Source organism: Hibiscus syriacus, unplaced genomic scaffold, assembly GCF_006381635.1.
Source record: "Hibiscus syriacus cultivar Baekdansim isolate YM2019G1 unplaced genomic scaffold, ASM638163v2 tig00005856_pilon, whole genome shotgun sequence".
Lineage (NCBI taxonomy): Eukaryota > Viridiplantae > Streptophyta > Magnoliopsida > Malvales > Malvaceae > Hibiscus > Hibiscus syriacus.
In genome coordinates, this window is record NW_024062067.1 from 163,121 (window position 1) to 235,209 (window position 72,089).

At 35.3% G+C, this 72,089-nt stretch overlaps 3 protein-coding genes and 1 pseudogene across 3 annotated transcripts; 2 read left to right on the forward strand and 2 right to left on the reverse strand.

The window, feature by feature from the left end:
* Positions 1-14,016: 14,016 nt before the first annotated feature.
* LOC120199968 (RING-H2 finger protein ATL78-like) lies at positions 14,017-14,676 on the reverse strand. The gene has a single exon (XM_039200920.1). The coding sequence runs from the start codon at positions 14,674-14,676 to the stop codon at positions 14,050-14,052; it is 627 nt and encodes a 208-aa protein (XP_039056851.1). The 3' UTR covers positions 14,017-14,049.
* Positions 14,677-18,953: 4,277 nt separating this feature from the next.
* Positions 18,954-19,021, reverse strand: LOC120199995 (annotated as a pseudogene).
* Positions 19,022-61,853: 42,832 nt separating this feature from the next.
* LOC120199973 (UPF0235 protein C15orf40-like) lies at positions 61,854-63,645 on the forward strand. Its single transcript, XM_039200926.1, has 3 exons — positions 61,854-62,031; positions 62,178-62,266; positions 63,296-63,645. The coding sequence occupies exons 1-3, from the start codon at positions 61,869-61,871 to the stop codon at positions 63,422-63,424; spliced, it is 381 nt and encodes a 126-aa protein (XP_039056857.1). The 5' UTR covers positions 61,854-61,868; the 3' UTR covers positions 63,425-63,645.
* Positions 63,646-65,747: 2,102 nt separating this feature from the next.
* Positions 65,748-71,136, forward strand: LOC120199974 (probable N-acetylglucosaminyl-phosphatidylinositol de-N-acetylase). The gene is made up of 10 exons (XM_039200927.1): positions 65,748-66,016; positions 66,103-66,163; positions 66,821-66,891; positions 68,067-68,131; positions 68,331-68,375; positions 68,590-68,670; positions 68,907-68,974; positions 69,495-69,543; positions 70,418-70,578; positions 70,838-71,136. The coding sequence occupies exons 1-10, from the start codon at positions 65,917-65,919 to the stop codon at positions 70,902-70,904; spliced, it is 768 nt and encodes a 255-aa protein (XP_039056858.1). The 5' UTR covers positions 65,748-65,916; the 3' UTR covers positions 70,905-71,136.
* Positions 71,137-72,089: the final 953 nt, after the last annotated feature.

A 72,089-nucleotide genomic window follows, 5' to 3' on the forward strand; every position in this document is an offset into this window, starting at 1 on the left:
GTTGGAAGGTGGTAAAACTAGGTCCCAAGTCCCATGTTTCATTAGAGCCGTGAGTTCAGTGGACATGGCTTCACGCCAATGAGGTTGAGAGATGGCTTGGCTCATATTCGTTGGTTCAATGGTCGGGGGTAGAGGATATTTGGACACAGTATAGATATGTTTGGGTTTAAAAATTTTGATTCATTGACCGTGTGGTCATGTTGTGAGTGCATTGAGGGGGATTATTTGTTGGGGGAAGGGTTTACGAGATTCGGATTTGAGGGATTATAATCAGTACCTAGATGGGTATCCGTAGAGATAATAGGAGGAGGTGGTGGGAGATTTAATGAAGAAACAGTCCTATTTTCATCTAAAGGAGGACTCGGATTAGAGATGGTGTGATCTAGAGCATGAAAAGAATCATGAAGTAAAGAAATAGGGGGTTCAAAATTACCTGGGGAGGATGTGAAAATGGCAGGAGGACCTTCCGTAAGGTGCGATGGTGCTGATGCACATGAAGGAACTGCAGGTTGCTGAACACCGAAAAAAGAGGAATGAGGGTCTGAGGGTCAGGGGTGTTTTCGAGTGAGGCGGAAGGGACAGGTTGAAGGGTGTTGGAGTGGTGTTTGGTCTCATCAAACACGTGTCGTGAAAATAAGAGTTTTTTAGTTTGTGGTTCAAAGAACTTGTACGCGTTTTGAGTTGGTGAATAACTAACAAAGATACATGCTTTCGATCTGGGCTGCATTTTATTTGAGTTATAGGGTCGGGGTGAAGGGATAACAAAGGTAACCAAATTTTTTTAATTTTAAATAATTTGGGTTTTGATCAAAAAGAGCTTCAAATGGTGATTTATTGTGAAGAAGGGGTGTAGGCTGTCTATTTATGAGGTAAGAGGCTGTTTGAAAGGCATGAGGCCAATAAGAAAAATCAAGATTTGCATCATGAGGAAGCGTAAGGCCTGTTTCAACGAAGTTACGGTGATGAATTTCAGAGACACTATTTGTTGAAGGGTTTTTGGAGCAGTGGTGTAGTGAGTTATTCCATGAAGTGAGAGATATGATTTCAAAGCAATATACTCACCACCATTGTCTGAATATAGTGTTTTGATTGATTTTTGAAAGCGAGTTTCAATAAACTTTTTGAAATGTGAAAAAATATGAGAAATACTGGATTTAGTGATCATTGGATAAAACCATATATATTTTATATAATGATCGATAAAAATAAGGTAATATCGTGATCCATCAATGCCAGTATAAATAGCAGGACCCCACACATCCGTGTAAATCAGTTCAAGGGGCTCATGACTTTGAAGACTATTGATACGAAATGGTTGTTGGTGAGCTTTATTAATGGAACATGAATGACATAGTGAAGACAAATTTTTATTGGATGAAATAGGAAGAGAAAAATTCTTGACAAGATGATGAACAATTTTAAGAGAATGGTGCCCAAGACGCTTATGCCAACCATCAATAGAAGTCCGTTCATGCACATTAGCAACCTTTTTGGATGTCACCATTGAGTCCGGAAAGGTGTAGATGCCATTGTCACATGCTCCATTTAGTAGAATCACCCCCGTTATCTTGTCATTCACAAGAAAATAGAAAGGGTGAAATTCAACAATGACATTGTTTTGTTTGATGAGATGATGAACATAAATTAAATTTTTGCAAAGGTTTGGAACACAAAGGGTATCACGCAATATAAAAGTGCGATGAGGGTAGTGCAAAGACAAAGAGCCAATGTGTGAGACTGTCAAACCTGAACCATCACCGAGAGTTACTTCGTCAGTTCCATCATATTCAGAATGAATAGATAAATTGGAAAGATCACCTGTGATATTATGAGATGCGGCCGAATCAAGTAACCAATTTTTGTCCTTTCCATTAGAAGAGGTGGCACAATTGATAGAAACATTCTGGGAGTTAAATTTCGGACAGTACTTTGCAATGTGTCCTAGCTGATCACAAAGTTGGCATTTGGGTTGATAACGTCGATTGGAATTGATGGGCTTTCCAGAATTGTTGTTGGAGCGACGCCCATCACGTTGGGCTCCATGATTATTGCGGCCTGGGATGAAGCCTTGAGTTCCACGTGCAACATCATTTTTCTTGAAGGACTAGGATTGATTTCCCCCTTGCGTAGACTGCTTCATCTTTGTGAAGTTTGCAGAAGAAACTAGTTGCTGCGTTACAGCTTCCATGCGCCGTAGATAGGCTTTATGTCCAACCAGAAGGTCGTGTAACTCCTCAAAGGCCAGTGAAGATTCTCGGGCTCTAATAGGCGCTGCTATTTCTCGAAAATCCAGACCTAAACCATTCAAAACATAAAGAGTTAGGTCATCATCTGAAATGGAATGATCAATGATGGCTATTTCATCAGCCAAGGCCTTCACAGAGTGGAGATATTCGGTGATGGACCGATTTCCACACTGAATTAGTATGAGTTCTTCTTTTAACTGCATAGCACGAGTTCGAGATCGACTAGCATATAAATTTTTAAGCTTTTTCCAAGCTTCATGGGAGGTCTTTGCCGTAGCAATAAGGGGGGGTGATTAAAGAAGATGTGGAAGCTAAAATAGCACTCGGGATTAGTTTATCCTGTCGGACCCAATGGGTCTTGTGCAGCGCATCAGCAGTAGTACCAGCGGAAGAGGGGCACTGAAATGTGCCTTCGACATAGTCGAGTAAATTGTAACCAATAAGAAGGGCTTCGAATTGAGCACGCCATTGAGGAAAGGTGGAGGGGCTTGGATCGAGGACTCGGTAGAGATTGGCTCTCCTGATACCATGTAAAGTAATAAGTTTTGCAGTTATTTTCAATGAATATTTTTCCATACTTCTCATTGATAGATGATTGAAATTATATACAAAAGTTGTACAGCTAAGAAAAGGAAACAAGTAAAACATAAGGCAAAAACTAAGCTATTGTTACAAAATACAATCCTGGAAATCAGCCTTAAAACCATTCTCCAAATATAGAAAAATTGACAGAATATTGGCCATGATTTTCGGCTATACATGCTCTGTTTTGGTTTGATTAGAATCCTCACATGCTTCCTTTATAGAGCTTGGTGGAATGGACGACAGTGGTGACTGATGGTGCGAGGGTGGTGACCGGCGGCATGACTGGTGGCGACTGTTGGATCGATTTGATGAAGATGATAAAATAATTAAGGGATCAGGCAAGAGAAAAATTGGGGATTTTTATAAAACTTTACGACGTTTTTAAACCAAACACCACTATAGAACAAACTATCGCGGCGTTTTCAAACGAAACGCCACAAACGTTCTGAAATATTATAGTGTTTATTACAAAAACGCCATTAAATTATAGCACTACAATACAACTCTCTAATGGTGTTTGTGTACAAATGCCACTAAAGTACAAGTCTATAGTGGCGTTTGTATAAAAACGCCACTACAATACAACTCTCTAATGGTGTTTGTGTACAAATGCCACGAAAGTCTGAGTTTTTAGCGGCGTTTTTACACAAACGTTACTAAAGTAAGAGTCTTTTGTTGTGTTCAATCAGAAAACGCCGCTAAAAATGCCTAAAGTAAACCCTTGATTAGGAAATAATACCCTTGATTAGGAAATAATACCCAAAGTAATTTCAAAAGAGGGGGGAACAAAGTGAACCCTTGATTAGGATTAAGCTTTGAAAGGGGATAAAACAATGAAGCATAAATTTGGAAATTAAAAAAAAAGCGAAGATTTGATTACCTGAGAAGATGAGTGTTGCCGACTTGAATCCTCGCTGGTGAGAAAGAGTAGATGTTATTTCAAATAATGATTTGGCTATTTCCAAATTAGGGATTTGGAACCCGATGGGTTAATGGATTGGAATATCGCGACTTTTATAATAAAAACACCACTTATATACATGACTATTGCAGCGTTTATTAAAAAAATGCCACTAAATTACATGATTATTGCGTCGTTTATTATACAAATGCCACTAAAGTACAGGACTATTGTAGCGTTTTAAAAAAAACCACTAAAGTAGAATTCTATAGCGGCATTTTTAAACCAAATGACACTAAAGTACGAGTCTATAGCGGCGTTTGTAAACAAATGACACGAAGTCTAAGTATTTAGCGGTGTTTGTATAAAAACGCCAGTAACATAAGAGTCTTTTGCAGCATTTGATCAAAAAAAAGCCGCTAAAAATGTTGTTATTCACCAAATGTCACTTTTATTTTAAGTCTATCATATTTTGGTCATATGGGATGAAAAAAAATAAATTTACTCATTGCGGCGTTTGTTAAAAAACGCCACTATATATGAAACCTATTGCGCCGTTTGTCTAACAACGCTGCTAAAGTACTACTGTGTTGCGGCGTTTGTTGAAAAAATGTCACTATAGATTAATCTTATATACATACGCTGCTAAAGTTGTCATTTTGTGGCGTTTGGAAGGGAAACACTGTTATATATTAAAAGTTAGTGGCGTTTACTCTCAAAACGCCACTAAAAACGCCGTTGTAGAACAGTTTTGATGTAGTGTAATGTCCTTCGCGCAATGGAAAACAACTGAAATAAATTATTCAGATTTTTACTTGTGGCTACGGCTAGAGCCGGATCTTCTGCGAGATCTTTCGAAACCACTGGTGCCATTTTTAATTGTCAATTTGGTACTTGATGAAAAGCAATAAAGGGTTAAATAAGGATGATCTGAATCTATCAAGGATACTGCAAGCCTGCTGCCAATACATGAGAACCATGTGTATAAAATGTAAAGCAACTTTACAAAAAGAGAAATATTATATATTTTGGATTAAAAAAAGTGGGAACTCTTCTGTAACTTTTATTATACTTTTCTATTATGTTTATATTTTCATGTACAGCTGAGAGATCAAGGATAGGGTAATGTTAAAGGTAGGCACTTGTTTTTGTTCCATATTAGATGTACCACTAAGTGAATCCATTTCCTCTGATGTGCTAAAGTTGGAGGGGAAGACAAAAACCAATTATTTGAAATGTTTGTGCGAGAATGGCATTAGCTAGAGATTTCCTCATATCAAATTTTCTTTCGTCACTCTACCATTTTAAGAATATTATAAATCTGTTAACCGATGGCTGCATTTATACACTATGTTGACCTATACATAGTAATCATAACTCTAGATCTAACATAAGTATGTAAAAAGAGTCAGTGTATAAACCTCAATAACAAGCGAAAGAAGGGACTTCTTCTAGTATGGAGGATAATCCCTGCAACTCCTCTATTTGGTATCACCGATACTATCAGTCAATCATCAACCGACCATCGATTACAATTCTCCACCCAAATCAAAAAGAGTGAATCGTTCACAGTCGATATAATTCACTTGTCACATCAACAGATTTGATTGAAATAAATTTTTTAGGCAAAGTGCTTGTCAACAGTCGAGTCTAATAAAAACCATTTTCCAGTCCTATATGCTAAACGTAAACAACTCTAGTTTATATGGGCATTAGTTTTACTAGGTGCTCTTTTGTTTTCAGGTGTTGGAGAATTGCTTGATCAACGAGTTAAAGAAGTTACTGCCTTGGAAAACATTGGTTCTAGTTTCCTTTTTATAATTAAACCTTCACATTAGAAGCTAAGTTTCAAGGCATTATAGAGAAGGGTGCCATATACAAGGAACACCAATTGAATAGGATAAAAGCAAGAAACCTGCTTTTGATATCATGCATGTACAGTATCTTAAGCACGAACCAACTTTCTACAGTATTTAAAGGAATCGTTGTTGTTCCTAAAGGTCACATATTCGAGCACCAACGACTATACAAGGGTGATTGAGTGATCAATGTCAAATGGTTGAGAATATTTATAGCATATACTACTTTATAATCACCATAGCTTAGTCAAAAAAAATGTATAGTATCTTAAACTTGGAAGTACTTTTGTGATCAACAATTTTCTTTTAGAAATAAAGTCTATAAATTGAAAAAAAAAAACTTCACTCTAAAATAACTCTTAAAATATGACATTTATTTAATTTAGACACCTTAACGATTTTTCATATTACATATATCTAACATTTTTTATATTTTTTACTTTCATCTATTTCAATTTTTATGTGACATGACACTCTTATAAAAGTCACATGACCAAAAAAAATCTGAAATAAATAGTAGAAAATTTTAAAGAATTATAAAATATTTTTAAAATTATAATTGAGATTATTTTTATAAAATTTTTATTTTTTTATTTTTTAAAATTAAAAAACCAAACAAATATAAAAAAACCTTTAAATAATCATTATAATTCTTTAGACTCATCTAAATATTGTAGTCGAATTTTAAAGACCACACTAACCAGTGAAGAAACCTAAAATAAATTACATATGAAAAATAATTTCATTTCCGATAACGAGTTTGGAATCTCATAACACAGTTCCAAAGTAGAAATAAAGAAATTAAATTTATTACATTTTTGCAAAATCGAGGTCTAAATTCTCTGAATATAGTTCAATTCACACTATGCATATCATTTGAAAGGAGAAAAAACTGATAAGCTGAAAAAAAATAGTATGACATAAAGAGTGCAATAAATGAAACCGGCAGATAAGTTGGGGGAAAATATTAGGCATAGAACATACAAAAATATCATAATCATTAATAGATTAGCAAAACATAGATTCACATACATACAAGAACTCTAATATAATATGTATCATCAAACAAATAAACAATTCAAAGAATACTCAACAACATGAAACTAGCATAAATATGGTGATGAAACTAGTATTTAGTCCAAAAGATCAATTATGACTCTAACCACACGATGAACTCTTCAAAGACTCAACATATTCAACCACCTCAAAACGACCTCGAAAAAAAATGACCAAGACTAAGAAGGTTCACATATGAAACCAAACACGGCCCCCTACTCAACCGGTATGGATCGTGTTATTGTATAATGCTCGCCAATCAAAGGGACAAGTGTTATAACCTCTGCCACTTCGGAGGGCTTCCATTTCGGTGAGCTCTGTCGATTTCTCTACTTAGAGAGACACTCTTTGAACCCACTCTAACACTCGACCTGACTCCCAATATAAACTTATTGTTTTTACTTGTATAAGCCATCTTTTCACCTTTTATACATCAACAAATCTTATCAAATTAATATATTAAAATATGAGATAACTTAATTTATTAAATATAGCGAATGTTTTTGGCATTTTACTTTCGGAGCCTTTGTTTTGCTGTCGGAGAGTATAGACAGAGTACAAATGGAGTCTCCACAATATCGTTAAAAGTTGAGTGCTCCCGATTTGTCTTTGCTTTCCCTTTTCGTTTGCCCGTTTGTGCCTTTCTTATCTGCCATTTCTAACTACTCTTGCGCACTAATAATTACTTTTAGCTTTATATATTCAATGTTCTGTGTATGTATATGAAAACACTTGAAAATTATTGAACATGATTTTTTTTTTGGGTAATACAGCATGAAAAAACTTGACTATCGTGCCTTTTCCATATCAACTAGCATAAGCACCTCCCTCGGTGGAGTACAATAGGTAGTTGTTCCCACCAGATAGCCTCTAGACATCCCGACAAGCTTATCCGCCACGTTATTAGCTTCACGTCCGATTTGACGAATTCTCGTTTCCTAGTTCCTGTTTAGCATCTCATGAATAAGGACACCTATGGTATTACCATCTCTTCCACCATGGCGATTGATCACTCTCATTGCTTCCGCACAGTCAGTTTCAGCTTCGATTTTCCTATTTCCAAGGTTCCAAGCATAACATAATGCATCATGGATGGCCCATAACTCCTCATTTAGAACTAAACATATGCCAAGGCTTCGGCAAAAACAGAATACCCAATAACCATTAGCATCACGCAAAGCTCCCCACCCCACCGGCAACCGCCATCTTCCCAGGTCCCCCAACGGCTTCATCTGTATTGAACTTCACCCAATTTAACGCTGGTTTTTGCCATTTATCTTGATGACGCCTCTCAATGTTGTGCCCCGGTTGAGCATCCTTGCTATTAATGAACTCATTCACCAATCGCTGTCATTGCACCAGTATGTCCTCACGGTCAACATAATTCGGTTGAAATACAAAATTGCACCTTCTTTGCCATATCTTCCAGCAGAGGATAGGGAAAAGGATACCCCAACTTTGATGGTTCATCGGGAACTCATTCTCCCCATTAACATTAGCAAGCAGCCCAGATTCATTAGGCATATTCATAAAGTCATCCATTTTATCTGCAGCAATTACATGATTCCAAAAGCACGAATACCTGTGCATTTTTGAAGAACATGAACCATGCTTTCATCCTCACCATTACATAACCGACAGGTAGTAGACGGGGCCAAATGCCTACGAAATCATTCCTCATCGGTTAACAATTTCCCATGAAGTGCAAGCCAGAAAAAGATTTTAACCCGCTAAGGCACTTGTAGACTCCAAACCAATCTCCACTTACTGCTATCCTCCTGGTTTAGGACCTCTGAAAGATTACTGTAAGCTGATTTTACATTAAAATCGTGAGTTGAAGTCCACGTCCAGCGTGGTCTATCGCTGCCCAAAGCCGAATGGGGAGAGCAAACTACATCTATGCGAAGACAGACATGCTCAGGTACCAAGGAATACAAGATACACTAGTTCCACTCACCTGATCCCATAACCAAAGAGCTCACGGTCAGCGGAGTAGGAAACGTGCTGGACAAACTGTGATCTGCTAGGGGGTCGAATCCATCAAGCCAAGTATCGTACCAAAAGTCTGTTTGTTAGCCATCTCTAACATTCCAAAAAACACTTCGTTTTATATCATTCCAAACACATACCAGCCCTTTCCACAATCTAAAGCAACCTGGCTGTTATGTATGGCTCATAAAAAGTCTCGTTGTGGGGTTACGAATTATGTGGGTTGGGGGTGTGGGGGCGCAGCCCCCGCGGTACGGTACAGGGTTGATTTTGTAATTATGTACCAGGGTTTTCTATTATAAATAGAGATGTAACCTAGACCTAAAATATCATTGAATAAAACTTCTAGCGCCGCCTAGGCACCGAGGACGTAAGCACATTGCCGAACCTCGTAAAATTCTCGTGTTCTTTCATTTTCTTTACCCGTTTTCGTCAACAATTGGTATCAGATGTCAGGAGCAAAATTCGAAGTCGCGAAATTCGATGGTCAGGGTAACTTCGGATTATGGCAAACGAGGGTGAAGGATCTATTGGCGCAGCAAGGGATCTTGAAGGCTTTGCGACCTACAAAGCCGGCGTCGATGGATGAGGAAGATTGGGAAGAATTGCAGCAGCGAGCGGCAGGAATCATACGATTATGCTTGGCGGACGAGGTCATGTATCACGTCATGCATCTATCGTCTCCAGACGAAATTTGGAGGAAGTTGGAAAGTCAGTTTATGTCCAAATCCTTAACGACAAAACTGTATCTGAAGCAGCGGCTGTATGGGCTGAAGATGCAGGACGATCACGATTTGGCGCAACACGTGAATGTCTTCAATCAAATCATTTCTGATCTGGCTCGGCTTGATGTGAAAATTGAGGATGAAGACAGAGCGATGATTCTGTTGTGTTCGTTGCCTTCCTCTTACGAACACATGGTGACTACTCTTACATATGGGAAAGAGACTATCAACGTTGAGGAGATTACTGCAGCCTTGTTGGCTCACAACCAGCGGAAGCAGAATGCAGGGGAAAGCTCTCAAGCCGATAGCTTATATGTCAAGGGTAATCGAGATCGTGGACGGAAGCCAGAGAAGGCAGGGTCCGGGAAGCGGAATTCCAGATCCAAATCCAGGGATAAGAAGACGATTCACTGTTACAAGTGCAAGGAGGCGGGACATATGAAGCGAGACTGTCCGAAGTTGAAAAAGCAGACCGATGAGAAGCGTGATGGCTCATCCAAGTCTGTGAACGTGGTCGAGGATGATACTTCTGATTGCAGTGAGGGTGATATGCTTTCTATTTCAACGACACAATTGACGGATGCTTGGATTCTTGATTCTGGATGTTCTTATCACATCACGCCAAATAGGGAATGGTTTTCGACATACAGGCCGGTTAATTCTGGTTCGGTTTATTTGGGTGATGATCGATGTTGCAATATTGTTGGTATTGGTGATGTCAGAATTAAGATGCACGATGGCTCCGTTCGGACGTTGAGTGGTGTTCGACATATCCCAGACTTGAAGAAGAATTTGATTTCCTTGGGCACTTTGCACAAGAATGGTTTTATCCCTAAGGCTGACGAGGATAGGGAAACCATTCGGATTGTTAAAGGAGCATTGACTGTGATGAAAGGCAAGATGACTGCAGGGAATATCTACAGATTGTTAGGGAGTACCGTTGCAGGTGGAGTTCACTCTGTTGAGTCCTGTGATGATACGACAAAATTGTGGCATATGCGCCTTGCTCATCTTAGTGAACGTGGTATGGCAGAATTACACAAGAGAAACTTGTTGCATGGTGTCAAAAGCTGTAAGCTCGATTTTTGCAAGTATTGTGTTCTTGGTAAACAGACTAAAGTCCGTTTCAAGACTGCGAAGCACACAACTCAAGGGATTCTTGATTATGTGCATTCTGATGTATGGGGCCTTCCACGACATCGTCTTTGGGTGGATCTAGGTACTATGTTACTTTTATTGATGATTTTTCACGGAAAGTTTGGGTGTATTTTTTGAAACAAAATCTGAAGTTTTTGAGAAGTTCAAGCTGTGGAAAGCTGAGGTAGAAAACCAAACAGGACGAAAAATCAAGTGTTTGCGGTCTGACAATGGTACGGAGTACACAGATTCACAGTTCCTACAATTCTGTAAGGAGCATGGGATTCAGAGGCATTTACAGTGCGCAAGACACCACAACAGAATGGTGTTGCGGAACGAATGAACAGGTCGTTGAATGAAAGAGCCAGATATTTGCGGTTGAATGCGGGCTTCCCAAACACTTCTGGGCTGAGGCTGTTAACATGGCGTGTTACCTTATCAACAGATCGCCAAGGGCATCGCTGGCTGGGAAAGTTGCAGAAGAGGTATGGACTGGTCATGATGTTAGTTTTGATAACTTACGGATTTTTGGTTGTCCTGCTTATGTGCATGTACCTGCTGATGAGAGATCCAAACTTGATGCAAAATCGAAGGAGTGCATTTTTCTGGGTTACAAGAAAGGTGTCAAAGGATTCAAGTTCTGGGATCCAGTTGCGAAGAAAGTTGTGATTAGTAGAGATGTCGTTTTTGATGAACAGTCTATGTTGCAGCAGAAGCAAGACACGACAGTGGTAGATTTCGAGCAGTTTCCAGTTGAGAAACCAGAAACTTCTCAACCGACTTCTGGTGGTTCCACTACGGATGATTTGCAGGATTATAGTCTCGCCAGAGACAGGGTGAGACGGACGAATATAAAGCCTCCGAACAGATTGGGTTTTGAAGACTTGGTATCTTTTGCACTTACTGTTAGCAGTGATGATCCATTTACTTTTCATGATGCCGTTACTAGTCAGGAAAACGACAAGTGGATGGCAGCCATGGTTGAGGAGATGGAGTCTTTGAATCACAATCGCACATGGGAGTTAGTTCCCCTTCCTGAGGGTAAGAAGCCGATTGGTTGCAAATGGGTGTATAAGAAGAAACCAGTAGTAACAGAAAAAGAGGGGGAGAAGTTCAAGGCTCGTTTGGTAGCGAAGGGTTTTTCACAGCAGAAAGGAGTTGATTATGATGAAATCTTTTCTCCTGTGGTCAGGCACACTTCAATCCGAGCAGTACTTGCATTGGTGGCTAGTTGGGATTTGCATTTAGAGCAGATGGATGTTAAAACTGCTTTTTTGCATGGTGATTTAGAGGAGCAGATCTACATGCGGCAACCTGAAGGTTTCACTCAACCTGGAAACGAGCATTTAGTTTGCAGATTGAAGAAATCTTTGTACGGGTTGAAACAGTCTCCGAGACAGTGGTATAAACGGTTTGACTCCTATATGATCAAGATTGGCTACAACCGATGTGAGTATGATTGTTGTGTCTATGTTAAGAGCCTTGATGATGGTTCTTTTATTTTTCTATTACTGTATGTTGATGATATGTTGATTGCTGCGAAGAACATGGATGATGTTATCGGTTTGAAAACTTTATTGAGTCAGGAATTTGATATGAAAGATTTAGGTGCTGCAAAGAAATTCTTGGAATGGAAATTTGCAGGGACAGAGACTCAAGGAAACTGCGGCTATCTCAACGGGGTTATGTTGAGAAAATGCTAGAAAGGTTTGCGATGAGCAGCGCGAAACCAGTTAGCACTCCATTGGCGAATCACTTTAAGCTCTCATCAGAACAGTGCCCTAAGACAGATAAGGAAGCTGAAAATATGGCAAAGGTTCCGTATTCTAATGCTGTTGGCTGCTTGATGTATGCGATGGTATGTACTCGTCCTGATTTAGCTCATGCTGTTAGTCAAGTTTGTAAGTACATGTCTAAACCTGGTAAGCAACATTGGGATGCAGTCAAGTGGATCTTTCGGTACTTAAAGGGTACTGTGGGACATGGAATTGTTTTTGGGAGTCAGCGGGATAATCCTTTGGTTGTAGGATATGTGGATTCAGATTATGCAGGTGACTTGGATAATAGAAGATCTACGACAGGGTATGTGTTTACTCTTGGTGGAGGGCCTATTTGCTGGAAGTCTACTGTTCAATCTGTCGTGGCACTATCTACAACTGAAGCTGAATACATGGCAGCGGCTGAAGCTGCAAAAGAAGCTTTATGGCTTACTGGTTTAGTGAAGGAGTTGGGTGTTCAACAAGGTGGAGTTCAGTTGCTTTGTGATAATCAAAGTGCTATTCACTTGGCTAAGAATCAGGTGTATCGTGCTAGAACTAAACATATTGATGTAAGGTTCCACAAGATCAGAGAGTTGGTTGCATCTGGAGAGGTTTTGTTTCAGAAGGTACATACTGATGAGAATGCCGCTGATATGTTCACCAAGCCAGTTACGACAGACAAGTTCAAGCATTGCTTGGACTTGTTGAATGTTTCGAGTTGTTAAAGAAGCAAGGTAACCCAACCCACATTGAAGTTTCCAAGGGGCAGGATATTCGCCAAGGTGGAGATTTGTTATGTATGGCTCATAAAAAGTCTCGTTGTGGGGTTACGAATTATGTGGGTTGGGGGTGTGGGGGCGCAGCCCCCGCGGTACGGTACAGGGTTGATTTTGTAATTATGTACCAGGGTTTTCTATTATAAATAGAGATGTAACCTAGACCTAAAATATCATTGAATAAAACTTCTAGCGCCGCCTAGGCACCGAGGACGTAAGCACATTGCCGAACCTCGTAAAATTCTCGTGTTCTTTCGTTTTCTTTACCCGTTTTCGTCAACACTGGCCGATTAATGCTATTCAGAACAACCTCCGTCCACCGGTATTTATTTTTTAGAAAACGAACCCACAGCTTGTTGGCATCTTATACCAATTGCATTCCAATCTTTATAAAAAAAGCTTTATTTTACATACCAATATCCTTATATACCGAGACCTCCTTGATCCGCCGATAGTTTAACTGTATCCCATTGAACCAAAGCAATTCCACCAGAATCCTCATGATTATTCTAAATATACCTTTGAATAAGCTTTTTCAAGGCATCGCATATTCCTTTTGGGAGTCCGGTCGATTGCATTGATTTTTTTTTAACATGTTGAATTAGATTTATTAGTAAAACATGATGGACAACAAAATATGTTAAAAGACTAAAGTTATCATTAGAGTTGATTTTTTTATGAACTTGTTGAACTAAATTTAGTGTTTAAATGGAGTGTTGTTTTTCTTTGAGGTTCTAGGTTTAAGTTGTTGCGTCTGCAAGATGTGTGTTGTCAATGGTTAAGAAATATTATATACATATACTATATTATAATAACCCATACTTTTAAAAAAATTGTATTTTTTTATGAACATTATAGAAAAGTTTGCTGAGGCTAGATTTAAGCAAGGAGGTCAACATTTTCAATCGGGTGCCTCTAAAACTCCAAAATGAGCTTCGCTCATGGAATATAACACCTTTGGATCGAGCGCTTTCTACCAAATGGAAAAAAAAAAAAAAAAGAATCACATCGTCTTTTACCCCCTAATATCACGCACCATACCTTCAGGTTCCAGTGGTTGAATATTCACAATGCTCTCCAACGAGCTACTTTGATTACACCCCATAATTTTTTGGCATGTTTCAAGCAGACAATGCCTGCATTTGGGGCACGATGTGTGTGATTTAAGCCACTTATCGATGCAACGAGCATGGAATCCATGGTTGCATTTTGGTAGGAACCGGAGGTGCTCGCCGGGCAAAAACTCCGACAGGCATATCACGCATTCCCAGTCAAGTCCCGGCATATTCATCTGCGCTGAGTAATTCACCACGGGGAAAGTTTTGAGTGCTTTCGGCTTGATCCCTCTATCGACTATTGCAGCTGATGGGTTGTCGATGTACTCCGAGGCCGCCCTGTTCGAGCACCTTAGCACACATCTGATTATCAAGTTTAGTCCCAATGAGGAAATTATACCACAAATGAGGACCGAAAGTATCATGAAAACATTTTGGTCTAAATTGGTATTCTGAGGGTAAGGAGGAGGAGGAGACGTGTTTGATGATGATTGGTTTAATTGTTTGTAATATAGCAGTAATTTCCTGGAATGAAAGTTTCCAAGAAGATCTTGTAAGAACTGAGATGATGTAGAAGGTGAATACATTGTTTGCTAGAGAGTTTGGATAAAATTTGCTTGGAAAAACAGAAAAATGGAGGAGATTATATATAGAGAAAGTTGAGAGGCTAAAGTAGTGTTCAACAGATCCTTTTTGATTTTATCTCTTTACTTTTTTGTAGATATGAGCGTGAGAATCCAATGATCGTCTGCTTGTTTTTATTCATTAATTAAATAATGGTTTACTGGTAGAACAAGCTTCGGAAGAATTAAACAAAAATAAAAGCTAATTTTTCTTTCGACCTTTTATGTCTATGTGCGGACGTCTTTCGGGTGGATTCGAAATTGGACTTTGTCTTAAATAAATGGGTTAGAGTCGCCATCGATCATTTATTTTTTTTAAAACATAAAAAATAGGTTAATCGGACACCTTATTACCTGATCTGCGTTTTACCAGAAATATGTCGGATTCGGGAGTCAGTTACAGTTAAGGAAGAATTAGCACCCTTGTACTGTCCTTTCAGTACTAATTTAATTTTCAGTTGTCTTAATTAAAAAAATTGCAAGTTGAATTAAAAGTAAAAATTCAATTCAATTACTTACTGTTAATTGATTGATTACCTCTAAATAACTAAAACATTTGATTATAAAATAAAAGAAATATTAAATAAAAATTAAATTTAAAAATAAATCAAAGAAGGAAATATTTAATTTAAAAAATTTATATAAAAAAATATTAAATAAATAAAATAAATGTAGAAAATATTAAATTTCAAAAAAGAAAATAATAAATATAAAAAATATTAAAATAAAAATAAAATAAAACAAATAGATAAAAAATAAGTGGGAAAATAAGATAAAACAAATAAAATAAAAAGGAAAATATAATAAATAAATAATAATAGTAGAAAAGATAAAAAGGGGTTTATAAAAGTTGTTTTTAAAATAAAAGATAAGAATTAAATAAAAGAAAATAATAAATAATTAAAGAGATTGAGATAAAAAGATACTTATAGTGAAAGCAGTCTCAGACTTTAGCTTTGCCTCAAATTCCTCGGATCATTGAAACAGATCTTTACTTCAAAATTTATGTTTGCTTACAAGGACAATTCTTCGTTGCCGACTCAGATTATGTTGTTTCAACAATAACTAGTTTCGATCTTAGTTTCTTCTTAGCAAGCAATTTTGCTAAACGTGTTCTCGGAAAGTCGAATATGCTTCAATAAGCAAATCCTTAATTCTCAAGTTTGGGATTTAGCCTTCGGCTTAAAAGAAAATTAGTTGAGCATGACCAAAGTCATACTTAGCATAATTGTTGAAAACGAAAAATAAAATAAAATAAAGGAGTATACGAAAATAAAGAGAAAGCTAGAGAGAAAAAAAAAGATTTTATTCTCAGATGTGTGTGTTTCTAGGCTTACCCTGAGAGGGTATTCATAGACTTCAAATTCCTAAAAACAAACTAAAGATAATTCCTAAAATAATATCTTTTATCCTAATTAAAATACTTAAAACTATTTAAACCAAAAAATACCTAAAACAAAGATAAAACAAATTAATATTTAAAATAATATCTGAAATCCTAATTGAAATACTAACATCTATTTAAACTAAAATAAAAATATAACATATAATATTAATATATATACTAAATAAGCCCCGGACGAAAATGGATGTCTACAGTTGCTCATCTTTTTCCTTTTTCGTGTAACGAAAAATAGGATAAAGATAAAAGGACACAAATTTTCATTCGTTAGTTGCAAATGACTTATTTTCTATGGAATTGAGTCGATCCATTGGGCACGATATCCTTCTTCGTGAAGCTAAAATCGTGAGTAGCTCCTTCATTGTGAAGTTGAGCTTTGAACTGAAAAATCCTGAGCAAGATATCCTTCCTCGTGAAGCTGAAACTGGGCTCAAAGCATTGGAAAGTCGCTCATGTATCGTCTTCTAGGCCAATATACTTCGTCGTGAAGCTGAAATTTGACCTGAAGAATTTGGTATGAAACTAGTTTTTCATTGTTGTGTTACAGATGACTCCTTCGTTGTGAAGTTAGGTCAATCATTTGGGTACGATATCCTTCGTTGTGAAGTCGAAATCGTAGGTGACTCCTTCGTTGTGAAGTTGAGCTTTGAACTAAAAAATCCTGAGCACAATATCCTTCATCATGAAGTTGAAACCGAGCTCAAAGCATTGGAAAGTCACTCTTGTATCGTCTTCTAGCCTAATATACTTCATCGTGAAGCTGAAATTTGACCTGAAGACTCTTGTATGAAACTGGCATTTTATTGTTGTGTTACATATGACTCCTTCGTCATGAAGTTGGGTCAATCTTTGGGTACAATATCCTTCATTGTGAAGTCGAAATCATATGTGGCTCATTCGTTGTGAAGTTGAGCTTTGAATTGGATATTCTTCGTTGTGAAGTTGAAATCCAATCTTGTAAATTAAATTGCTTTGAGATTAATATTTCGCTGTGAAGTTAAGCTTTGAATTGGATGTCCTTCGTTGTGAAGTTCAAATCCAATCTTGAAAACTGCATTGGCTCGAGTTTAATATTTTTTCACTACGAAGTTGACATTGACTCTAACAAGAATAATTTGGAGGGAAATCCTCAATCCTTGGTTTTCAGTCCTGATGACTCTTGATTATGGAATCTTGAATTTCTGATCTTGATCTTGGATTCTCTACCATGTTTAAATCCAACGTATAGAATTTTATTTCTAGTCTTGGTTTGGGCGATGCCTTTCAATTATCTCAGGTATGGTGCATAAGCCTAGATTGGCTTCCAAATATCTTCTAGAAACTGTCACTTCAAACGTGTCATGCCCTGAGTCGTGCCATGTCTCCAACCGTGACCAAATAATAATAAAAATTGCAGAATGCATTCCTTTTAGTGCAATTTCCAGAATCTGAGGTCCTGTACAGAAAATGAATTAAAGCGAACAAATAAGCCACAAAAACCAATGATTAAGGAGTAATTTTAAGCAAAATATTAACTAAATTAAGCACATATCAAATTCCCCCTCACTTATTCAATGTTTGTCCTCAAGCATTCCTCAATTAACATGTCAAAATCGTAAGTTGTCATCTTTAATTTCAATTTATTCCTCAAACTTCCAATTGAACTAAGTCCATGACATTTGACGAATTCAAGCTACAATCAAGCAAAGACACAACTAAGAAAATTTAAAGTAATCAAGACATCCCAATTAATTGTCAATTTCAATGAAACATGACTCAATACCTCACAAAGATTCACACATATCATCTCAAAGTGTTTGGGGTGAATGAAATCGCTCAAACCGAAACTAACCAAAACATTACCATAGGCTTGGAATCCAATCAAGTCTCCACTATGAAAAATGAACATAATGCAATAATCAAGGGGTCTTTAAACAAGGTGTAACGGGGCTTAGGTTAGGGTAGGGAAAAGGCCAAAAAGAAAGATTTAAAATATCAAAACAAGAGATCTAAATAATTAAGAACAATCCACGAATTAACATGAACCATAATAAAACAAGGAAAAAGAATATACGATAGACAATTGAAACGATCAATTTTTCTTTTCCTTTTTTTTTGATGTTCGAAATAGTGAACAATTTGTTCCTTTTTTTCGATCTATTTTGAAACAACGATTTTTTTTCATGGAACAAGAGTGATACAAGATCTCAAATCTCTATAAGGGTGTGAAAAGAGAGGAAAAGATAGGCTTCGAGTTTAATTATGAGGTATAAAACAAAGAAAGAGAAATAGTCTCAAATGTGATTCACTAGTGGATATGTAAATGGGTAGCTTTTTGGGAAAAGTGGGTTTATCCTAGGTTCCCCTATCACATTAAAACATTACATTCAACATATTGTCTCGATATGCATTGTGATTACAAGTTCTAGAACATCCTAATTATCCCTGCACACACAAGTCAAACAATGAGCAAGAAAGAAAATGTATGCTCGTTAGGCTCAAATCTCACAAGAAAGGTTTATATGCACTGAGTCAAGTTCATCTCTATCGACAAAAGCATGAAATATCAATACTTAACAAAAATTCACCAGCTATACCAATCACCAATCATGCAAATTAAATTCTATCAAAACATGATCACAATCCAAAAGGAACAAGAGTATAAAGTGAATTTCAAGACTAGCAACCAATGATCCCAAAACATCAATATCAAAATAACTCAATTTCAAACAATCAAACAAGTTAAGGAAAAATTTGACAACATGCTTATCTTTCCCCCCTCACTTAATCCATTTTGTCCCAAAAGTATATCGAATTTAAAAAAAAGAGGGGAAAAGAATACTCTCCAATCTAGTGGCAAAAAAATTTGGACCATTTCTCGATTTGTGTGTGTCATCCTTGCACAAAGGCCATGCTAATCTTCGTCTGGGAAGTCAAAGTCTAGTGGCTCGTAATTTTCAACAGTTCTGCTTGTAAGAAATCCGATATGGCACTTCCCCTTATAGCTTTTTGGCTCACGTACTCGATGTCAAATTTGGATAACAACATCTTCCATCGGGATTTTCAATGGTAGGATATTTGACCTCGTAATTAGTGAACTTCTTGTTCAAGTAGTAAATGGCCCTTTCTTTTCTCCCAGATTCATCATGCTGACCCAGAACACATCCCATTGAGTTCTCGAATATAGAAAAATGCAAGAATAGAGGTTTACCCTGAATGAGGGACATTATGATAGGAGTGCGAGATAAGTATTCTTTTATTTTCTCGAATACAGTCTGGTAATCCTTATCCCATGTTCCAGAGTTATTTTTTCAAAGAAGGCGGAAAATTGGGTCATACTTTTCGATCAATTGAGATATGAATCGTTGTATGTAATTTAACCTTCCCAGAAAACCTCAAACCTTTTTTTGTATTTATGGAGGAGGTAAAATCTAGATGGTGTTGAATTTATCTGGATCAACTTCGATACCTCTCCTGCTGACCACGAAGCCTAACGACTTTTCAGATATTACCCCGAAGGTACATTTATTGGGGTTCAGTTTCAGCTGGAACTTTCTTAATCTTTGAAGGAGCTTTCTCAGATTCTCGACATGTTCGTTTTTGGTTTGTGATTTGATAATCATTCCATCGACATAATCCTCAATTTCTTTATGTATCATGTCATGAAACAAGGTTACCATAGCTCTCAGATATGTTACCCTAGCATTCTTTAATTTGAAGGGCATCACCTTGTAGTAGAAAGTTCCCCACATTATGACAAACGTAATTTTTTCCATGTCCTCAGGATGCATATTAATCTGGTTATATCCTGATAAACTGTCCATGAACGAGAAAAAAGTGTTCCCGGCAGTGTTATCCACCAGAGTGTCTATGTGCGGCAGAGGAAAGTTATCTTTGGGACTTGCCTTGTTAAGGTCTCGGTAATTGACACACATGCGTACATTCCCATCTTTCTTTGGAACCGGTAATATGTTGACCACCCATTCTGGATACTTGGCCACTTGAAGGAAGCCGGCATCGAATTGTTTCTTGACTTCTTCCTTGATCTTAAGAAGCATTTCAGGTCTCATTCTCCTTAGCTTTTGCTGCACAGGTTTGCATTCTGGCTTGATAGGCAGTTTGTGGACTATCATAACTGTATCTAGCCCCGACATGTCTTGATATGACCATACAAACGTATATGTGTATTCTTGAAGTAAGAATATTAAGTTTTGTCTTGCTTCAGTCGAGAGAGTTGTGCCAATTTTGAATTTTTTTTCCTTCTTCTATACCTAGATTCAGGACTTCGATTTTCTCTTTATGTGGCATATTTGCTTGTCTTCTTTCTATCATCCTTAATAATTTGTAAGGTAAACTGCACTCGTCTTCATTGTCACATTCATCAACTTCCCTAAGACAACGAACTGTTCAAAATCCATTTTCAGGTCAGTATCATTGGTGCCTGCATTATAATTATCTTGGGACTCTGAAAGAAATTTGAAACCACAGGTAATTCTTCAACCGTCCAGTTTAAAAACCGATACAGGTGGCAAAGGGAAGATTCTTGACCCATCCATATTTTCGACATTCTCTGCGGTTATAGCATTGATACTCCAATCTTCCAAATCAGCTTTTAAATATGGTAAAGTCGTTCCAAAATCATAACCATTGGATTTAAATGTTTCATAAAGAGGTGGAAAATCATGGGTTCCCATTGAAAATCTTCTCGTTCAATCTGGCCAATCTTCTGTCTCGACCTTTCTAGATTTCCTTCCTCTTCTATTATTGACTGGGCTGAAAAACCAAGCCCGAACTGGTCTAGCTTTGTTATAGGTCTTGCAACAGACTCCCAAATCCTCTTTCCACCTTGGCACCTCTTCCTAATGTCTGTTTGATCTCCATTTTAGTGCATTCGGAGAGCTGGTGTTTGGAAATCTTTCCTCCTTCTGCCACAAATATAGCATTCACAAACTCTAAGGAGCGGAATGAACATTCTACCATTTCATAATTTACTTCTATGTATAGGGCATCAGTGGTCGCACTCGCCACGATATCTTATTCAATATTTACAATTACTAGAGCCCCGTCGATGACAAACTTGACTTTCTATTGCAGCGTAGACGGTACTGCTCCAGCTTGATGGATTCAAGGCTTGTGGAGGTATATCCGGTGTTTGTTCCCTCTTCTTTTGAGATATTTTTTGTTAGTTAATGTGAAATGTAAAATCATGGAAAATAATAAAAGAAATGAAATGCAAGGTATGAAAATAATGCATTATGCATGAGAATTAGAGGCATTAATTCGAAAACGTGTCTGTTATTATAAATAATTTTTATTGTGACAAAATGTTTTTTTTAAGAGAAAAAATATCTTAAAAGTACATTCTGACTAAATCCTCTAAACCCCAAACAACTTTTGACAATTATTCTTCCTTCATCTGTCACTGGTTGAATACCTTGTCAGACCACTCCGTCTTCCCTTGCTATACCGTGCAAGTGACGAGATGTTTTTTGTACTTGTTCCAGAAAACCTCGGATAACTTCATCTCTAGCTTTCACCTTTTGTTGGGCCTGTTCACAACGAAAATGCCACTGAAATCCCCCATCAAAGGGAAATATCTGAAGCTCACTTGCTTGTTTCTTAAATCTGTTCACAATGGCCTCCAATTCAGCTATAGTTTTTCCATCCCGCTCATGCTTCTTTTGAAGAGATTTCTCTAATTCAGTTACTTGAATCTTCAAATGCTTATTCTAGTGATGGCTATCTAACAAACGTCTCTGAGAAGTCTTTAGTTGTTCTTTCAAGGTCTCTTTTTCATCATGCCCTTCAAACTTCTTTTTTTGACTACTAGCTTCACTTTTCTAGTACTCAAAAGATCTTTTCAGATTAGAATGCTCTTGACTTGTTCTTGATATCCTTTCCTAAAATCCTCAATCTCAAACAAATTTTTCTTCTGTTCCCTCTCTAACTTGTCTTCCATCCTTCTGAGTATCAGCATCCAATTTCTATTGAAGCTTTCAGCCTCGAGTTCCCTTAGACTTTGTTTCAGCTCTTGCTTTTCGGTTTCAAATTCCTGTCCTTGCTATCTCTCGGGGAACGGGAAGATGTTCTTCCATAGTTCGAGCGTCTTCATGGTCTAGCATTGGGATGGTGTCATTTTTCCTTAACCTTCACCATTTCAAATAGTCTGAGTGAGCATGTCCTTAGTGGCCATCACATCCATATGAACATTTTCTTCCATGACTCAGTTACTTCTTTGACCTTTTTCTTGTAGTTGTCCCTATGATATGCAAATTTTGATCCAGATATTCCATGTTGTTGGAAGAAATTGGCGTGCCTCATACTGTCGAAGTGCCAAAGTGGAGAGTATCCGACCTCCCCATAATCCGAGTAATTTCAGTTTCTGAGTCTCCACATCGAAAACAATGTCACTATGAGTTAACTAAGGGGCTCTCCACAATATCCCTATCATGAATGTAAGTGAATACCTTCACCCATTTTCTTTTGGGACAACTTCTTGCCATTTCAAGGTGAGGAATTCTCCCAATATGAATAAGTGGTGTTGAATCGACGGTAAGAAATCTCATTAATCTTCCAAAAGTGATTATGGATCCAAACTAGAAGTGTGCACACCTTATAAATCTTCCTCCCGCTAGTCTTTCTGTATGGTTGAAGGATCAAAAGTTTCAGCTAAAATTGCCGTGCTGGATTTAATCATTCAGGAGCTGCTCGAATAGTTCTACCACATTGCTCAATGTCCCAAAGTCTTTGGGAAAATAACCAGACCATAAATCCCCAGCGCAAAAAGTCCATTACTTTCCATTCATCAGGAATGATTCTTCATTAATTGCTTGATATGGGTCCAACATTTCCTTCCTCACTACCTTTATGTTGAATCTAGTCAGTTACCCATTTCTCATCCACCCCGCCACTTTCGCCAACCCGTTCATCTGTCTTAACATAGAGTAGAAGTGCAATATCACTATACCGCTTACTGAACCTCCTTTTCTGGTAACTTTCCAGCTGTCCCAAATACTCTATAATTCTTGAACATCATTCTGCTTTAGGCTGACAGAAGCAGCCAACCAGATCTGACACATAGTTTCCTTGCACAGTGTCTTCCTTTTCTTTCTGAGTCTTTTTGAACCATAGTCTTACTTAGGCATTTTTCACCCTCTTGCATTACAATCCCTTTGTCCAATAATGTGTATTATTTGTGTGTACAAAACACTTTTTTATGGATCAATTACCTCTTCTTATGATACATATGAAAAAATCAAACATGAAAGAAAAATCAGTTTGTAAGATAGAATAATATAATAAAAGTAAAAAACAATAAGGAAGTAAAATATCCTAGGTTTTGAAATGGAGTTTCGGGGTGGGCTCTAATTCCCTGTAGTCTCCCGGTTTAGGTTCTAAAAAAGGTACCAGAGTTCTCCTTGCTGGTGCCCCCTTGGGCTTGCTAGACCCTCAGTCCTAAGCCATTACAAGCTCATTCGGACCAAGTTAAACTCGAGAGGATACATTCCCTTATGTCTATACGGAGAATAAATTCTCAAGAAGACATAAGGTATATGAATCCCGAAGGTTACTTGCTAGGCCTATACGGAGAATAAATTCCCACAAAAGGCTTCACTTCACCTCCGCTTAAGAAAATGTTTAGACTCGGGTATAGCTTGAGATGAAATAATCTGAAATCATTAAAAAACGTCAGTATAACTATTTATTTGAAAAAAATAATCAAATGTAAGTAATAAGAATAAAAAATTACCTTAAAATTTAAACTTACAATTTTCATTTAAAAAGACAACCGGAAATTAGTCTTAGCCTGACTCACTTACCGGTCCCTAGCAAAGTCGCCAAGCTGTCGCAGCCGTATTTCGGGTGGCCTAGAATTGGGCTTTGACTTGAATAAATGGGTTAAAGTCACCACCGATCATTTATTTTTTTAAAAACATAAAAAACTAGGTTGATCGGACACCTTCTTACTTGATCTCTTTTTTACCATAAATATGTCGGATTTGGGAGTCGGTTACAGTCAATAAAGGATTAGTACCTTGTATTGCCCTTTCGGTACTAATTTATTTTCCAGTTGTCTTAATTAAGAAAATTACAAGTTAATTAAAAAGTAAAAATTTGATTCAAATTACTTACCGTTAATCGATTGAAATTACCTCTAAAAACCTGAAAACGTTAGATTATAAAACAAAAGAATATTAAATAAAAATTGAATTAAAAAATAAATCAAAGAATGAAATATTAAATTTTCAAAATTATATAAAATATTAAAAATAAAATAAATGAAGAAAATATAAATTTCAGAAAAAAAAAATAAAAAATATAAAAAAATGTTAAAAGAGAAAATAAAAATAAAACAAATAGAATAAAAATAAGTGGGAAAATAAAGATAAAACAAAATAAAAAAGGGAAATCTAATAAAAAAATAATAATAGTAGTAAAGATAAAATGATTTTTAAAAGTTGTTTTTAAAATAAAAGATAAGAATTAAATAAAGAAAATAATTAATAAATAATCTAAAGAGATTGAGATAAAGAGAAACTTATAATGAAAGCAGCCTCAGACTTTAGCTTTGCCTCAAATTCCTTGGATCATCCAAAAAATCTTTACTTCAAAATTCACATCGGCTTACAAGGACAATTCTTCGCTGCCGACTCGGATTATGTTGGTTCAACAATAACTGGTTCCGATCTCAGTTTCCTCTTATCAAACAATTTTGCTAAGTGTGTTCTCGGAAAGTCGAATATGCTTCAATAAAAATCCTTAATTCTCAAGTTTGGGATTGAGCCTTCGGCTTAAAAGAAAATTAGTTGAGCATGACCAAAGTCATACTTAGCATAATTGTTGAAAACGAAATTAAAAGAAAATAAAGGAGTATACGAAAATAGAGAGAAAGCTAGAGAGAAAAGGAATATTTTATTCTCAGATGCGTGTGTTTCTAGGCTTACCCTGAGAGGGTATTTATAGCCTTCAAATTCCTAAAAACAAGCTTAAGATAATTCCTAAAATAATATCTTTTATCCTAATTAACACTTAAAACTATTTAAACTAAAATACTTAAACAAAGATAAAATAAAATAATTTAAAATAATATCCTAATCGTAATTGAAATACTAACATCTATTTAAACTAAAATACAAAAATAAATATAATATTAATATATATTAATAAGTCCCGGAAAAATGGTGTCTACAGTCTAACTGAGTTCTCTGATTCAGAAATTTTCTCAAGGAAACTATTTAATCAACATTGATCATTAATTTTGTCGATGTGGCCTTTAATATATAATACTAATACCATTAATTTTTGTACATATGATAATTCGTATAAATAATCTTATTGATATGATATTAGTTTATTTTATATGTCATATAATAAAATGTCTTAATTTAAAAAAACTAAATTATTTTATCGTAAATTTATTAAGAATATTATTAATCACAGTCAAAAATTTTAAATTACAGTGTCATAATTTAAAAAAAAAATTAAAACGTCTAAATAAAGTTGTATATTAATGCATAACATTAATACATGACATTAATACCCTATAAATTAATGCATGGATAAAATAAGGGTGTAAATGAACAAAATGTTCGATGAAGTGTGCTCGTGAACAATCGTACAACATTCATTTGTTAAGCTAATAAATGAGTATAAACTTTTTAACTTTGTTTACTAATGAACAGTCTTACAACATTCATTTGTTAATGTTACGGGCCGTGATATTTGGGTCCGAGATACTAGAACAATTGTCCGCTAAAGAGGTTCTATGCAGAGTGTAGGCTTACCAAGGTCACCGACTTGGCCTATCACTTGGATAATTGTTGCATTTTGTGAGTACTATAAATTATATGCAATTAATGTGCAAGTCTTCACAATCGAACAGTAATATAATGATGACTGAGTATTGTCTCGACAAGGATTGTTGGAAATTTATGAGTTTAACCAAAGAAAACTACTTTATCTAAGTATAGTTAGTGTGATGGTATGTACCAATGAAAATGTCAAGGTAATATGTATTGGTGGGGATGGAATGATAGTGTGATGTGGTAGCAGATGGAGATGTTGTGGCAAAATCAAGTGTGTGTAGTGAAATCAAATGACAATGTAAAGGCAAACAAAAGGTAAATACTAGATTTGACTAGAATGATTTGATAATCCTCGCACAACAAGCTACTATGGGAATGAATGATAAGAGTCGCTAGGAAATTCAAGTCTAACTTCTCAAGATGATCTCACTTATATGTTTTACTTGTCCGAAGAGTTTACTATATATGTCATATGCTATCTCTAGTCTATAGACTCGACAGGTTGAGAACGTCATGACAATACCTATTGGCGTTAGCAGGTGCAAGGATCACATCAGTCTAACAGATGTCACAACAATACCATTCAGTATTCACACTAACATCTACCCTCTCGACTGAGCACTACTCCTTTTAGTCGATTGAAATCCTATCCTTATGTTAAAGGTGCATTAGGGTTTAGTTACTATCTAAAACCCATTGCTTATGTTGATCATCCTTAATTTCTCTCGAATACTAAAGATGAGCTACTTTTTTCTCTTGAACATTAAGTATTTCCTAAGGAATGACTACTCTCATGGCTCATACAACCTTAAGACATTAAGAACCATAAATAAAACAAATAAAATCATAGAAAAGAACCATCATCCATTAAAAAAAGAACTTAAGCATACATTATGAACACCCACCAAATAAAGCTAATTCATGGGTTGGGTTCAAATAATCCATGAAATAATTCATAAATCCATTCGTTCCTTGTAACCCAAATCGAATGAGAAATAACAGTAAAGGGGAATGAGGAAAACACCTTCGATGTGCGCTGTCGAAGCTCTCCTCGACCACTATGAACCGCCTTACCTTGCTAGCTCCTCTCAAACGCCTAGCTCGCCACTCCTTAGAGCTTGTTAATAGAGGAACACCACTAAAAATAAATTGAAGAAAATTGTGGAGAAAATGATGAAGATGAAGATTTTTCTACTAAAATATGTGTCCCTCTTCTCTTTATTGTGAGGTGTCATTTAATAATAAAAATATCTAAGGGTGTTCTTGTGATTTTTCACTCAAAATACCCATCATACATAGAGTTATCTTTGTGTGTGAGGTCTATCTTTACAGGTGGTAGTGGTCTCCAGCAGGCAGTTACAACCATAAGACACGTTCCTTACCAGCTGTCTTTTGTGAAAATATCTTTTCATCCTTTTATGCGCCAGAAATGCCAAGGCATTTCAATCTACTTTAGCAACGTGTGATGTCACATCATTCCATCCCAACTCACCGTTTTTGCTTATTATTTCCGGCACATCACTAAAAACCACACCTTCCTCCTTATACAGTAGCTTAATAAAATAAAATAACACAACCATGATAAATGCAATTACATACAGCTACAAGCATCTAAAATGACCTATATGAAACCTTAAACAAATAATAAATTAAGTGGAAAAGACCTTAAAAGTAAAAGTAGCCTTTTTATGAAGTTCTCACAACCCTAAACTTAAGTTATTGCTTGTCATCAAGCAATGGATAACGATTAACACAAATAAAATGTTATGGAAATTTTCAACAACAAGATAGTGAAGACAAAAATAGAATTTCAACCATTGGCTTCAACATGCTAGATATATCAAGAAATCAAATATTTTTCCCTAGGTCAAGATACGTTGTGGTTGTGTGTGCCTGATTGTATCTAATATATACTTAACAAATTTAAGCAATTTCTAATTATGCTCCCTAGTTTTGTCCCAACATTTACTTATCATTAAGCACATTTATACTCCTTTTTACTTTTTAATTACTCTTTTTTAAAGCTGCTACGAGGAGAGACAACCCATCACACCTACCATCCCACTCTAGGTGAAAGGAGCATACCTTCCACCCCCAAGCTAGTCAAGTGGAGTCATCCCATGAATGCTTTCATTCACTCATTGATTTATCATTGAAGCATAATTCCTAATTTCAATACCAAGGCTACCTAGAGTCAGTTCTATCATTCTTAATAATCATTTACATTCAATTTCAAACCTAAAAAGTTCATCATCACCGGGTATCACCAAAACATTTTATCTAAATGTTCTTCCACTTAGTGATGCCATGGAAAAATATTATGCTAACACTATCATGCATACATTCTATAAAGAACACTACCTCCCCCAAACTTGAGAGAAGCATTGCCCTCAATGCTTAATAAAAAAATTACTTACTTAACTAAATGCAATGTTATGTAATGTAAAAATGAAAGTGAAATGATTACAAATTGAGGTACCTCAATTTTTTTATGGTTGTGGCGGTGTTTCGGTGGAAGTGCTTGCTGCTCCACGTCTTGTTCTCTTTTGGAGCCATTTTCTTAGTGCGATAACTGATTCGACGGGTGGAAGGAGGTGCATGTACAACAATTGGACTGGGGGTTGGTTCGGATGGTACCAGTAGGGAACTGATGGGAAGGATTTGGGACGTTGTATTATGGGCAGTCGAAGTGAGCTTATGCTTCATGAAATGGTTCCATAACTTTGCACGTGGTTGAAGTCATTCCCGATTAATGGAGAAACGGCTGGTCTGTCAGTCGTTCCAAGTGGTATTTGAAAAGCATAAATCCTCCAGGACTTTGTCATAAGTTGCACTGATAGCATCTTTCTCAAAGTTTGCATGCTGATCTTCAATACCCTGTAAATGAAAATAACAATTAATGGCAGAGGGTGTGAACCGAATATATTTACCTCGAACGAAAATGGCATGTTGATTTGGTTTAAAAGTATATGCATAGAACTATTTTACTAAAGAGGTGTTAATGGGTCGAGGTCCCTTGCAAACTTGTGCAATTTCGATGGCTCAGCAATGTTCATCACGTCTGGCCAAAACCACATCTTGATCCTCAGTAAAAATAAACCCAACTCGAAGAAAAGTTTGTGGTTCTTGAAATTTTGAAATTGTTCCTTTGTTGAATCATATACAAACTGCTAAGGAATCGTAGTTTCAGCTTTCCCGGGTCTCATTCGTACAATTTTTGTTAAAAATCACAAAAAACTGTGAACTTATTTTTCTTCAACGGTGTCAGTTATAGAGGAAATGAGTAAAAAAGATGAAAAGAAAAGTTAAAATAAAAAATGGGAGAGATGGAGTGAGTGGACGGTTGAAAAGCAATGTGTGGAATGAGTAAATGGGTAGGTGGGAAAAAGAAAAATTAAACTGTAAAATTAAATGTGATGTGAAGAACAATGTAAAGACAGAATAAATATATGAAAATAAATAATATAAAGAAAGAATCCCCTTTAATTGCTTTGTCTTTTTCCTTCCCCTATCGATAACCGCTCCTTCGTACATCCCTAGGTACTTATGGGTCCCTACAATACAAAACAAATTGTTCTTATCCACGAATAAAAATAAAATAAAAATAAAGATAAAGATAAAAGAAAAAAATTAATTTGTTATTTATGCACAATCAACGTAATTCAATGTCATGACATTGAATTTTTGTTCATGGTTTAGGCATAATCAGACGTCATGCGGATACAACAACAACTTGTCACACAACATTGGAGCTCCGTTGTAAACTTTCTGGCATTGACCATTAACCTTAAAGATCGTCCCATCGTCTACATTTTTATATCAACTGCTTAATGGGGATAAACATGATGCACCTCAAATGGTCCTGACCATCAATATTTGAGCTTTCCAGGGAAAAACTTAAGTCTAGAATTGTAAAGTAACACTTGTTGGCCAACATGAAAATATCATGGCATCAGCTTTTGGTAGTGTCACTTTTTAGTCTTTTCCTTGTATATCTTGGCATTCTCATATGCTTGTGCCCTAAACTTTTCAATGTCATTGAGTTCTAACAATCTTTTCTTTCCAGCTAATTGAGCATCGAAATTTAACCTTTTAATGGCCAAATAAGCTTTATGTTCTATCTCGACAGGGAGGTGGAATTCCCATACACCAACTTGAAGGGTGACATGGCTGGAGGAGTCTTAAAAGCTATTCTATATGCCCAGAGTGTTTCATCTAACTTTGTTGATCAATCATTTTGCCTCGGATTCACCATTTTCTCTAATATTTGTTTTATCTTATGGTTAGATATTTCAGCTTAGCCAATCATCTATGGATGGTATGTCGTGGAAATCTTGTGATGGACTCCATATTTCCTCAATGTCTTAGTAATCAACTTGTTATCAAAGTGGGTTCCTTCGTCGCTAATGATGGCTTGAGGTACTGTAAACCGAGTGAAGATGTTTTATACAAAACTTAAGTATGAATTTGGAATCATTCTTTGATGTCGCAATTGCCTCTACCCACATAGATACGCAATCCACATCTAGTAAAAATGTACAGATCACCACAAAAAGATAAGAATGGTCTGGTGAAATCAATGCCCTAAACGTCAAACAACTCAATTTCAAAATGCCTTGTAGTGGTATTTCATGTAACCTGGATATGTTCCAAGTGTGTTGGCATCGATAGCAGGACTTGTAAAATGCTTGAGCATCCTTGAACATTGTTTCCAATAAAAACCTGACTACAGAACCTCAGCAATGGTCTGTGTTCCTCTAAAATGCCCTCTACTTGGGGCCTTATGACAATGATATAGAATGTCTCATTACTCTTCTTCACGTACACATCATCTAATGAGTTGGTCAGCACAATGTTTGAATAAATATGACTCGTCCCAAAAGTAGAACCTTCTATTGTGCTTGAACTTTTTCTTTCCTTTACTGTTCAAATCAAAAGGCATTATACCACTAACAAGAAAATTAACAAGGTCAGCGTACCATGGGATTGTTGTGGCATATAAATTTTTCTTAGGGAATTTCTCTTGAATATCTACAGTGTCATGGCATTCAGAATTGTTCTCTAGCCTAGATAAATGATCAGCAACTTGGTTCTCAATACATTTTCTATCTATAACCTCTAATTTGAATTCTTGCAAAAGTAAGATCCACCTAATTAGTCTAGGTTTGGCATTCTTTTTGTTCACTAAGTATTTTATAGTTGAGTGATCAGTGTGAATAATAACTTTCATGCCTATGAGGTATGGTCTAAATTTATCAAATGCAAAAACTACGACAAGTAATTTATTCTCAGTGGTTGTGTAATTCATTTGTGCCTCATTCAAGGTACGACTAACATAATATATAACATGAAAACTTTTACCTTGGTGTTACCCCAAAACAGCTCCTATGACATAATCCCTTGCATCACACAGTAGCTTAAATGGTGATGTAAAGTCGAGAGAAACTACAATAGGCGTTAAGATCAATCATTGCTTCAGCTCAGTCAATGCGCCTAGGCATAATTCATCGAACACAAAGGGTTGGTTGTGTTGAAGCAAGGTGCATAAGGGCTTAGATATTTTAGAGAAGTCTTTGATAAATCTTCTACAAAAGAAAGCATGTCCAGGAAAACTCCTTATGCCCTTGATAGGTGTAGGCAGTGGCAATTTTTCAATTACTTCAATTTTCGCTTTATCTACCTCAATGCCCTTGTGAGATATCTTGTTCCTTGAAACAATGCCTTCAGTCACCATGAAGTGACATTGCTCTCAGTTTAAAACCAGACCAGCCTCTTCACATCTCTTTAAAATATCTCAAGAAAGTCCTGAACCATATCAGAAAAGATAGCTTGCATGCAACGCTGAAAAGTTGTTGGGGCATGACAGAGTCCAAAAGGAATCCTCCTAAAGGCAAAAGTACCATAGGGACAAGTGAATGTATTCTTCTCCTGGTCCTCTGGTACGATGGAAATTTGATTGTACCCAGAATACCCATCCAAGAAACAATAGAACGCTTTGCCTGTCAATCGATCCAATATTTTATCGATGAATGGTAGAGGAAAATGGTCATTCTTTGTAGCTTTATTGAACTTATGATAATCCATACATATCCTCTATCCAGTGATGGTGCAAGTGGGAAATATCTCACTATCCTCATTGGTAACTATAGTTGTGCTACGTTTCTTTGGTACACATTAGACAGGGCTCACCCATGAGCTATTAGATATTGGGTAAATCACTCCAGCATCAAGCCTTTCAAGTATCTATTTCATTACCACTTTCTTCATAATGGGATTGAGTCTTCGTTGTGGTTCTATTGAGTTGCCATGAAATTATTTTAGCAGGATCTTATGCATGCAAATCGTGGGACTAATCCCCATTAAATCAGCCATAGTTCAACCAAATACTTTCTTATGTTGCGACAAAACACTTAACAAACTTTGTTCTTGGTTAGTAATAATGTTAGGGGAAATAATCACAGGTAAACACTACCCAAATAAATATATTTAAGATGCCCTGGAAAAGGTTTAAGCTCTAGGGTAGGTGCATGAAATAACGATGGCTTAGGAGGAATAAATTCATCGAAATTCAAGAGTTCAAAGTTCATACATGATCTAGCTAGTAGTAAGCTAGATTGTTTCACCCCAACTGGCAATTTTCATGCTCCTCCATGTTTTTATCGTTAATTGAACATTGATTTTCTGCTAGATGAATAAAATTGTTCTGAAAAATATGTTATGTTTCTTCTTCAATCAATGAGTTCATAGAAAAAATGTCTTGGCATTCTTCAGGGTCACCAGCATACTTGAGAGTACAAAAAACATTGACAGTCATACACTGGTCAAATACTCTCATGCTAAGTTCACCTTTTTTGCAGTCAATCAAAATACGACCAGTGGCTAGGAAAGGACCACCCAGAATTATTGGTGCCTTGGTATCAACTTCACAATCAAGGATAAGGAAGTCGACTGGAAACACGAATTTATCCACCCTCACTATAGAATCCTCGACCCTCCCTTCAGGTCTAACATGGGATCGGTCGATAAGTTGTAGAATCATAAAGGTGGGTCTCATATCTCCTATACCAAGTTTTAAGAATATAGATTTTGTCATTAAGTTCACACTTGAACGAAGATCACACAGTATCTTTCCATCGAAATTAGCTCCTATAAAATAAGGAATAATGAAGCTGCCCAGATCATTTTTCTTTGGTGGCAACTTACTCAATGAGGATGAATATTATTTTGTCGTGGTAATTATCTCATACTTCTCAACTTTCCTTTTCTTGGTGCAAATTTCCTTAATAAATTTTGCATAAGTCGACATTTATTGTGCATTAATGTAGAGCTGATCAAGAATGTCCAAGAACTTTTTGAATTGAACTTTATCGTCGTGCTTCTTCATTTTTTGTGGGAAGGGTGGAGAGGTCTAACTTCCTTAATTACGAGAGTAGGAAGCTTTTGCCTTGACAATATAATTTAGTGCTTTGGCAGGCTCACTAGTATAACCCTCCTCATTATCCTTCTCGGTAATGATTTCATCGTGTAATTTAGATTCAACTTTTTCACCAGTAGGGGTAGAAACATCATATTATGTTCCCCTAAACTTGATTCATTGATTAATCTGCATTCCACTCCTAAGAGCAATACGTTGTATTACTCTTTTCCAAGCAATTTAGTGACTTTAGTGTCACTTGGTAATTTTCCTTGCTGAAGCTCTTGTAATGTCATAGTAATCTGACTAACTTTACATTCAAAAGCTCTTAGAGACATACTATGGCTTTGAAGTAACGCGCCTTGACTATGAAGCAAAGCTTATTTGTTCTTAATAGAAGTATAATGGTCTTGCAACATTGTCTTCGTGGTAGATATGAAATCTTAAATCATTACTTCCAAAGAACTAATGCTTGCTGAAGATGAAGCTCTCTTGTTAGAATTTTTCCATGGCATAGTATTTTTGTAGCCTTGAGATTCAGTGTAATTCTATTGACAAGTAGGTTCACTATCATTATGGGTTCCTTGATTACTCCATGAGAAGTTAGGGTGTTAATGCCATTCTGCATTATAAGTGTTAGAATAGAGATTGTTATTACTTCTATTGAAATTACCTACAAAGTTGATGGACTCGTGATTGGTTGGGCATTCAATCTCGTGATGATTGCGTTGGCATAACAGACATGTCGAGCTAGTCGCTTTCACATTCTTTACCTCAGTGGAACATTGTAAAATTTTCATTACATTAGAGATAGCTGAGAGTTGAGCAGACACAAAGACCTTGGTATCTAACTCGAATGCCCAATGTGCCTTTCTCTCAGTTCCAAGCCTTGAGGAAGGGAATTAATAGTCATTATTGGCAATTCTATCCAAAATAGGAAACGCCTCAATATGTGATTTATCCAGTAATGTTTCATTTATCGAGGCATCAAGCATCATCCTTGTGGGTGCATTGACTCCATTATAAAACATAACTACTTGAGTCCAATCTTTAAAACTATGATTTGAACACTTTCGAAGCAAACTCTTGTAACGATCAAAACATTGATACATAGAGTCTTCATCGCCCTGGCGAAAGGATGCTATATCATTCCTTAGCTAAGTGTTCATGTTCGGTGGGTTATATCGCAATAGGAAACTTTTGCAAAGATCAGCCTATGAATCCATTGAACTAGATGGAACACCACTCAACCAAGCCCTCGCTCAGTCACGCAAAGAGCATGTAAATAACTTTAATTTTAGCAAATCCTCATACACTCCTTGTTGGCAGAAAGAAACACAAACCTCCAAAAAATTATGAATATGATGTCTGGCATCTTCAGTTGGCATGCCCCTAAACTACCCTATAGAATTCAACATATTAAACATGACTAGTTTAAGCTCAAAATGGAATGATTGAATTTTGGGTACCATAATTCCAGGATTCAGATCATCCAGTATAGGATTTAAATGATGACGAATAGCACGAGTCCTATCAGCAGGTCCATCATTTTGGAATGCCTCGACATTATAATTTCTGTCATCTTAACTAATGCCCTGGTTTCCAATTTGATACATATTTTGTCGAGCACGTTGACCACGTTTACTTTGCTAAAAAGTCTCTCAATCTCAGGTTCAATTAGTTCCAATGGCTCATCAGAACATCTTCTAGGCAAACACCAAATAAGCCATAAAATAAATAAAGTAAAATATAAAGTAAACTATACAAAAATAAAATGCTCTGGAAAAACTAATTAACTTCATGTTGGCAATCCCCGGCAACGGCGCCAAAAACTTATTGTGTTTTATGAGTACTATAAAATTATACACAATTAATGTGCATGTATACACAATCAAATGAGAAGGAAATATGTATTGGTGGGGATGGAATGATAGTGTGATGTGGTAGCAAATGGAGATGTCGTGGCAAAATAAAGTGTGTGTAGTGAAATCAAATGACAATGTAAAGACAAACAAAAAGGTAAATATTGGATTTGACTATAATGATTTGATAATCCTCGCACAACAAGCTACTATGGAAATGAATGATAGGAATCACTAGGAAATTCAAGTCTAACTTCTCAAGATGATCTCACTTCTATTTTTTACTTGCCCGACAGAGTTTACTAAAGATGCCTTATGTTATCTCTAGTAAAGGGACTCGTCAAATTGAAAATTTCATGGCAATACCTATTGGCGTAGCAAGAATAGGGATACGATCAATCTAACAAAATATGTCATGGTAATACCATTCAGTATTCACACTAACATTTACCCATTAGATTGACCACTAATAATTTTAGTCGATTGAATTCCTAGCCTTTTGTTAAAGGTGGATTAGACTTAGTTGCTATCTAAAACCCATTGCTTATGTTGATCCTCCTGAGTTTCTCTCGAATACTAAAGATGAGCTACTTAGTTTCTCTTGAACACTAAGTATTTCCTAAGAAATGGCTACTTTCATAGCTCCTACAACCTTAAGACATTAGGCACCATAAACAAAACAAATAAAATCATATAAAAGAATCATCATCTATGAAAGAAAAAACTTAAGCAACTATCATGAACTCCCATCAAATAAAGCTAGTTCATTGTGGGGTTCGAATAATCCATGAAATAATTCATAAAATCCATTTATTCTTGTAAACCAAATTGAATGAGAAATAAGAATAAAGAGGAAGGGAAAAAGCCTTCGACACGTGCTATCGGAGCTCTCCTCGACCACCACGAACTGCCTTAGCTCGATAGCTCCTCTCGAATGCCAAGGTCGCCACTCTTTAGATCTCGTTAATAGAGGAGCGTCACTAAAAATAGAGGGAAGAAAACGGTGGAGAATATGAAGATATAAAGATTTTTCTACTAGAGTGTGTGTTCCTCTTCTCTCACCTGTGAGGTGTCCTTTAATAATAAAAATATCTAAGGGTATTCTTGGGATTTTGCACTCAAAATACCCATCATACCCCTAGAGTCATCTTTTGGGCATGAGTTCTATCTTTATAAATGGTAGTGGTCCCCAACAGACTGTTACAAACATCAGACACGTGCGTTGCCATCTGTCCTTTTGTAAAAATATTTTTTTATCCTTTTATGTGCCAGAAATGCTGAGTAATTTCAATCTTCTTCAGTAATGTGTGATGTCATGATATTCTTTCCTAAATCGTCCTTTTTGTTTGTTATTTCCTGCACATCACTAAAAACCACACCTTCATCCTCATACATCACCTTAATAAAATAAAATACCATAACCACCACAGATGCAGTTATATGCACCTACATGCATCTAACATGACTTATATAAACCCTTAAACAAATAATAACTTAAGTAAAAAATGCCTAAAAGTAGTCTTTTACGGAGTTATCAAGAATGTTGTGGAGTCCATTCATATTAACTGTGCAAAAAAAGAAAGTGGCATCATATCCGAAGATGATCACAGGAGCTCGGTAATTACGACAAGAATCAACAAATCAATAGATATTATGGGGGGAGCTCAACTATAAATAGAGAGCTTCTCATCCTCATTTGTATTCATCATTTCTCTTGGGAGAAAGTAATAAAACTCTAAGGCATTTACTCTAGTTCTTGTGTTCTTTGTTCTTTATTCTCTTTGCGTTTGTTGCCTCTCTTGGTGTCTAGGAGTAGCCACACTTGTCTTTGCACTTCCACACCATAGTCCAGCCTTGGTGGCTTGTAGTAGCCACGTTGGTGTTAAAGCTTCTGCATCCTAGAAGCCTTGAGATCTTGGTTCCAACCTTGGCGAGTTTGCATGCTCACTAGGCTTGGGTAAGACTTACTTAGTCACAAGAAGACCAAGAAGTGTCAAGAAGCGTCTAAGGTCATACGTCCCGTCAGACCTTAACTCTGATATTGCAACAGTTTGGGCTTGAAGGTTTTGAGGGTGTGATAAGTGGTATCAGAGTGAGTCATTGTGGGGAGACAATGATCGTTTCGTACGTGTGGTGGAGGTTGTAAACTGGGTAAGTTAAGTTTACTTACTGTTTAGTCAATTTGCTTTTGTAGTCAATTTGGCAAGAATTTGTATTTGAGCTAGTCAAGGGTGATTGAACTAGTTCGTGAAAAAGATTGAGAAATGGGGCACAAGAGAAAAGGAGTTTTCATACACAAAGGCAAAGAGATCCTTGGTGGGAAACAAGAAGAGAATCTAATGGGCTCGAGGGCATCGTCGATATCCAACCATGAGGATGCCATGATGAGTTCGCAAGAAATCCTTGAGGCGGTAAAAACACACCAAGAGGAGCTGGATCTAGAGGTGGAGAGCCTCAAAGGCGGAGCTCAAGGCTTGTTCGAGTGAGACAGTACGCTCACTCATGAAGACGAGGAAAGTCTTGATGCATAACAAGAAGAGGGACTGATAATAGATGAGAAATACGCTTATTTGATGGAAGGTTTAGCTTTCTTTGTGGAGAGGCTCAACAAGTTGGAGGAGATCTCAACTTCGTGGGAAAAGAGCGTTATAAGACTTGAAAAAGAGAAGGAAAATACCAATGAGACCCAGGGAGTTGTGGAGTTCTGCCTTGATAAATTAGAGTCTATGGAGGATAAATTCAAGGACAAGACGCACCGAGTTCTCAACAATTTAGATTTGGTTTGAGGGATTAATGCCCATGAATCCAAGGTGATGGCTTTGAGAAATGAGGTGGATGAGCTCAAGGGTGAGCTGCTCATATGCAAGGGTGCAATGAGGGAATCGGGTGTGCTCAAGACTTTCTTGAAATGACTTGGACCAGGGGTGAAGCTCGCGGAGGAGCAATGTTATACCCGGAGACTTTTAGAGGCCATAGTTGTAGAGCATGCGGGGGATAAGCCAACCAACATAGAGACATCTAGACCCATGCCGAGGGAATACATCAACGATGGGAGAGACCAGGGACAGGTACAACTGGGAGATGGTAAAGGAATCTCTATAAATGGCTAAGGTGAGCCATCAATTGTTCGTAGCCAAGGAAAGACATCGGGAAAGAATGACAAGGCTAAGTCTAGTATTAAGAAGAAGGTTAACAATGAAAATTTGAAGTGCTACTTCTGTTATTGCCCTCATTTGATTAGAGGATGTCCCGAGAAGAGCCGTCTTACTGCCATCTTCAGGGAAATAGTCGAGCTAGAAGGAGGAGTAGAAAGACTTGGTGCGATTGCGAGTTTCAATGCCTTCAAGAAAGGAAATGGTGTAACTGTAAGTAAGAAAGCATGCAAACCAAGAAAGAGACTTGGATCAATTGTAAGCACAAATATGGCCAAACTCGAAAAAAGACCCGGCATAATTACAGATGTCAATGTCGCCTGGCCAGAAAGTGGTTTGACTAAAAGTTTCAAAGTAGTCAATCCATGATCGAGACGTGACGAGACTACAGGTGTCAAAGCAGTCAAGCACAGGAAAAGGCTCGGTGCGATAGTAAAAGATAAAGCCATTAAGCTAAGGGTAGAGAGTGGAGAGTGAGAAAGTTTGCTCATAGTATGCTAGGATGGAGGCGTGATCTATGTTAAGGCATCTTAGGCATAATGGGACATTTAAGGAGTACGTAAGTCAATTCAAAATGCTCATGCTCAGAGTATTGAGTTTAACTGAAGAATATGGGTTCTTCATTTTCTTGTTTGGATTAAAGCCATGTCCAAAGAAAGTGTTTGAGCAAAGGGAAGTCAATGAGCTGTCTAAAGCCTTGATAACCATAGAGTCCATCAGAGAATTTGGAGTCAAGAAGAGTAAGACTTCCAATATAAAGCTGAAAGTTGAGGGTAGTGGAAAAAGAATCTGTGATGAAGGAAAGTCAAAGGATGATGAATTTCATCCCTCGAGTGGCAGTGAAAATCCACTCAATGATGAACCAGATGGTGAGTCTAGGGAAGATATGTACAGACTTGGAACAAGTACAAGTGTCAAAGATTCTAAGCCGAGGGTAAGAGTTGAGCAAACAAAGTGTCTTTAAATTAAGATGCCAAAGGTATTGTAAGATTACCTGAGGGGAGTCAAGTTATCCAAGGTGATGGATGAGCCCAAGATCGAGTTGTTCAAAGAAGAGTACGAACCCACGATCGAAGAGGTATTGAGACTTGGCTCAATAAGGTTTACTTCTGCCAAGGCGAGTACGAGCAAAGTGCAGGAAGGGTTGTCCATGTCTGAGGAGTTTGTCAAGCATGTTCATATAGAGAACATGGATTCAGAGACCATCATAAGAGAAAAGTTAAAGGAGGTGTTTGCCGAGGATGTTCAAGTGAAGAACAATCCTTCAAAGTCTATTACACAAAATTCGAAGGAGCCAAGACGTTGAGGGATAAGGCAACCACGGATAAACTACCCATTTGCAAGGTGGAAAGTGAGCTCTAACCTTTAATTTATAATGACAGAGGCAAGAAGGGGCATCAGACTTTGCTGTGAAAAAGTGTCGATGTATGGTGACGCAAAGAACTCCAACGAGGAGGGTTCGAAGCAAGGAGTGTCAGACTTCGTGGAGTAAAAAGGGCTGGCGCATTTTTTAGTAAATTACACAAATCATATGAGAAGGTACATCTCAACATGATTTTAGTGTTCTTTTGTGTTTTATTTGTTGTATTTAGTGAGCATATGTCGAGAAAGACCTAACCTTTAGCATGGAGGAAACAAAGTTTAGAGGGATCTTAAACCTTAAACCTTAAACCCTAAATATCTCCAAAAAATCCTCAAATCTAGAAACAACTACAAACTCATTCCAACATATAAAAACAAGTTAAAGAAACTAGAAGAAAGTTACAACACCTATCCAAACAATCCACATTAAGATCGAGTTGTTCAAAGAAGAGTATGAGCCTAGGTTCGAAGAGGTGTTGAGACTTGGCTCAATAAGGTTTGCTTCTGCGAAGGCTAGTAGAAGCCAAGTGCAGGAAGGGTTTTCCATGTCTGAGGAGTTTTCCGAGCATGTTCGTGTAGAGAACATGGCTTCAGAGACCATCATAAGAGAAGGGTTCAAAGAGGTTCTTGCTGAGGATGTTCAAGTGAAGAATAATCCTTCAGAGACTATTACACAAAAGTCGAAGGAGCCAAGACGTTGAGGGATAAGGAAACCATGGATAAACTACTCATTTGCAAGGTGGGAAGTGAGCTCTAACCTTCAAGTTATAATTGAGGAGGCAAGAAGGGGCATCATACTTTGTTGTGAGAAAGGGTCGATGTATAGCGATGCAAAACACTCCAATGAGGAGGGTTCAAAGCGAGGAGTGTCAGACTACATGGAGTAAGAAGAGCTGGCGCATTTTTAAGTAAATTACACGAATCATAGGGGAAGGTACATATCAACATGATTCTAGTGTTCTTTTTTGTGTAATTTGTTGTCTTTAGTGAGCATATGTCGAGTAAGACCAAACCTTTAACGTGGAGGAAACAAAGTTTAGAGGGATCTTAATCCTTAAACTCTAAACCCCAAATGGCTCCAAAAAAAACCTCAAAACTAGAAACAACTACAAATTCATTTCAACATACAAAAACAAGTTAAGGAAACTTGAAGAAAGTTATAACACATATCCAAACAATTCACAATAGAAAAGCTCTTTCATTCTTATTTTTCTTTTTCTATTGTGCATAAGTATTTTTGTTAGCTTAATTTGTGAACTCCTATCTTTTAGAGGTTTTTCTTGTTTATATTTTATTATCCTTTTGTAAAAGGGGTTTGGCTCTATTTTAGCCATTGAAGACTAGGGAGTTGTAAAGGGCTACTCTTGAGCCTTGAAAAAGAAAGAACAAATTAGTCAATTTGTTAGAAATCCTTAGTGTGGAGCTAAGGTAGTCGATGTAGACTTGGTTGAAAAGTTAAAGCACTCTAAATCATTGTTCCAATTGTTTATCCTTTCACTCTATACTCCCAGAATTTTTATTTGGACAATTCACCCCCTCTTGGAACCTTTTTCAGTTGATCAATTGAGTTTTAAAATCCCATGAATTGGTATCAGAGTGGGTTACAATCAACGGTTTAATAACCTTGTAAATATCCTTTAAGCTCTCTATCAATTCCACATTCAAGCGAAAAGATGACTTCAATATCCTGCATGTACTAACTTGAGGATACATACTCCATTACTAGGCCACATTACTTCAATGGTGATGACTACTCCTATTGAAAGAATAAGATGAATTTGTTCATTCAAGCCATCAACCTTATAGTTTATGATGCCATCATCGACAGTTCTCTCATTTCTCTAAGGAATCAAAAGGATTAGACCATTGAAGACAAGAAGCTCACCCAACTCAATGCTAAAGCAATGTAAACTATTTATTATGTACTTGGTCTGGATGAATATAGTAGAGCATATTCATACTCTAATGCTAAGAATATTTGGGACAAGTTGGAGGTGACCCACAAATGGACAAGCCAAGTGGAGAAATAAAAGATTGGTATTCTCACTCTCAACTATGAGAACTTCAAGATGAAGCCTGATAAAGAAATTAAGATAATGTCTGTTAGGTTCACCACGATCTTAAATGACTTAAAGAACTTTAGTAAGGTTTATCCCAATTAAGAGATTTTGAGAAATACGCTTGCCTTATTGCCTACATCTTGGGAAGACAATGTTAATGCCATCGAAGAAGCTAAGGATTTGGATTTATACACCCTCGATGAGCTCATTAGCTCATTACTCACTCATGAAGTAAAACTCCAAAGGAATAAGAAGAAAAAGAAGAAGAAGAACAACAACAACAACAATAACAACAAAAAAAGAGGTGATAATAGCCTTTAAATTCACCAATGAGAGTAACAATACTCAAACAAAGATGTGGATGAAGATAAAGAGATGGACAAGCTCTTCAAAAGATTCACAAAATCCATGTCTTCTAAAAAAAGAAGTGAAGCATGAATCAAGTAAGAAGAAAGGTCCCCAGGTTTGCTTTGAGTGCCAAAAGACGGGACATGTAAAGTATGAATATCCTCTCCTAAATAAGAATGAATCAAGTAAAAAGAAGGCATTTGTGGTGGCTTGGAGAGATGAAGATGAAGTAGCCAACTTATGCCTCATAACCATAGAAAGAAGATTCAATCATAACTTCTAACTCTTGTTATTTAAATTCTTATTAATTTAAAGAGTTACAATATGCATATGATGAGTTGTATTTGGAATTTGAGCCATGAATTCTAAATATAAAAAAATTAATTTCAAAAAATGAAATTTTGGAAAATGATTTTGAGCTTTCAAAAATCAATGATTTGGAAAAAGAATATTTTGATTTGAAAGTTAAGCTTGGAATATTAATAAAAGAAAAAGAATTAATTTGTTAAAACAATTCATCGTGTTCAAAAATGGGAAAATGCTCACATTACTATTTCCATGGTCACATGAAATATACTTGTCCTTTAAGACTTATAAAACATTTTAAAATTAGAAAAATATCCTAAAGGAACAAGGGACATTAGCACCAACAATTAAGGATCCAAAGAAATTTGGATACCAAAATCAAAATGAATGTCTCTTATAGGAGTGTGGGAGAAATGGTGATAAAAGTGAAGATATTCAAATGCTCGAGCCACACTTGATGAGGAATGGGTAACCTCTAAACTTAATGTTTTTTATTTTGAATATTTGGTTACCTATTTGTTTTATGCATGCATGAGTTTTAAGCTTAAATGATTATGTGTTACTTTCTATCTCATGTATGTTAAAACATGTTATGATAGACATTTTTTTTTTAAATAATTTTTCATAAATGCTTTTTCATCATAATGATTTTTTGGTCAAAGTTGGTTTTAAAGTTTCGTTTTTACAAATTTCAATCTTTGACCTTAAATTTAAATGTTTATGCATGTGATTTTATTGCAAATGATATCTCTCTAACAATTGATATCAATTTTTCAAATGCATGACATTTTTTATAGCTTTATGTATATGACTTTAATATCTCATGTTAATATTGCATACTGTAGTTTAGACTTGGATCTATTGAATTTCATGCGCTGCTAACATGTTTGTTCATCATTGTTGAAATTCAATAGTTTTTAAGTGTCAAATTTTTAAAGTCAATTTTGTTTTTGAATGCATTTGTTGAGAGGGAACCTTGATTTTCAAAAGACTTTTATGTTAAAATTTCTACTTACTCTCCAATGTTATTTTTTAACCCTAAAGTTTAAATTATTTTTTATATAACAAAAAGGGAGGAGAAGATGGGTTGAAAAATCCAATTTCAAGAATGAAAAAATGGGAGCTTTAAAATTTTCTAAAATATTTCTATTTTTCATTAAATGCTTTATTAAGGGGTAGTTTTGCCAAAAAAAACCATTTTTCAAGTGTTTTGTTATATCAAAAAGGGAAATTGTTGAATCTATTTTTATATAACAAATTTAAGGGAAAAATGTTTTTGGACTTGATTGAAGTTGTTCAAAGTTTTCAAAAAATAATTTGTCCATTGAGTACAAAAATGATTTTTTGAAGAAAAGAAGTATGATACTGTAATAACAGTATCAGTACCACAAGAACAGTATCGAAACTGTAAGAATAATATCGATACCTAAGATAAGGGAAGTATCGATACTCTCATGGTAGTATCGATATTGCCTATTGGTTTTAAATGTGTTCAGATACCAATATGAAAAATTGGTACCGATACTGTAAACCCTAGTATCGATACTCCCAGTCCAACAATCATAAAATGACTAGTTTCTATTAGTACAGTACCGATAGTCCCAGCTCGAGTATCGATTCTCAGTGGTCTTGGCAGTTTTATTTGCAATAATTAAGTCCCCAACGGCTACAAACTCATTTTAACATATAAAAACAAGTTGAGGAAACTTGAAGAAGGTTACAACATCTATCCAAGCAATCCACATCAAGAGAAAAGTTGTTTCATTCTTATTTTTCTTTTTCTCTTCTACATAAGTATTTTTGTGAGCTTAATTTGTAAACTCCTACCTTTTAAAGGTTTTTCTTATTTACATTTCATTATCCTTTTGTAAAATATGTTTGATTTTAGTTTATCCATTGAAAACTAGGGAGTCGTAAAAGGTTACTCTTGAGCTTAGAAAAAGAAAGAACAAATGTAGTGGATGTAGACTTGGTTGAATAATCAAACCACTCTAAATCATGGTGAAAATTGTCTATCATTTCACTCCATACTCCCAAAAATTTTATTTGGCCAATTTTCCCGTACTTGGAACCTTTTTCAGTTGATCAATTGATCTTCAAAACTCCCAACAGTTTTTCTTTGTGTTTATTTTACTTTTTTTAATGATTAAGCCCATATTGTGGAATTGCCAGTGGGTTGTTAACCTGACTTTTTAAAAGGTATTTTCAATCGTTTAAATGCAGGAGCATCATCTAAATATTGTGGCATTATTCCAACCTCGTGTGAATGGTCAGATTGCGAATAGAGTGATTTTTAAACTTGGTTTTCCCTATTATACAGGTTATTTTGGATATTATACATGTTTATAATCAATTTATTAATGGTATGATGTTTGACAACGATGGGAACTATAACGCCCCAAATTACAGGTTAGGAGTTTTGGGTTAATTCAAATTGGGCTTTGGATAAACCCTATGGCTTGTAGGAAGCTTTGACCCACGTTTGAGGGAAATTGGGCTTGGATTGAGCTCAATAATGGATTATACCATTTAATTTCAAAAGTTGAATTTCATTGAATGTGAATAAGGTCGTGTCTGGTACTCCCACTTTTTTCACAACTCTTATTTGTCTCTTTTTCTCCTATACTCGTTTTTCATCTACCCTTACATACAAGCACCAAAGGTGCAAACTTGGTAGCTTGTAAACCTTGTTTGGGATTTATAAGGTAAGAAACATAAACTCCACTTCCAAAGCTTCGATTCAAGCCCTCCTTTGCAAGTTTTGAGCCATGATAACCAAATATGGGTTTTAGTGGGGGTTTTAGATCTTTTTGGAAGGATTTAAACCTCAAGAAATGTTTGAAACTCTCTCATAAGCTTTTCATTAACATTAGTAACCTATGTTTGATTTTGCTTAGTGAAAAATATTGGAGAAAGCTTCAACTCTAGGGGAAAGGAGAAGCTCGCTATTGGTTAAGCCTTTGAAAGTTCTCAACAACTTAGAACATCAAGTTACATACTTCTAACTCAACTCTACCACATGTAGACCATTAGATAAGTTTTGGTAAGTTCCATGAGTTATGAAGCATGTTCATGGTAGCTTGCATCTTTTGGTGTTTTAGCATTTTAAAAAGCCCTTTTATGATCCTTTAATTAGAAATAAAACTTAAATAATAATTGGAAACCTATGTAAGTTGTTTGGGGTAGAAAGTTAGCCTTTTCCGTGCCCAAAACAAGGTATTTATGAGCTTGTGTATCAATACTAGAAGAACAATGTGCATTTTTTATATCAGTACTCATTCAGGGAGTATCGATACTTGGGTCCCAGTTTCGAGACTTAGAGGATTAATATCGAGACCAATATTTTAATGTGCAGTTTTGGTATCGGTACTTATGTATGATATCGATACCAAGGGTAGAGTATCAATACTCCTAGTAGGGGTATCGATACTGACTTATTTTTCAAAACATCGAACCTAATTTTGGTATGAATACTTAAGACAGTATCGATACCCCAGCACTAGAGTATCGATGCCTAGCTAGGAGTATCGGTATTATCCTCCCCTATCAGCATAATAGTCAGTAAGTATCAATACCAACAGGTGGGTATCGGTACCAATGAATAGTTTTGGATAGGTAATTCAATTGTTAAGGGGTTAGACTTGAGGTTCCCAATAACATCAATATATCAACAAATAAAACTACAAATGATAATAGAAATTAAATTCAGAACAACTAGAAAAAGTTACAGCTAGGGCTTTATAAAACTAGTCTTGTTTGATGCTCAGGAAACAGCCAGAACACCCAAGTCTTTTTAGCAGAATATGATAGTCAGTTGGATATCCCAATCAGTGCCAAAGCACTTCAGTAGCCGATTGGGCGCAGATACCCAAGACTCGACGGAGAAAGTTGTTCGGTTTTACATTTCCGATATAGTTCTGGATCTCACCCTAGATACCCAAGGATATTTCAGAAAAGTTAGAGAGGTGTATAAGCTTCGAGATGAAGAACCCTTAACCGCACCATGATGCCTACTCAACAGTTTATACAGCAATTCCCATGTTCATATACCTATGTCACTTGCATGCTCATCTAGTGAATGCATGTGGTATAATACAATTATTAGTGTGACACTAAGCTCGTAAGCTCAGTGTTCAGAATGTGTTTCTAAACGTAGTTCTTACGTGACCAATAACGGAGCATTATCGTCTACAACCGTTCTAGTCCAGTCGAGGCATTAGAGTACATCTTGAATTATTTTAAAGGGCATGTATTATTTATAAAACCTTATGTATTCAGTCGTAACTCTTTTTTATTTAAACTCAATATTATATTATTTTGGTTACTTTTGGAGGTCCCCGTATTTGTAAGTTATTTACTATGTTTATTTTATTTTTTTCATGGACGGATTTTTATTAAATGTTTACTGTCAATTTTTAAAAGAAAAATTTTGGGTTAGCAACTTTGGTAGTCAATTTTTAAAAGAAAAATTTTGAGTTAGCCACTTCGGTAGTCACGTGTAACATTCTAATTTATCGGTCTTTCAGGTCGTACTCGATTAGGGTGTTATAGGAACCATCAATTTCAAATCACTATTGTCTATGCTAGTCTCTAAAGCTCTAAGCGTAGACATTTATGACGTCATCTTGGAAGATTGAATCCTGGCGAGAATGTCCCTTAGATCTTAGGTGACGATTTTAATGTTTTATCTATTGATGAAAAGGTTGGTGGTGCATCTCAGTAGGCTAATGGAAGTCGTTTATTTACGGATTTTATTTGTAATATGGGTTTATCGGATCTCAATTTTCGTGGTCCTCCTTTCACCTGCTCTCGTGGTAATCTGCATCAAAGACTTGACTGTTGTATTATTAATACGAAGTGGGATCTATCTTTCATGAATGCTCATGTCACTCATCTGGATAGCTTGGGTCCGATCATCGCCCACTTATAGTTTTTTCTCTTTGATGGGTCTAATTCCCAGAGGAATCGTCCTTTTCGGTTTATAAATGCTTGGGAACACCATCCTTATTTTCGAGATTTCCTTAGGTCGGTTTGGAAGGTGAGGCTTCTTTTGACAGTAAGCTTGCTAAGTTCCAGGAAAATATTGTTACTTGGAACACTAAAATCTTTGGTCACATAAGTTCGATAAAGAAGCGTATTCGTGCTTGGTTTAAGGGAATTGAGATAGTGCTATTGGTTAGGCACTCAGATTTCCTTGTCTCGTGATCAGTTGAGCTGAAAACTGAACTTGAGAGTGTTATGGCTCATGAAGAAATTTTTTGTGCTAGAAAGCTTGTGCTCAATGGGTGTTACATGGTGACCGTAACTCCAAGTTCTTTTACGCTTTTATCATGGCAATGTGAAGATCCAACAAAATTTATGCTTTTAAAAGGGACGACGACACTTGGTGTACTATTGATGATGATCTTGAACAAATGGTATTGGAGTTCTATCATCATTTGTTTTCTAGCTCGACGGACATTCGACCAAGGTTATCTTCTCAGGGTAAATTTCTGACTTTATCTTCCACTGTCAAGGATGGTCTTCTGTTACCTGTTACTAATGAGGATATTAGAAGGATAATTTTTTTATATGGAAGTGTCTAAGGCTCCTGGTGTGGATGGGTTCAATGCGGGGTTCTATCAAAATAATCGGAGCATTGTTGGTGAGTCTGTCAATTCGTTAAGCATGTGTTCACTTCTAAGGAAATTCCTGCTCATATAAGTTGGACTCTACTTGTTTTACTACCGAAAGTTGCGATGTTGGAATTTATGGCTCGATTCTGGCCTATTAGTCTTTGCACGGTGGTTTATAAGGTCATTTCCAAAATCTTTGTTAACCAACTGAAACCTCTTTTACCGTATTTGGTTTCGGATAATCTGACTAGCTTTATGCCCAATCGTTCAATTACATACAATATAATTATCACTCAGGAAGTTGTTCATTCCATGCGAAAAAAATCTGATAGGCGGAATAGATGACCATCAAGATTGATTTGAGGAAGGCCTATGACAGAATGGAGTGGGATTTTATTGATGATGAGTTATTTGTTATAGGCATTCCTGACACATTACGGTAATTGATTATGCAATGCATCCCCATAGTCTCTTCTTAGTTTTATGGAATGGTTCTATGACGAAACTGTTCAACCCTTATCGGGATATTCACTAGGGTGATCCTCTTTCGTCATATATCTTCGTCCTATAAATGGAGCGTCTTGCTCAATCTATTCGTGCAAAATTGACAGGGGTAGGTGGAGACCTTTCAGAACTTCATCTAAAAGCCCGAATCTCTCATTTATTCTTTGCACATGATATGATTCTTTTTGCCGAACCCTTGCTTGATCAATTAAATATTGTTCACATAGTCTTGGATGAGTTTTGTAAAGCTTCTAGGCACATAGTTAGTATTGCTAAGACTACAATTTTCTTTTCCAAGAATATTCCCTTCGGTATGCTTCAAAATATTAGTGTGGGTTTCGAGTTCTCTAAAGTGGACAACCTTGATAAATATTTGGGTTTTCCTTTCTTGCATCACACGGTTACTTTCACTTCTTAAAATTATTTGGTTCAGATGGTTTACGTAAACTTAGTGGCTAAAAAGCGAGATGTCTTTCTTTGGCAGGCCATCTTACCCTAGCCAAAGATGTGTTCTTTGAGATTCCTACTTACACAATGCAGATTGTTGTTATTTCAAAACGAATCTGTATGGATTTGGAAAGATTAATTTCACTTTGTTTGGGGAAGCACTTCGTTGAGAGGCATGATCCGTTTAGTTCGTTGGAAAGTTCTTTGTCGTCCAGTTTCGAAAGGGCGTCTGGGTTTTCTTAATATTTCCATACAAAATGAAGCCTTCCTTATGAAACTTACCTTCAATCTTTTAACCCGTACGAACGATCGATGGGTGAGAATCATTCGGGAAAAATATAAATGTACTGATGGTGTTCCAATGTGCCTCAAAAACTCTAATTGATCTCGATTACAGAAAGACTTAGGTGTCGTTTGGGATGATATTCGTAACAATATTATCTGGTTGATTGGCTTATCGGTCTGTTAACTGATTATGTTGATTCGTATATTGTTCCCCATCTTGAGAAGACGCCGGTTGTTGCTATAGCTAACTCTGATAGGAATCGGCATTGGAATTCTTTCGAATATCTTTTGCCTCAGGAAGCGTTGCTTCAAATTACTGCTACGAAGGGTCCATCTCCTTCCCTTCGGCACGACACAATCAGGTGGCGAGGTAATCTTGACTGGCTTTTTCAGTCAAATATGCACTCTTTACGGTTTGGATCCATGTGAGAAAGGTGCTATTGATGACCAGAAGATGAAGGAAAGTAATTGACAATGAATGAAGATGAGTAGCTATGAAAGAGGCAACTCTGTTTACTAAATGTGAAGAAATGAATTACAAAAATGCTTGAGTCTTTAACCCATTACAACAGTACTTATATAGACCACTAAACCAAGTTTAACAACTTGATCTAACAAACTAACCAACCTTTAATAAACTCAGTTAATCTTGACTAAACCAATACCAACTAATTACATTCTGTTATATTCTATTTCTAACAATCCATTATTGTTCATTTTAATAATGTCTGGAAAATTATTCACAAATTTAGGGGGTTACAGCGTATTCGAACCTTTATGTGCTAGTTTGTTAGAATAAAATCATGGCTAATAATGAGCGTGTTCGCCTTCATCTTGCTTCGGATACTAGTTGCCATGTTTGTGGTGCCGTTGTGGAGGATATAAATCTCTTGCTTTTCTTGTGTAGTTGAATTAATCAAACCGGATAAACTGATGGAGTTCATGCCCATCAATTTGAAGGATTAGGTGGCTACCAATCTCACGGACTAAAATTATTTTGCCACTGATGGAGATAACTGGGATCTTTTGTTTGGTGCAATTATTTGGAATTTATGTACCGATACAAGCATATACATCTATCAATCTCTTGATACCTAAAAGTAAACACATTTATATAAGTAGTAATATGTATATTTCCACTATCCCTTTTTGAAATTATTTTGGACATCACTCCATCTAATATTTAAATTATATTTTTATTAAATAATAAGATTTTTATAATATAATTATTTTTGTGAAATAATTTTTCATTTATTTAATTATATTTTTATAACTTTATTTTATTTAATAAATATTTTTATACTACATCGATGATTTTGATGATGATGATGATAGATTATGGGGAGGTTGAGTGTCAATAGGATTAAAAATTTAAAATAAAGTTTTAGATTTTTTATTGTAAATATTTTATAAAATATTTTTAAGGATCAATTTTTTATGGGGTGTCAAAGCTTTTGATATTTATCCCGTTAAATTGTATATTTTATTAATTAATCTATGTAAGTATAATGTATTCTTTGTTCAAATAAAATGTTCAACTACTTGACATTGATCACTTATATTATTTCTATTGTTGATGCTCTAAGTCGAAACCTCAAACAATAACAATATTTATTTTATTACGGGTGTCGTTTAATTCATCCATTAAATTATACATTACATTTGAATTATTTATAAATTTCTTTAAATGAATAAATAATACTATCCAAAAAAATGCGGTGGATTTCATGTTACATCCTTTTTGGTCAATTTAAATATTAGAAATATGGTCCACAAATTTTGATAAACTTTTCCATCTTCCTTATCGAGTTTATTAAATAAAATTTGGATTGCTAGTTTGCTACACTATTAGAATAATTTGTTTCTGTTGGTTCTAAGTTAGTCAATTTTTCCTTTTATTTCAGTCTATATCATATTACAGTTATTATTTTGCACAATCATATAGTTTTCATGTTCATTTCACAGCTTATTTTTATAAAGAGTAATTAATTTTTTTGAAATTTATTATTATATCTCTTAGTAATATTGTTTTCAAAATTTAAATTTATTTTTCTTAGAATACAATATATTTACTATTACACCAATACTAATGAATTATACTATTCATTAAACATTGCAAATTTGTTATTATTATTTCTTTCACGGTTGTTTTTTATTAGGGTCCGTATACAAAAGTGTTGTGGGACTGGGAGTCGTTGGTTCTTATCCGATTGCAAGTAGGAAAGATACCATAATGACCCCTTACTCAATAGAGAAAAATCTTGTTGCATTTGCCATGAAATCGAGTTCATTTGTGCTCTTTCTAGACTGATACCAATCTACTGAGTTCCACTTAAAATAGAAAAAGAAAAATCCTTCTTGTGGCTCTAAATTAAAGCTACCATTATCTATGAGATCTGACAAAAATCTGGTGTACAGTAATTAAGAAAGCAAAAGCTTAGTTTAAGAGTATAAACAAACATTTGTTCCTTATCTAGTGTCTTTACTCGCAACATTACTTAAAAGCCAGTACTAAGAAGAATAATATGCTTTTTTTTAAATAGAAAAAGAAGAAGAAAGATTTGTGTTATGACTTTAAGGATAAAGTATACAATATATGCCCATTAAGGTTTTGTTTAATATAAAAAAGTTTAGAGAACCATCTTCAAAGATAAAAAAGAAGGTTATTCTTTTTGAGGTTCTGATTTGAATAGTTAAGAATGGCAGAACGACCCGAACTCGAGGGGGAAACCCGACTAAGTTCGGGTCGGGTATCAGGGTTAAATTCGGGGATTTTTTCGGGTTCGGGTTCGAGACAAGGTATCCCCGCCCTGCCCCGAGTATATATATATATATATAATATTTTATATTTTTATATTAATTATATAATACAACCCCTAAACCCTAACTTTTATAATTATTAAAGTGAAATTTGGTTGATTTTTTGATAAATTTCTCAATGTAGGGAGTTACCAAAGAAAGTGACAAAAGTAGCACGACGATTTTGGATGACTTTATTTGACTTAATATTACGTATGCATCTTCATTGTATGATTTGAATATCGGAACAAGTTTGTATTTAATTATGTATGTGTTTTATTTTGGAGTTTAGACAATTATTTAGAATTGGGTTTGAATTTGTGATTGTAGTTTGAATTGTAAATCATGTAGACTAATTTTTTAATTTTTTTTGTGATCATTTTTTCTATTTTTTATGAAAACTACGGTTGCTCGGTTTTTTCTCGGGATTGGGTCGGGTTTGGGGATGGGGCAAAAAATCCCCGACGGGGAACGGGGCGAGGACGGGGACGGGGGGAGCAAAACCCTCCCCGTTGCCATTCTTATGAATAGTTACGTTTACAAAGTATGTAAACATTATCAATAGATTAAGAAAATTCTGAACAGATACTACATTGTAATCAACTCAAATTATTCAAAAAAACAAATAAGAAAGCATAAAAATATTGAGTTTTAGGTTTAATATCCCTTTAAGGATATATATTGTTTATATCATTAATTTTATCGCTAGGTTTTAATTGCACCTATTATGTATTTGAAGCTGTTCAATTTTATTAATTTTATCTTTTGATCAATATTGATTGTTATGGTGTTGACATAGTAGTTAATAGTATTGACGTGATCCAATTTGATGAAGTGACGGTCAATTGTATTAATATGATTGTCCATGTGTGAATGATTGTGTGACAAAGAGACTAAATTGATTTTTTTAGCCGACTTAGATGACATAATTAACTTTTTAGCCGTTCAATGGCATATTAATTTTAATTGAAAGTTCGATAGCTTATTTAATCTTTTAAAAAATAAGAATTTTTAATTTCAAAAATATTATAATAATCATAAAATTAGTTTTAAAAAAATGAAAATTAAAAAATAAAACTCTCTATCATATTCATCAACAGTCTTGCCTCCTCATTCTATATGGAAGAATTTCATTCTCCTTTTCGCTATGTAACACCCTAAACTTGAATGAACTTAGTGTGTCATGTTGAACCATCGAAACCACCACCATTAGAAAAAAAATTCATCGTTTCAAAGCATCATAAAACAAATACAATAAGTTATTAAAATATTTAAAATAAGTTTACAAACAGAAACTCCGTAAATAATAGTTCACAAAACATTCCCAAAACAGTTCAATCCAGGTTCATAGACCAAATACATGTAAAAGTCTGATCGGTTCATATGCTCACTAAAACATTCAATATTTATGCCTTAAAGAACGAATGATGAAATCCTTGTGATGATGTTTTCGAACGAATCAAATTTATTAATTTGTGAACAAAAACATCTTAACGCAGAGCTTCATAAATTCAATAGTATATCGTTTATCGTATAAACACACCACAAATATCATAAATATAAACACGCTACAATAAGAAGCAAGTATATATACAATTCACATTCCAAGATATGACATGGTTTAGTACAACACTATAAATCTCATTTTTTCCGTTATTTGTAATAAAGGGCCTAGCCATGAATTACCATCATCAATAGCTAATAAGGAATAATATATAGAAATATCATCAATATCGTATCAGCTCTCAAAATTGTCTAACGTCTAACGTCGAGTGTAAGTATATATATATATATATATATATATATATATATATATATATATGATTCTTTTATATTCATATGATTCTTGCCAATTAAGGCCACAATAATATACATTGTGTATATTTTATTATCTCGCCACTAAGGTCGCATCGATATATTATTCAAGTGTAACTATCGCTACGATTTTGATACATCGAGTATGTATCATGCAACAATCATCACTAAGGCAATACAAGCAATTATACTTGCGTCAGTAAGGCCAACGTTTATGTTACTCATGCCATTAAGGCCAACAACAATACTCTTACGACATCAAAGTCAATCATTAAGATCCTAAACCCATATACTCATTCTTTGCATTAAGGCTAACCTTAGACTATCACTTAGTCCTATAAGGATATTATCAAATTCTTACTCTACTAAGGATATTTTTAACTACTTAGGAGCTAATACTTCAAATTAAACTTGATTAGATATATACTCATGTCTCATCTTAACAAGGACCATAACTTGAAAACTATCAGCTGATATCGATACTCTTATTTGGATATCGATACCTAATCCGTGAGTATCGATATCAATTTTTATCGATACTAAAACAAGTTTTGAAGTAAATTTAAGGAAGATGAGTATGGGTGCTCTCATTCCATTATCGATACCACTTTAATTTATATTCTATTTTGCCCTTAAATGAAATAGTCTTACTTTCCTAATTGCGTTCCCACTTTTACACACTTTTTTTCTTAGCAAATAATGTTATTATAAAACTATAAAGTCAAAGTCAAAGTAAAATGTCTCATTAAAAACCTTCTTAGACCTAACTGAAGGAAAAGATAATATTCATCCGGACAAAGAAGAAGATAACACCTCAAAGACCTCAATCGAATAAGAAACACCCAACAATGCATGGCACTCCCCTGTAGTCTAACGCCTCAAAACCAAACTTACCAGAACGCAAAGTAACCCAAACAACTAGGAGCAAAACATTACAAACAAAACCTAAACAGCACACTGCTCCCAGACAGCACTATAAACAAAAAACAAAATATTTCACTATCACTTTAAATCAGGGTTTCAAATAGTAGACCGAAAACGTTATAGCGGCCGTGATTTTGCGGTAGTGCCGCCGTCCGAAACGGTATTGATGATTTTTGCGGTGGGTAACGTATTCACACCAATAGCGGTATGTCACTACCGCAATTTAGCGATTAACGGTAAATAGCGTCGATAACGGGACACTATTCCAATTATTCAACCGTGACATAAAAAAAAGAACGGCAAAAACAAAGGAGGAGACGAGGAGTCAACAACCGAAGAAAAATGAAAACCATGCTTGAGAAGAGTAAGAATGGAAATGAGACAAGAATTGGGAGTTGAGAACAAAGAATATGAACCTGATAAAGTGAGAAGAACCAGTTGCGACGTAAAGAGAAGAAAAGAAGAGGCAGCCATAAATGATCTAATCTTTCTCTCTTTCTCGTTATAAATGCAAAGCTCTTACTCTTCTCAAGGGTTTCTTTTTAATTAGGGTAAACTATATAAATCACCACTTAACTTTCTACTCTCTCCTATTTTACTAACTGAACTTTAAAACTTTTCGATTTACTCATTAAGCTTTCATATTGCTACTATTTTGGTCACTCCTTAACATTATAATTATAATTATAATTATTATGTTTTAGGGTAAATTGTGCGAAATTTAAAAAAATTCACGACCGCAACACCTGTAGTGACCACGATAATATCTGTTATATCCGCAACTGCGATAAACACAATGCGACCGAAAATGCGACCACAAACGCTATTTAAATCCCTGCTTTAAACACCAATAGACTATGAAGGACTTTGTTCTGAACTAGCCAACTTTTAGGAAAATGACCACTTAGACAAAGTTGATGAAGGGTCGTGAAAAAAAAACTGATTCTTCGAATTAAACCAAACGATATCTGTAAGAGTTTGTCACCACTTCCAAGGCCTCCTTATTAGCTTCCATCGCCATTTTAACTTTCAGCCTGCAACTTGTCTAACAGGGATAACTATTACCACCATGCTATAAAGAAATTTGGCCTTGACAACTCTTGCTTCACTAATTTAACTACCATACCGTTTTGAATCCTTGGGACGTACGTGGAAAGAACTTTCCAATCTGCTTCGATGAAAACCTGTAATGCATTTTGATTGCACCCAAATCTTCAAATTCTAGTCCGAGATTGACCATTGGTCCTAAGAAGATAGCTCTAACATCACCATTTGAATTTCATAAAACCCCACCACAACCTGCTGCTCCTTATCTATATGCACCAACCATATTGGACTTAACATTTTCTACAAGAGGGTAATTCGAGCGAACCCTCCACAGATAATAAAAAAATCCAACAATCTAAACTCAATCTTCAACATGAAAAAACTACAGCTTCTGAATTCAACCAGCATCCTACATTAGACACAAATAATTGTTCTAACGGACTTGAGAACAAATTGAACAAATCAAAAGATAAACCTCCTCATTCAATTACAGTGATTAACAAAGAGTATGAAATATATTACTAATACTCATGACCCCGATCTTAAAAAAATACACAAATTATTCAGCTAAACTTTTTAGGTCAATCAAATTGTCACACCATCCAAAAATAAAGAGAACTTCTGCTTAAAACCTTCAAGACACACCTTCATTTTATTCCTACATCTAAAATGAGTCGATATTGAGAAGTAACCAAAAGGACAACATCAATCGCAAGCATCCTCCATAGCATGACAAATCAACAGAAAAGTATCTACTCCTCCAGATAAATTATTCGAGAAGACAACCTCAGAGCTTAAGAAAAATTAAAGTATATCGAATGATTCCCACTTTTGCCTTGTATTCTATTTTCTCCTCTTCTTCCTTTTATAATTCTCATGTTCTACTTTTAAAACTCAGATTGTTGGATTTGACACTTAAGGTGAGCAACTTCCAATGAGTGCTCATGTAACTCATATGAGTTCTGGTTCCAAATCGGGTGACACAGGCTCTTAAATCGATATGTTTATGGTCATGATTTTGGTTCTACTACTCATTCTAGAGGACGAGATCATGGGAGCCAAGGGTTCAGTGTCAGCTGTGTGGCAAGAATGGGCACATGGTGGTTGATTGTTGGTATCACTTTGATCAGAACTTCTCTGGTAGGGCTTCTGGTCGTGGTTCGTATTGAGACAACACTGGTAGTGGTAACTACTCCAGTCTAGAAGTTGTGACATTAGGTGCTGATACATGTTCCTATTGTGCTAAAGGGAATGTTGAAGCTCATATTACTACAGCTCATTATGATCCATGGATGGTTGACTATGGGGTAACTCACCATGTGACACCTGATGCTTCAGCTATTGGTCATAAGGGTGATTTCTCTGGTCCAGGTAAATTAATTGTTGGTAATGGTGTGTCAATTCCTATTCATGCTACTGATAACTCTATTTTATGCTCTAATTCACGAGCATTGTTGATAAACGATTTATTTCATGTACATAAGATAACAAAGAATTTGCTCTTGGTGTCAAAGATTACTAGGGATAACGGTATCTATTTTGAGTTTCGAGCTATGAGTTGTTGTGTTCGAGATAAGAAGTCTGGTGAAATTCTATTGCAAGGAGAAGAACAATATGGTCTTTACTACTTTTAAATGGATACTGATGTTAGGTGTAGTAGTCAGGTAGAAGTTTATTATATACTTGCTTCGAATAAGTTGTATGAGCTTGACGCTTAGGGCATCCTGCACATGGGACCCTAGAGCAAGTTTGCAAATTACTTCATGTAGTTGTTGATAAGGATTTCAATGAACAATGTGTTGCTTGTCATATGGGCAAAAGCCATAAGCTTCATTTTAATGTTTCAGATACGATTTACACTTTTTCATTTCAATTGGTTTATACTGACTTGTGGGGGTCTTCACCTGTTGTCTCCAATGGTTATAGATACTATGTTAGTTTTTTTGATGCATGCACACGTCATACGTGGTTATACTTTCTTAAAGATAAGTCACAAGCAGTTCATACTTTTCAGTTGTTCCAGCAACTTGTTTCTACTCAGTTTGGTTTGAAGATTCTAGCTATGCAGAGTGATTGGGGAGGTTAGTTTCATAATTTATCTCGTGTTCTTCTTACAGCTGGTATTTTGCATCGCTTAACTTGTCCTCACACATCTGAGCAGAATGATGTTGTAGAAATGAAGCATAGGCACATTGTCGAGCTTGCAGTAGTGCTTCTTGCTCAAGCTTTCATGCCAATTAAGTTTTGGGCCTATGCAACAGTGATGGTTGTGCACCTTATTAACAGGTTACCAAGGTAATTCCTACAATGACTTTCTCCATTTCAGTCATTGTTTCACAAGAAACCTAATTATGGATTGCTAAAAGTTTTTGGGTGTAGGTGTTTTCCTTATATACAACTATATAATCATCATAAGTTGGAGTTTTGCTCACAACCGTGTCATTCTTAGGTGTTAGTCCTCAGCATAAAGGATTTATGTGTCTTGGATCGAATGGACAAGTTTATGTTTCAAGGAATGTGAAGTTTGATGAGTGGCAGTTTTTTTTTTTTTTTGCAGAAAAGAGTAGTAACATTCACTGTAATTCTTCTGTTCAGACTAGTCGATCACTTGATGTTGTTATGGATGTTCATAGACTATGTGATGTGGTTACTGATGTGTCATGAAGTCAACAAGCTTCTGCTCATGAAGGTCATGAAGCTGGGTCTGCTGTCTCTCCTAAGGCTTTTGAGGAGTCAGATGTGCCAATGTGTAATAGTGAAACACAAGTTGCCTCACCGTCCTAAGAGGAACATGTTATGCCTGATGATTCTATGCAGAGTCTAATTGGCAAACACCATCCTATGTTAACTAGCAGTAAATGTGGTATTTACAAGCCAAAGGCATACACAAGTTTCTTTGATGATAATGTTCCATCCAATGTGCATGATGCTTTGTTGTCACCTAAGTGGGCAGCAACAACCAATGATAAATATTCAACTTTTCTTCAGAATAAAACCTAGATTCTGGTTGAGTTGCCAAGTGATAAAAGTGTTGTTGGTTGTAAATGGCTATTTAAACTTAAAAGGAATCCTGATGGTACTGTTCACTGGTATAAAGCTCGTTTAGTTGTAAACGGGCTTTCACAGATACATGGCCATGACTTCACAGATACATTTAATCAGGTTGTCAAATTTGCAACTGTTTATGTTGTTCTTGCAGTTGTAGTTGCTAAGGGCTGGTCATTACGACAAGTTGACGTGAATAATGCTTTCTTGAATGGTGATTTGGCAGAAGATGTTTATATGCAGCACCCCCAGGCTTTGAACAAGTTAGTTCTGATGGATCTCCATTAGTTTGTAAATTGTAAAAAGCTTTGTATGGTCTTAGACAGGCTCCATGTAACTGGAATGAAAAGCTCAAAGGTAGTTTGTTTGAGTTAGGTTTTGTAGAATCGCGTGATGATGCTTCCTTTTTATTCGAGTCACGAACGGTTCATGCACTTATATTCTAGTATATGTTGATGACATAGTAATTACAAGAAGCTCAAATGATGATGTTGACGTTGTTGTGCAAATGTTGAATAAGAAATTTTCACTAAAAGATCTTGGTACTCTTTAGTTTTTCTTGGGCATTGAGGTTAAGAGGAATGGTGCTGAGTTAGCTCTTAGTCAGAATAATTATGTTCTGGAGTTACTAGAGAAGACATATATGCTTCAAGCCACTCCAACATGTACTCCTATGATAGCTTCCTCGAAGGGTGCAGGAAAAGGGAGTGCTTTATTTTCTAATGCACGTGAATATTGAAACATAGTTGGTGTGTTGCTATATGTTTGTCATACGAGACCTGATATTGCTTTTTCAGTCAATAAGGTGGCTCAGTTCATGCAGGCACCGTGTGAATTGAGCCACCGTGTGAGGAGCATTTGTTAGTTGTTAAGTGTATTCTACGCTATTTGGCTGACACTTTAGATTATGGGTTAGTTTTCTCGGCTGAGGATACTAGACTATGTGTTAAAGCATTTTCTGATGTTGATTGGGTTGGTGATACTGAAGATAAATGATCTATGACTAGTTATGGTGTTTTCCTTGGTCACAATCTTGTTACCTTGGTCACAATCTTGTTACCTGGGCCTCAAAGAAGCAGAAAGTGGTGTCTCGTTCAACAATGGAAGCATAATATCGTAGTGTTGCAGAAACTGCTGCAAAAGTAACATGGATTGATGCCTTGTTGTGTGATCTAGGTTTGCAGTCACTGGATGATCCTATCATTTGGTGTGATAATACAAGTGCAGTTGCCATGTCTTCTAATCCAGTATATCATGCAAAGTCAAAGCATGTTAACCTTGATATTCATTTTGTCAGGGAAAAGGTTGCAGCGGGTCAGCTTCGAGTGAGTTATGTACCTACTGGATTTCAGCTTGCTAATGGTTTCATTAAGCCCTTGGCGAAGGCAGCATTTCAGGTATTTCGAGAGAGAGTTCATGTTCAACCATGTTAAAAAAAAGAAATGAGAAGAAGAAAGCAGGGAGAATGTTAGTTAATATGTAGAGTGTGTGTGAAGTTAGCAACGTTTACTAAGTTTGTTATGCATTGTGTGTGTAGGGTTTTTGTATGAGTAGCGGAGAGCTCTCTGTTACAAACAGTTTTGTTGTTGTTTGTTATTGTTGTAGGTTGTTATGGTTGTTATCTAGGTGATTAGGTGATATAAAGAGGCTATAAGTCATCACTGGAAATCAAGCTTAATGAAATCCATTTGTTGAAATGTATTTTCTGTGTTCCGCAAAAGCTAGTATCTCATTAATTTACAACAACATTTGACTTCTATATTTTCAAATATATTTTTATTCTATGGCCCCCAATTTGTTTTAGTTTCAGTTAAATTTTTAATCAAGGGACTCGGGAACTACTTGCCTCTAATAGGAATTATGGGATTATCTACGCACGACGTGCTGTTAATATTGGTGTACATTCGCTTGACTCGTGGTCTTTAAGGACCGGTGTTATTTTAATCATTGATTCTAATATGTCCTACTTAAATTATTAGCATAAATTTCCTAATAAGAATTTGTTAAAAACCTTTAAAAATGCAACAAGTAAATATAAAAAACTAAGAAAAACATCCACGGTCCTTGTGCTTTGAAAAAATGGAAAAAATGTAGTCCTCGAATTATTTTTTTATTTAATTCGATCATTCAACTCAGAAAATAAACTCTAGGTGGCATTTTGATCACTGTTTTTATGTTAACCATTACGATGATGATTGGCAATTCACAAGGGTGATATGATGAATCACGGTATTGGTATGGCGATCCACAATATTAATGATGTGGTAGATGGACTAAATTGATTTTTATCTTGTTCAAGGACCAAATTAATTTTTTTTAAAGTTGAGGTGTTTATATAATTTTTTTAATTATTTAAATAAAAGTAAATTTAAGATAAAATTATATAAAAAGTTCCTATTATATCCATGAAAGAAGTCGGTTAATCATTTATTTTTATATATTTTTATATAAAATTTAAGAAACAAAATTTTAAGCTAAACTACTAAACCAACTTGAATTTTTAAATATTTTTATAAAAATAATAAATATATCATATATTTGAGAACGAGTTTTCTCAGTATTTCCAACACATTCTCTCGACACTACTGATACTTTGTCGGAATAAAACCATCCCAACATTGCAATTGACAGTGTCAAAAGTTGACGAAACAGATATGTGAAGGAAGTTCCTATTATATCCGTGAAAGAAATCATGTAACACCACGCAATTGCCATACCATCATCACATTAAGTCATTAGCGGTGGAATTGTATAATTAAACTTAAAATTAAATGTTACTGCTAAAAATAGCAAAACTAAAAATTTTATGATATAATAGAATTAAATATTAAAATTAAAATTAATAAAATTTAAAGTTTAATGACATAAATGAGTACCACTCAAAGTTTGGTGGCATGAGATAGTTTTCCCTTTACTTTTAAAGCTACGTGTGCTTTAGAGGAGACCCGTAATTCTTCAGTACTGCTCGAAGTGAAAACAAAGGAATGGCACCAGCGAAGAAGGGAAAGGCAAAAACCCAGAAGGCAGAGCCGTCTCGTCCCACTGAAAATGACTCCAAATTACCATCGTCCATCCGCCCGGTCCCGCCCTCATCTGTTGCCATCGCCATCCACGCCAAACCCGGCGCCAAATCTTCCTCCATCACCGGTCCACTACTCTCTCTCTCTCTCTCTCTCTCTCTCTCTGCTCTCAATTTCCTATTGAAAATTTCTTTATTTTGTTTCTATCATTCACGATCTATTCTTTACCTTAATGGGGTTTTTCTTTTCTTTAAAATTTTGGGATGAGCCCAGATTTCAGCGACGACGCTGTAGGTGTCCAGATTGACGCGCCTGCCAAAGACGGTGAAGCTAACTCTGCACTTCTTGATTATATCAGCTCGGTCTGTTCCTTCTTCCTTTTCTTCAATTGTTGTTGTTTCATTATTTTTTTTTTGCTAATCGAAGAATTGGTTTGGGTTTATTTAGATGAATATCTTGTTAACAATCATAAAAAATTCTATCATTTTTTGTTTATTTCCTTGATTGATTCCAAAGATGAGAACCCATTTTTCAACTAGGTAGGTAATATTACATTGCTGTTGTCATCATTTGGTGAGATTGGATTCTTATTTTAAGAAAATGAATCAATTTATTTGGAACCCTTGAACTGTGCCCGCCCATCTTTCTTATGTGTGCGTCACCGGCTTGTTAGAAAACATCTTCCTTCTCCCCAGTGCTAAAGAATCATGGCAAATGAACAATTCCATGAGAATTAAGCATTTTAGTCTTAATATCAAAATCTTCTTGCTCTTATATTGCCTTCAATTAAATGTCTTCTCGCAGCCCTGAACTAAATGATTTCAACTAGAAATGGAACTTCCGCCATAATCTTCCATCTCAATGATAGGAAAGATCAGATGCTTTTAGCTTCTTGATTACTTGTAGATTTGTATGTAGCTGTTCCATTTGTCATTTGTTGTTCCAGTTCATTTAGTGCACAATGAGATGATTGCGCGAGCATATGTTGGCTTGGAAAAGGTTTGTAGCATTGAGGAAGTAAGGATAAGACTAAATAGATTATGAATGAGATTAATGTACTGATCCGGAACCTCATTGGGTAAGATAGATACCTGAATCTACCTTAATACCAACGATACATTACTTGAAAGTTATTGATAATTGTAGCTTTGAGCTTTTATTCTTCTTGGAGAAAAGTAGTCTGTATATGTTTGTGTTTATGGCTCAAATGATAATACAAAGTATATGAAGTGCTAGTTTATCATGGATGATGGCTATTGTAGATATGTGAGGTTATTTAGAATGGCGTAATACAAAAAAATTGTATCATATTCCTTCATAAATTACTTCTCTTCAATGTGCTGCCCCCCTTTCCATTTGTCTTAAAACTTATAATTCTTCCAAAATGACAGGTTTTGGGAGTCAAAAGAAGGCAAGTTTCAATAGGCTCTGGCTCTAAATCAAGAGATAAGGTGGTAATAGTTGAGGAGATTACTCTGCAGACTGTATTTGATGCTTTGAACAAAGCATCCAAGGGCTAGCAATGGAGAGACAATGTGAATTGCTAGTTACTCTTACGATGCTAGTTCAAGCCACTGATGATATTCGGTCGCTTCCTTGATTCAAAAGATGTTTAACAAAAACAGTTCATACGGGGTCAGTCTTCCGAAAATTCTTGCAAAACTTGGAAAGGGGGCCCTTTTGGCTCGTTTCACTTGTAAAACAGTTACCTAATCTAGATAGTAGTGGCAGTCTTGATTAACTTAGGGCTTGAATTAGATGGATGGCTAGTGGCAGACAATTGTGACGACCTTGACTAGGACCGAGGTACTTGTACTTGTGAATAAGAGTAAATGTGAACTTGCGATTTTCAAAAAATACCCTACAGTTATATATTTTCTGTCAGATATCGTTCAGGTTATATTTATCGATCTAATATCCTTTTGCAGAAAGGTCTCCTACACAGCGTTTTATGTGCGTAGAGTAAGGCGTGCCCCTGCAACGTGTTTTGTTAAACGTGTAAAAAATTCGGATGTTAATTTTGTAAGTATTTTTAAAGTGATGTCTAATATGTAATTAATTTCTGTTAGGGTGATATTTTTGTAAAAACGTCAACTTTATCTATTTTTTTTTTTATATTATTTTTAACAATAGTTAATAATATTTTTTTACTTTTAAAATTAATTATTTAAAAATATTAAAATAAATTTTTAAAGTGATGCCTAATATATAATTAATTTTTGTTAGGGTGATATTTTTGTAAAAACGTAATTTTATCTATTTATTTTTTTGTGATATTATTTTTAACAATAGTTAATAATGTTATGACTTTTAAAATTATTTATTTAAAAATATTAAAATAAACTTTTAATTACAAATTTTTTTAAAATAAAGAAAAATGAATAAAATTTAATAAAAATATAATGTAAAGTTAAAAATATTACATCTTTATTTAAAATATTTTTTTAATATTAATTTTAAAAAATATAAAATAAATATTAAATTTTAATTTTAATTTTAATTTTATTAAAAATGAATAAATATTATTAATTGTTGTTAAAAATAATAATTAATGATGAGACAAAATAGTTTTTGTGAAGATTGAGCAGAAAAGATCAACTCTTTGATCGGATATTTATTCGTGGTATAATTGAGTTGATATTTAGACAACAGTTAGACAATTTTAAGTTATTGACTTTGTACAATCGAATTTTCATTCGATTCCTGTAGCTTTCCACACCTACGACTGTTTAACAATCATAAACTTGACTAAAATAAACTTTTAATTACAATTGAGGATCAAATGCATTATTATTCATTAATTATTATTTTTTAATAACAATTAATAATGTTTATTCATTTTTAATAAAATTAAAATTAAAATTTAATATTTATTTTATATTTTTTAAAATTAATATTAGAAAGAGTATTTTAAATAAAAAGTGATATTTTTTAGCTTTACATTATATTTTTATTAAATTTTATTAAATTTTATTTATATTTTTTAAAAAAGTGAATAATAATTAATTTGATATCTCAATTGTAATTAAAAGTTTATTTTAATATTTTTAAACAATTAATTTTAAAAGTCAATAAACATTATTAACGGTTGTTAAAAATAATATCATAAAAAATAGATAAAGTTAGTGTTTTTACACATATATCACTCTAACAGAAATTAATTACATATTAGGCACTACTTTAAAAATATTTACAAAATTAACCCCATTTTTTTATACGTTTAACAAGGCGCGCTGCACGGGCGCGCCATATCAGCCTAAAGCGCGTTGCAGGAGCGCGCTTTACTGCAAAGGGTGTTAGATCAAAAAATATAACCTGAACGATGCATGACAGAGAAATATATAAGTGTAGGGTGATTTTTGAAAAAATCGCCAAATATTTTTGCCTAAGTTAGTTTAATGAATATTTGCATATTAAATCATGTTTTTATGAATGAATGTAAATCAAATTTTCTTTTAAAATTGCACTTGGTACTTGTGTAAATCCAATATTTACAAATTAGTAAATGAGACTAGATAGATCGCGAGTTACTCGAGATTGATTCGGTCAAGGCTTGATAAATACTCGGATCGAATGGATTCGACTTGAGTTCTTAACGAGTCAAAACAAACTACTTGATATTTGATTCGAAAAGCTCGTGAACAGATCAAAAATATAATATATTAAGATTTTATTTTTTAAAAATAAATTATTAATAATATTAACATTTATGTGTATTTTTTTTAAATACATTAAGATTTTCATGTATTTAAGATTTAAGTTTGAAGCTTCAATCGAATTTAATTTATGAGTAAAGTAGAGCTATTACAAATAAATCAAGTTTGTTGCTAACATCTCGCCCTCCTCTACCCCTCTTTCCTGAAAATTCAGAACCACAACGACATCTTTTCAGATATTTAATCGATCTATTTTCTCTGTTTCCTTCCCCTTCTCCATTCTTTATTTTTTCTCCCGCCGGCGGATCTATGATAAATATTTGATTACTTTTAATTTTTGTGAATCTTTTCTACGTATGGGGTGGATGTTTATTATTCTTTCAATTTTGGTTGTTTGGGTAGCATCTGTTTGGAAGATCTTCTCCTCCCGCCCAGAACCCTCTTTTTTAAATGAAGGTGGCTCCAGTACTTTTAGATCTTTTGTCCAACAAAAAATAAGTTAATTTCGTTTCAACTAATTTTTATATGCCCATTGTTGCCAGATTCACCTTTACCCGCAAAGAATGTCTTGCTGGTTGTTGCGCACCCTGATGATGAATCCATGTAAGCTTCTGAAAGCCTCTCTTTAATTTCCCATTTTGCAGATTGAATTGACTTCTCGCTTGGTTTGTTTCATTTATTTATCTTTATGATTTTGTTTTCTGAATTTCGGATGCTATCAAAACTAAAATCTAGTGATCAGAAAATGATTGATTGATTAAATGCTTATGAATAACTATATTATCAGTTTATATGAGTAAGCTCATGCATTTTATTTTGTTTTTTTAATTTTTTTCATAAATATTAGTAGTTGCATTTTTATCTAATAAAAATTTTCTCTTCATGTTGTCATAGTGTATTTTTTAGTGAATTTACGGATAATGCGACTAAATGTGGTAGATCAATTACTGTTAATTAGTATTCATGAGTGAACTCATTCATTTTATTTATTTGGTGTTTTCAATTTTTAATGAGATTAGCAGTTGCATGTGTATCGAAATATGCATTTTGCTTTTGGTTGTTTTTGAGTCAATTCATGGATAATATCAGTAGCGCGTGCAATTTCATCTGCAAATGGTTTGCTTGATTTAATTTATTACCCCTTAAATTGTTTGCAATACAAGTGACAGCTTTGCTGTTGCATATCAGTTTTTGGTATGAAAGTTTCATTTATGAATGTTTGGTTATATCAATTTATTATAATGATCTATAATGTTGCAGGTTCTTTTCACCAACAATAAACTACTTGACTTCAAGAGGGCACACTGTTTTTCTATTATGCATGTCTATTGGTATTGCATTTTCATCCTTATGTGGCCTGATCTTTTTTGCTTTCTAATATTTCTTGTTACTAGAAACATTTTCTTCAGAATTTTACTTCAAATGATGCCAGCCTTCTTCTATGTGTAAGTTGATATCTAATGAAATCAACAACTGAGAGTTTGAGTTTTCCATGGTGTTTCCTTTAAAATTCTCCTTTTTTTGCTGAAGGTCTTACATGAAAGGGGAAACTATTGGAACTTAGACACTTGGTTGCAAAAGAATTATGAAATTTATTTACCATAAAAATGTCTCTTTCTGATAAGAGTTGGAGGTCTCGTTAAAAAACCCCTTCATGCTTTTTGGAATACTATAAAGTTATCCGAAATGTAGCAGAAGGAGGAAAAGAGTACCTCGGATTTTGTTACCACATGAAATCAATTACAAAAATCATCATAAAACCTCTCCAAAACAAGGAGAATCCCACACTTCATCTACACCTAGTAACCAGCCCAATAATCCCCAGCCTCCTAAAGGACAGAAACCTCTACCCTATTCCTTGTTTTTCTAGTTCATCTGCTTTCACATTAACACTCCTCTTAACACAACGAAGTACAATTGCCCGTTCACTAATAACTGGTACAATACCTCTAACCATAAAAATGTCTCTTATTTTCAAATTACGATATAGATGTAGTTTGGATTGCTAGGCCCAAGGCTTTAAGGATAAAGGATGGTATCTCTAGAGATTGGTCATCTTATATTTAAAGTGTGTTAAGCTTCTAAATAACTTCTAATGGTAGTTGTAAAACTCTAAGCCAATTAAAAAAGGTAAGTTGTAATCAATCTCTTTCACAACATGTTTTGTTCATTGCAGCTTCAGAGGGTTTATTAGGCAATACTAATGTAATGTAGCCAACTCAATACCTCGGGATATGCATTAACAGTGCTCTAATCTACTTCAGAGGGAGATTCTGTTTTCATCTATCTCTTCTTTTAGTTTATGGTGGTTGGAATCCATTTTCCTATGCCAAGTGGTAGTTTTGTGTATTATCATTAGACTATATGTCCAGCCACCATCTATGCCTCTTCAAAAGGGAAAAGAGCATGGTAGAGGTCAGAAACAAAAACGTTGGCATGTGTTCTATAAAGACAGTGTTCCTTTTCCCCCACCCATGGGATTATGCGACTTGATTACTTTGTGCAGGTAATGCAGATGGCATGGGAAGCATTAGAAAAGATGAGCTTTATCGTGCTTGTGTAGTTCACAAGGTGATTTTATTATCCTACAAAACATAGATGAGATCTAACTGCTGAAGTAATCCTTGTATTCTAATACCTACAACAACCTGATTCTGGGTTTCTCTAGCTAAAAAATATCCTTGCATCTCATGAAATCTTTACTATTTTCAACTTCATCTACCAACTATACTGTGCTTTTAGCTTCTTTTTTTAAAATTTGTAAGTTCAGGTTCAACTTGATCGAGTGAAGGTTCTGGACCACCCAGATTTGCAGGTTATACTATTAAGTCTTTTTTAGTTTATGGATTTTGAACTGCTCTATTCATAATTTGGTATGTTTGCTTTTGGAAATTGATGCTTTTTCATTTGCAGAGAAAAATACAAAAACTTGTTTGGCTGGATATAGCACGAGGCCTATCTAATCTTGAATCTATTGTTAATTGATAAAATGATTTAGTAGGAGTTTATAATCTGAATTTTCATATCAGGATGGTTTTGGCCGAGTCTGGAACCATGATTTATTGGAAAATATCATTGAAGAGGAGGTTTATGGTCTGGTGATTGATGTGGTACACTCTTAGCTCTGTTGGTTTTTTCACCTGCATGCTTGGTTGCTTTATTTCATTTAAGATGATTTTTTTTCAATGCTACTGTATAAAATATCCAACTCTCCAAGTTAGGCTAAGTAATGGATGTACTTGGGAGTGGGAGCAATATACATCATTTGAAAGTTTTTTATTACTGCTTGTTTGTTAAGATCTTTCATTTCCTATTTCTCTTATTCATGCTTCTATTTATTTTTCAGATTATTACATTTGATAGATATGGTGTTTCGGGTCATTGCAACCATGGTGATGTGCATTGTGGGGTACGGTAAGTTAAAATCATTTTATTTCTTCAACTCAATTACGCAGAAGTAAAATTTTAAATGTTCATAGCATAACGCATTAGAAGAAAATAAAATGCCTACTGCCTTCATATCACTATTTAATGCCGTGAGTTCTTAATTACAAGGGCTTGCGATTTATTCTTTCTGTATCTGGTCCTCTAATATTTCTACCATTTCTAGATGGGAGTGTATGCCGTATATCTTGCTTTAGAAACTCACCTTTTTCATCATTTTTTCATTATTATTTGAAAAATGAATAGGATATTGTAATAACAATGTTTTCACGAGTAACACTAATAACTTAAAAATTTATGTAAACATAAGAGAAGTTGTATTGACTTTCTATCTACCTCAACAATACTAAGCAACAAAACTAGGCCACCAACAATTTTGGTTCAATCAGAAAGTTCTTCACCAATAATAAACAAAAAGGGGTCACCATTAATTATAACGGTTTTAGATTCCACTGAATTCTTTTTTACTTTCTTTGTCTCATATTAACAGCAAGTTCCTGCATGATTCTGCACCAGGAAATATTGAAGCCTGGGAACTTGTAAGTTGCTTTCTACTGTTTTCTAAACATATTTTGTTAAAGACGGCATTAGCTAAATAAAATAGTTTTTCTGTTTTCCATTTTACTTTTTCTTTTGGTGGCTAATTAGGTTCCAAGCTGACTGCATGGGATATTTTCTTTATTAATTTTTTTTTTTTGAAAAACTACATTTTCAAATCTCAGTTCATTTCCCCCAATTATTTAATTATATAAAAGGGTTTGATATGCCCTAATTTTTTTATGCTCCTGAATCCATTGCTGATCATAAAAATTAAGTAGCAATAGGAAAAGAAGAGGTCAACACAACCAGTTTCTGGTTTAGGTCTTGTAGGTTGTTGCTTGTTTTGGTCCATATGGACCTGTCTGTGCAAGCTTTGCCTTCCTGAAAACAACACCGCATTGCATTCTTGTGCAAAGTTACCTAACTAATTTTTCATGATCAAAGATTTACTAGCATCAATTTTTCCACTACTAATTCTCTTGTATTTTTCTCCCCATCTATTTGACATAAAAATTTAAGTTGAGACAACTTTCCTTCTTTCTTTGTTCCTGGAACCCAATGAAATGATTTTCTTGTTGAGTTAATCTAGAAATTAGAAGTTGGTGGCCAAGTTATTGCATCGAGTTAGTGGAGGAGAAAGACCCTTGAACAAATCAGTGGCCTTGATGAACTTTTCTCTATATGTGATTTAGCCTATTATGTTATTTCTGGGCTTTTCCCTTTATTTTTGAATTATGATACTTTTGCCCCCATTTGTTTTAGGTGAGTATAAACATATTGCACAAGTACAGTGGACTATTTAGCATATTATGTATTTTCTGGGCATTTCCCTTTATTTTTGAATTATGATACTTTTGCCCCCATTTGTTTTAGTTGAGTATAAACATATTGCGCAAGTACAGTGGACTGTTTGACATTTGGATTGCAAGTTTGGATGTCATGCGACATCCGAAGGGTCTCAGGTATTGCTTGCTTAATGAGCATCCACGGAAGAGCTTCCTGGCAATGTCACAACACTCAAGCCAATGGGTTTGGTATGTATCTTTTCCAATAAAGTAACATGGCCAATGGTTGTGAAAACAACATTTCTTCTCATTTTCTTTCTGAAATTAACTACTGGTTTTGTTTATGAATGTAATTATATAACTCATTGATTAACCATAACAAATTCCTTATTATAGGTCTCTCTGGATCATCTCCTTGATTCAGCATTTTTTTTTGAAACTCCAGTGTAGCATTTTTTGTTTATATTTTTGATACTGTTTTCTTGATTTTTTAATGTTGGTTTTGCAGGTTCAGAAAACTTTTCGTGGCATTTTCTAGTTATACTTACATTAACACTCTTAGAAAGATCAAGTGATTATAGTGGACTTGAAGGACAAAGCTGCTTAAGATTTGTGCCTGTTCATATTTGAGGTATTTCTCTGCAGTAACTCAGGGGCTGCTACTTGTTACATGTACCACTTTAAATCGATATCAGGCAGCCTAGTTTAAGTTTTCACAGTCTATGATTCGAAGTGAGCAAATTGAGAGCCCATTGACTGGAAAATATAATTCTTCCATTGTTCAAAATTGTAGACCCTTACACCGAATCTTTCTATTGGGTACATTGCTTACATCATGGTCCAAAGGCATTTGGTCAATTGGTATCTATTTTATATTGGTCTCTCTTTTAGTTTGTTTGACGGCAGTTTGAAGGCATAAAACTAAAGTTTGGATGATGACAGTGACTTTGGCAGTGGGGTGGCAAAATTTTCGTACTTTGGTACAACAAAAGTTATCTTTAGTTTGCCATTGCTCTTTCGTCTTCTGCCTGAAACTTTGACTTAATTCTTACGCTAGCATCTTGAAAGATTATCTTCAGTCTCAAAAGTGATGTTTGGATGCCATTTTACGAGACCCCGGTTATACATTTTGTTGTGAGCATTGCTTGCTCTATTATTTTAGTTTTATCATAAAACTGCGAATTATGTTACTCTAGGGAATGAACCTGACCTTTCTCCGTGTGAAACTCATAATATGTTTGCAGATTATTTAGTGCCAGGATTTTCTTTCTGAACACAAATTTCTTCTCCCTGTTATCCGTATATATATGTGCTTGTGTGTGTATACTAAGAAGAACAGTAAGAATGGTGTATGTGTGAATGATATCTCGAAATGTGTAATGTAGGAATGGGAAAGTGAACAGGTTGATGATGTTTGTTGCGGCTTTAGATTTAAATGGCTTTCCAAGCTCAAATTTTTGAAAAGTGACCTTGGTGTTGTGGGACATAATGATGATGAAAGATGGCTAACAATGTCAGTGAAGTCCAGTTATAACGGACTGTTTTCTAAAAGAAATGGCCATATGAGGCTGTACACTAGAGATTGGCTCTTGCATCAGTTTCTTTTTTGTTAATAACAATGTCTGAGAGTCGAGTTTTGTCGATGTACCTAAGCTCGTTTGGCAAGGTAGGGCAAAATGTTGATTGTCAGTTCTGTTTTAATTGTGAATGTGGCTGATTAAGAATTAATCTTTTCCAGGCCTGGGGTCTGTAAGTTGGAG

Excerpts from the sequence above, each read along its gene's own strand:
- LOC120199974 (XM_039200927.1), top strand. The coding sequence starts at position 65,917 with ATGGGGTGGATGTTTATTATTCTTTCAATTTTGGTTGTTTGGGTAGCA. Across the intron at positions 66,892-68,066 it reads TCTATTATGCATGTCTATTG|GTAATGCAGATGGCATGGGA; the intron begins GTATTGCATTTT and ends TACTTTGTGCAG. Across the intron at positions 69,544-70,417 it reads ATATTGAAGCCTGGGAACTT|TTGAGTATAAACATATTGCG; the intron begins GTAAGTTGCTTT and ends CATTTGTTTTAG.
- LOC120199973 (XM_039200926.1), top strand. The coding sequence starts at position 61,869 with ATGGCACCAGCGAAGAAGGGAAAGGCAAAAACCCAGAAGGCAGAGCCG. Across the intron at positions 62,032-62,177 it reads CAAATCTTCCTCCATCACCG|ATTTCAGCGACGACGCTGTA; the intron begins GTCCACTACTCT and ends GGATGAGCCCAG. Across the intron at positions 62,267-63,295 it reads TTCTTGATTATATCAGCTCG|GTTTTGGGAGTCAAAAGAAG; the intron begins GTCTGTTCCTTC and ends CCAAAATGACAG.
- LOC120199968 (XM_039200920.1), bottom strand. The coding sequence starts at position 14,676 with ATGTATTCACCTTCTACATCATCTCAGTTCTTACAAGATCTTCTTGGA.